The sequence below is a fragment of the Diadema setosum genome, chromosome 7 (genome assembly GCF_964275005.1).
Source record: "Diadema setosum chromosome 7, eeDiaSeto1, whole genome shotgun sequence".
Lineage (NCBI taxonomy): Eukaryota > Metazoa > Echinodermata > Echinoidea > Diadematoida > Diadematidae > Diadema > Diadema setosum.
Window position 1 is genome coordinate 33,463,323 of NC_092691.1, and position 68,667 is coordinate 33,531,989.

Here is a 68,667-nt window from a genome sequence, read left to right on the forward strand (position 1 = left end):
CTGACAATCACCGCCAGGTGGCGTTCTCTATTTTTGCTTTGACAGCAGCATAAAGTTAATCCTTGACAGCAACAGATAAGCTGGTAAACCTATACACTATTGCTATGCATTGCAACTTTTTTTGCTCTTTTTTCTATTTATGCTGCCCATGGCAACGTTTAGATGTCAAACAATTTATTCAGATCATATACACACATCTTCAGGTATGCCAGATATTTCATGCCTTACACCATCCCTACGTGGAGCGGGTGAATAGTAATATCACATACATTGTATTCATATCTACAATAATTAGATCTGCAAATATGTTTATGTGAACCGAAAGCCTTTGTTGTCGTTTTTAGTGAAAAGTGAACAGGAGCGCGTAAAATCATAGCAAAAAATGAATACTTTGTAGAGAGTTTGATAGTTTTTCAAAAATATGCACACAAGATTTGTTGAAGTTAAAAGTTTGCATTCACACTATTGTTGCCTTGAAAAAAAAAAAAAAAAAAACAAGAGGCTTGCGTTTATGAATTATGCCGTAGAAGGATTAGGAAAATGGATTACGAAAAGCGTATTCATGTCTCATGCAATCTGTGTGTGTGTATATATACATATGTATGTAAAACAACGAATTAAATCGAAATAAAACAAAAATTTGAAGGAAAAAGTGTGTGTTTGTGTGTATGTGTGTGTGTGCATTTATTATGTTTGTGTTTCCTGAAATCAAAATCAACGCAATACCGCCAAGTTACAGGTAAATATTTACATTAGTTGAAATGAAGAGAGATAGAATTAACATCTAATGGAATTCAAGGACTTCATCTGCATCACCCAAATGTGCGCAGTTCGTTATTCCGAAGGCTCGTTATACCAAAGGTTCGTTGATCCGAAAACGAAATAAAGTTTATAATTCCGAAAGTTCATCAGCACGCATCCTCTTTCATATTCGGATTAACAAATCTTATTTCATTTTAACGAACCTTCGGAATAAGGCCACAAATGCTCGAATTAGCGGAACTTGTTTTTTCCATTTTCGATTTAGCTAAAATCTAGGGGGGGGGGCGGGGGCAGGGGATTTCTATCCCCCCCCCCCCCCCCCCCACAGCCACCAAGCAAAAATGTGATGTGCATAGAAAACGCCATCATGATTGTGTCCAGACCCACACAGTATGTTCCTATAGCACTCTGTCTCAGGCTCAGTCCAACGATGCGAGAGATTGCATAATTATGTGAAGACCTTTGTCCTTTATTTTTTGCTTGTTTGTTTGTTTTTGTGTTTTTGCTTGTGTGTTTTTGTTTGTTTGTTTGTTTGTTTGTGTTTGTTTTTGTTTTTGTTTTGTTTTTTGTTTTTTGCTTGTCATCCGATTTGGCGAGAGAATTGTCACTGCTTCACTCCCTCCCCCTTAGCAAAAAGCTAGATCCGCCCCTGAGTAACATTCGTTCGTCATTATCCGTCTACTGTCGTAAAAACACGTCCACTCGATAGCTGATATCCTCTCATTGGTTTGTTCATACCAATTCCCACTTCTCGATGTGATTTCGTCTGATTCGACACTCAACCCAACAGCAGGTTTCGCACTGCGGTTATCTTATCCCGGATATGTGAAAGGAACTTGCATATAAAGGTTACCAAATTTGACTCAACATTTACGTCATACATGTAAAGTGACGCGAATGACGGAATGAACGCCACCCATCGTTCAGTGAGAGACCTCAAACTTAAGTTTATCATTTGCAGATGAAAGAAGAAAAAAAAAACAGCTTCAGTGGTTCACAATATTTCAAAATGTGAGTTAGGGATAGAAACAACCAACGTGAAAGTTTTAATCAGTATAATCAATGTTAAGTATTTTTAAATATACAAACTTGTAAAAATTAGTTTTATTAAAATCGTTTCTAGAATAAACCGTCTACAGATATGGTTTATTGAGAAGATTAGGGATATCTCCTTTATATTTGCAGCTTTATTGCCAAATTTCTATATGGTAAGATGTTTTGTTTTGTGATACAACTGAAATATACATATGCATTGTGATAATGTAAACCGTTTTAATTACTACTTCAAATGGTTAGCAGTGGCTTTAAAAGGGGCTTGTCCCCTAAAATAATATGTGCATTCAGTAATGCAGAAACATTTGTTTAGAACCCAATGCCTTCTCCCCGAAAGAGAATCACTGACTGGTCAAGCGAATATGTGTAATGTGTGAGGTCACAACGGTAAAAGAATCTTGTGAAGGGTCAAATTTGATACTAAGACATGGTGATGCATGAGTCATTCCAAACAATAAGCAACATAAGTGAAATGATATCCGATGACTTACATAAGATCATAATCCAACATACTTAGGTGAAATGAAAATGAATGTATTACAAATAGCACTCGTCAAATAAAGGAAGGGTTAAATTAAAAAAGTATTCAACCACATTATTACTCAACAATATTATTTCAACCAAAATATCATGAAGTCACTAATTCATTCATTCATTCTCTCTCTTTCTTTTAGATTGGGCAAAAAAAAGGGTCCAATGCAAAAATCAGTGTCAAGGCTTTTATGTAATGAAGTCAGCACGCGATGCTCTGAGATGGTATTCATCAAAAATATTGTTGAATATATGGCAATGATAAAAGTGTTGGCAAACTTTTGGCAGGATGTTTCGCGTTTATTCGCCCTTGGCCACTGCTATCAGAAATTTGCAGATGTACCTGCTCAAGGATCATTGTACAGTTTCTCCGGGGATGAGGTTAGAGAGAGAGAGAGAACTTTCCAACTCTATTTTTAGTAACATACAGATTCAAGGCAATGTGAGAACTTATTGACAACACAGGAATGTCGTCGATATGTAATTCTTGAAAAAAAAACGAACATCAGAACTAAAACACGCAAAAATAAACTTTTAGGACGAAGGCCGGGATGTGGCGGAGAAACTCATTTCCGCGGCACACCTGCCCCGGTTAAAGGTATTTTTCCTCTTCTAGAGCTTTTTTAATGCCAACCTGATATTAGACAATTCTAAATATCTGAGAACAATTGCAAGTTTGGATATATATATATATATATATATATATATAATGTTATATGTTAAAATCTCCCCGAGGTCCGACACGAAGATAAAACAGCGTTCTTTTGATTTCCTGTCTCTGTCGAATGCATGTGTTGCAATAGGCCTGTGACGGACATGTTCCAGTCACATCACATATTACATCACACCACCAGGAGGATTCTTCGGAGCAGCTTACTCATTATTTCAGGAATTTGAAAAAAAAAAAAATTTTCCTGAAATCGCCTTTAACTATACTGTTTTAGGATATAATCTAGACAGTCTATCTAGACTATACCTTAAAACCGATCCTTCACAACAGATTTGAAGTTGTGAAGAATTTGGCAAAACGTTTAAATCAATTATGATAGAGTCGTAGCTTTGTTTTTTCAATTATTATCCATCATGGGGTCTAACGATATAAATGCAAATAGCCATTTTTCAAGTTTTAAAACCCGATTACCTTAAACGGTACCCAGGTAAACAAATATGTGCGGTAGAATATAACAATAACTTCTTTTACATTCACAAACAAATAAACGTATGGTTGAAATTCGATTGTCAAATTTCTGGTATAAACACTTTCATCTTGTCTGGACTTTATGGTCTGACTTTTTTTTTCTGTAAAAGCCTGAGAGAAAGATAAAACAAAACGATCAACAATTGAGAGATTCAGAGAAATTTTAGATAGAGGAAAGGAGAGTAAGATATTATTGTAATACGACGGGGAAAAAATAGAGTAATAAGAAAAAAAACCCGATAGAGATGTAGACAAAGAAACAACAGTGAGAAAGAGGGGTGTAATGGATAGAAAAATGGTTCCTGGTAGATACCATGGAGTACATGCCCAAGGAAACAGACCTTGCCCAAGCTACACGGAATCATAGAGACCGGTGCTCAGATTCATTAGAATTGCTTGCTATATAGTACTCGGTCCATTGTATCGTTAAAATCGGTATATACATGCAGGCCTACGGCCGCGCATGCACTGTAATGGGCAAGCACGAGTATAGAGTAGGTCTTTATACATGTATATCCCCCTTTGTCCTGTATATGTACTGCTTTTAGAGATGGGTCATCTTTATTAAATATCTATCTTTGTTAACTTCAATTGTGAACTACTAATTTGTAGTCCAATTATATAGTGATAAGCGCAAACGAAAGGGGAAAGGGAAGGCGCAATCGGGTTGCTCCACTGAGTATAGCTTCCACTTATTTCCAGTTGTATTTCCGGTCTTCTATAGTCTTTCGGTGTTTCGAACATAACCTTGTGACTTTTGTCAAATTTGCGGTCATGATAAATTCCCGGTAGCCTTAAAATCAATGCCATACCTGTCATACAATTTCTATTTTCACACTTGCTACGATATCTTTCGCAGTTATTGATGATTGCACTTTACATAATGCGATGCACAAGACCTATACACAGTACGTACAGCAGATGAGTTATGTTCATACACACTATCTTTGTTGTTTGTTTGTTCAGACGCGGACACAGAGCGACTCAAACATCGAGTCTGTGTTTTAGACTATTGACGTCATACCAGTCTATGTCGGAAAGACGCATTTGGGGTAAACGTTTCTAGACACATCCCCAATTCACTTGTCTTTTCGATAACATCCACAGTATATCATTGCACGCGATGCTGCTGGATCTAACATCATTTTATCAAATCCGGTCGTGGAAGCGCGTTAGATCTGAATGTTTACGACCGTGTTTGATCTGTAAACTAAGTATATTTGAGATATCTCATCAAGCTACATGTATTTGAACGCTATTCAGTCACAGTCTGTGTCTTTGTGCTGTCACTGAAGGTTTGGTCAGTCTTTCCTCGTCTTCATTGGCGTTCAGTTGCGACGTGATATGACATTGGTCACAGCTAGTGCCCACTCACCCATCATAATCATTTCGAATGTGTCTCTTGCGATTAACAGCTTGGATGATTCTGCGACAGGCACTTGACACACGGTTGATGGAAGCGCTATATTAAATACCTAAAGTTTTCATGGACTTATGTGCAAATCTTGCAAATGTGTGACGATGTGCTATTACTTCTATTACTGCTGAATTCATTCTCATCACCAGGATGTTAGAGATCTGCCCTGTGTGGAGTTAAATAAATGATTTTTAGTGGACATCAAGAATCATTATACTATCTCTACTGTCTTCTAAACCTGGTGGAGGATCACGCGGTTTGTTTACAACATCAAGTACATCGCGACCAGTGAAGCTTTCCCTATATTTCATGGAAAAGAAGGCATTCTCCAAACAGAAAATGATGGAGTCTGCATCCCGATTATTGTGTCTATTTAGCATTGCTTGTATCTTCAGAGTTGTGTACGCCCAGTTACCTGAACTGGTTGAGAATTTCGTTGATACCACAGCGTCAGTCGGCGACACTATTTCTTTTGACTGTGACGTTCGTTATTTGAGGTCTTACTCTGTCATCTGGTTGAAAGTGACTCCTACCTTGCGCTACATCAGTCGAAATGGGGGCCTCTTTAACCCAGTCGACGCGTCCAAATATACCGTCTTGACAGATGAAGACGAGGCGAGCTTCACTCTGCAGATAAAGAACTTGGTGTTGGCAGACAGCGGAGAGTATGAATGCAGGTATGAAACTTCTGTAGGGAGTCATATCTTGGGATCGTTGGAATTGACCGTATTAGAGCCCATGGCTCCTCCATTGTGTAAGTATGTCACGGTACCAACTGATACGGGACTCACGGTTGATCTCAGTTGCAGCTTGCCATCGGGTGAAACTTCGGACGCCACTGCTCGGATTACGATGGCTGGGGTGAACGTGACGCCCGATTTCTCGCTGGGCGAGAGTATCGTCAGTCGTCAGACCTTGGATGCCGTCGTCCAGCTGAACAACTTCGAATGTTCAGTGGAATCGTCGACCACGGGAATGACAGAAACGTGTTCCTTCGGTGAAGTCGCCGCGACTGCCATGAATCTCGGCGTGACGCCATTCACCAACGATGTTATGATGGGGCAAACAGCGCGGTTTTCATGTGACGCTACTGCGCGAGCTTCCGGGGATGAAATCATCAGCTTTTCGTGGTCGCTCTTTAAGGACGGCAATCAAGTTGATCTGGGTGAAAGAGAAAAGGGCTTCATGAAGCAGAACATGAGAATCTTAGATGTGGAAATGGCTGATGATAACCTACTTGTTGTTTGTACTGCGCGCAGCTTACTCGGTCTCACGGTTCAGGGGGCTGGAACGCTTCACGTCCACCAACTGACTTCCTCGAGCGAGACGGTGACAACACAAATGGTGACAAGTCGGGATCATACGATCACGGCATCACCGCAAGGTCAGGCAGCCCTCAACACCATCATCATCTCAGTGATCGTTGCCTTACTCTTCGTAATCGCGGTGTTGTTCATTATCATTCTTTTTCTTGCCAAGTCAAAGTCAAACCGATCTTCCTGTTTCTCGTTTAGACGCGATAAGCGAAGACCAAATTACCGCCCGAGCACAGCGCGCCTCACTGAATCAGACTGCCAGCCATACGACCAGGCAATATTCCTCGATCAAAATCCTGACATAATTCGCGGCCATTCGTCTAGTATTCCCATGTACGCCATTCCTGACAAGCTGAAAAAGGCCAGTACGTTGGACGGCGGCGCGAGATACTCACCGAGACACTACGTTCCGCGACGGGAGACTTACGGAGGAAGTGGTGCCTCCGAATCCGAATTCTGGAGGCAGACCACGGCTAGAACCCCTGATCAACATCCTAACCCTTACGAAAATATCGACTCCGATAACTTCAGGGACAATCGGCAGTTTCGGACTAAATCGCACACGGTATCCCAGGTCAATCGTGCACCGAATACGACGTCGTCGGCGTCGACAGCTCGAACGTACAGGGGCATGAAGTCGGCAAGTAGCCTGTCGACGTTGTACACCAAGCCCGAGAAACCCCCAAGAAAGATCTCTCTGAGGAACAGAAAGAGCTGGGATATGCCTGGCTCCATCGAAAATCTGTGCACCAGTGCCACGGCTGACCGGCACTCCGTCAAGTCACTAACGACGTCGATTTGTGAAGGCGACAGCTATGCATGCATCGTCGACGACAACGTGAATTTCGAGGATGATACAACGATGTCGGAATATATGGATATGAGATCTATTCCTGATGTCAGTATGGACCAGTATATGAACCACCTGACAGGAGAAAGCGAACTTTCTCCAGTTAATGACACACCCGTCTACGCCGAAGTAAAAAAGTAACACAATTTCTTATCAAGCAAAATTATGTCAGGCTTTCAAGTGGCCCTACTTTTTCCTACTTTTTTACTGCTGTCCCTACTTTTCCTACTTTTTTGCTCAAAATCCTACTTTTTCCTACTTTTTTGGTGAAAAATCCCGCCAAAAAAAAAAAAATGTGCAAGGCTACCCGTTACCTGAATAGTTTATATTCAGAAATGATGAGTAGACTCTAGTTGCAGATTCTTACTGGTGGGGAGAGCCTCTTCAGCATGAAAGAGGGATAACACAGACCAATCAACCACAAGACTGCTGCCAGCCTCAGCTTTTGCTCCTGTGCAGATGTGATTGATCCCACTGATATTGCAGCCGAGGACTTGGAGCAGTGCTCAACCAGCTCTCATTATCGCTCAAAATTACCAGGTAAGCTTGCCATATACTTAAAAGTGGAATTTGACATGTGACTTCCAAAGAATACAACTGAGGGAAAAATGCTGCCTACAGCCAGTTTTAATGGATGTAGAGTTCAAGCATATCATGTCTAATGCATGTGCTGGAATGCAAATCCTCAGCAACCAGAAATTTCCTTTGCTAAAATATGGTTTACTATGTAAATCGTAAAGGTCATGTCAAAACAAGAAATGACACCTTCAGATCCCCTTTGCCTGAAATCCTTCAATAATATATGTTTTGATAATAATTAACAGTGATTGCAATATGAAAAACTTAATATAAAAGTAAGTGTTTCACCACAGAAACTAGATCTGGTTGATGTGAGGATGAGTTATTCCCAAGAAAGCATGAATTGGTAGGGACCCATTTCCATGAAACTTGCATATTACTGAGGCTAAATCAAAAGCACTGCTCCCAAAGGTAAACTGGACCTTTAACATGAGACATATGACTTTTGATATCTATTTGAATCATGGGCAGGTGGTAGATATGACAACTAGAAACCTTAATTCATCTGAAGGTAAACAGCTGAGGAAAGTTAGTTGCTGAAAAATCAGATGAACAAAAAAGAAATGTTTAATTAACAGATCCCACAAATTGTTAACAAGGAGTGAGAACAACAGTAATTACTTAGCCATCGTGAAAGATAAAGACTAATAGAGCAGAAACCTCTTTATGGACAATCTTAAAAGTTGATGGCTTGTATACATCTTACAAGTATTGTTTAAGAGGTTGAATTGCATCATAGGTAAGACATACATTACCTCGAAGAACTTAAAAGAAAGTAGGAAATGGAGGAACTTCACAGAAAACAAACACAAAAATAATAATTCAGTAACGTTTAAAGATTGATTGAAGTCTAAACCATGAGACGTTGAAGTTCACTTCCTGACGACACTTACAAACTATCAGGAATATATAGAGAGAAAAGCCATCTAGAGCATTACCTGAGAAAAAAAACCCTAACATTTAGGAAAGATAATGAATGCATATTCCACAAATAAGAGCAAGTGTGTGGATGTTTTAAGTTGAACCGCCAAGAACAGTTTGTTAAGTTTGGAGGAGACAACTTGCAGAAAAATTAGAAGCCATGATGTCTTTTTATTCCACAGATCTTGCAAATTTTAGTTAAGGCTGAACATCTTTTTATTACCCAGCTAGTTTGAACAAGATGTGAGAAAATGGTAGAACAGAAATCTCGTAATGAAAGTGGTCAAAGTGTGATGAGTCATTTGAAGTGACATATCCAAAATATTGAACCATCTGAAAGAGTCTTGGTAAATTGTGAGACAGGGAAACTTCTTAAAGAAGAAAAAAGTGAATGGATGGATGTGTATGCCAATTGTGTCAACATACAAAACTGTAAGTTGAAGGTCAAAACCAACAGAACAGTGGAGAGTATCAAAATTGAAAGGGCACAAATACACTGTATTTAAGGGGGGGGGGGGAATGGGAACTGCATGGTAAATATACAGATTTTCTAGAGTGTATTTGCTCTCAAACAACCAGAGAAATCAGAGAAGCTAGCAAGGACTAAAATGATAATGACAGTCACTGTTTATTTATTCTCCAGATCTTGCAAAGAGTAGTTTATAAGATTAACATGCTGAAATAATGAGCCAACAAAATATCTGGAAAATGAAAAGCAGAATCTCAACCATGTAAAATTTCAAAGGCGGAAGGATGTAATATTCTCAAAATATATGAAGAAGTTTGATTTCAAGAATATTGAATGAACTTAAAAGTGCCTGGAATAATTGCAAAATGGAGAATCTTCTTGAAAAGGTCAAATAGCTGTATGTGTATTCAACAAAAAGGGTCATGATGAGCTGAAAAAAAAAGTTGAATGTAAAGAACTATTAACTATCTCCAGTAAATGTGGCAAATATTGCAAAAGTAGCAAGTCATTGGAAAGTACAGAATGATTATTTTCTACACCTCATTCTAAATTAACAAAGTTGATTCAAGAATTGATGGAATCTAGCATCAACAGAACACCAAAGAAATGAAAACTTATTTGTTATCTACAGAAAATTATCAAAAAATAGAGTCATTTTTTGCTACCTATAAAGTCGGTAAGACTACAGATAGTGAGAAACAAAAAGCAGATGTACATGTATGCTCCTCACATCTTGTAAAGTGGAGTCATTTGGTTATATTACAGTCTTATGTTACTCTACATGCAAGAATACTACATTTCCCTGATGCTGAAATGTAAAGTATTTACTTTTTTTCTCTCTCTTTGGATGTTTTGTGTTCTGTTGGTTTAAGTGTTTTAAATTGAGCTTGCCTTGTGTTTCCATCTATATCATATGATTATGAAGATAATCTATATCACTGGAAATTCAGTTGTGGACACTGTGCCATAAACTCACAGTATCTGAGTGTGTAGATTTGTAGTGGGCCAGGATTTGCAAAATAAAGATGTCAATGCATTGGTAGATATAATTTCACTTCGTAAGGCCTCACTGTCATGAGACAACCCATTCTTCATGCATGTCTTGCTAGAAATGTAATATGATAACACATGCTCTCAGAGACTAATACTGAGTGCTACATATAAGTAGTTTAAATTATCCTGTTATTTTGAAATGTTTGAACACATGTTAAGTGCTTACATGTATTTGAAATTGAAAGTCTCTTGGAAAGTCAGTATCAGTTCTTATCTCATGGTTATTCAGCTGGAACTTGAAAGCATACTAAGTTGTTGTGAGCATCACTTGAATAGCTTTGTCAAACATCCTTATATCCAGTCTTCTTCACACTTTTAAATGAAACATATCTCCACAACTTCAAATGAATGAAGATAAAAGTGTCATCTTTTTTAAAATTGCTTTTGTCAAATATCCTTATTTCCAATCTTTTTTACATTTTGGAATGAAACACATATCTTCACAACTTCAAAACATTCAATGAATGTAGATAAAAGATGCCATCTTTTAATTATGGAAGTGTATAACATACCTTTGGCATAAGTGTATAACTTACACATCATGGAATGTTTATGTCATATTTTGTGGGATGATATGTGACCGTCCATCACAAAACCAACAAAAAGTCGCATGCACTGACTTTGTATTAGGACTGAAAATAGATGATATGGGCCAATCCAGCCAATCTTGAGTTTTTCATATTTTCTGAAAGAGCAAGTCTTCTTATATATAATACTAAAGTTTGGGATCATAAAATGAAAAGGAAATTGTGTTTTTTAGCAGTTTTTTTTCTGGAACATGCACTTTTTGGTAGAATAGTGTGATTAGGTGTTTCTCATAGTCATCTTTTCATTTCTTAAAAACCCTGTCCATACTTTTAACTTTCAACTCCAATAACTTTAGAAAGGACAATGCTTCTGCTTTGAAAGTTGGCATTGATCACCTACAGAATGTGTTAATAAAGCATGCGCAGCTTAATCTGATAATCTCTTCATTGTTGTAGCTCCAGTGGTTAACATTCTGTTATTTGTTTCATTCATTGCACAGCTAGCACGGCTTGATAAAGATTGAGCGCTTGAATAAACGCTATACTTCAGGAGCCCCTTTTCTCAGTTCACATTTTCTGGAGTGTGTGCTTTCATTCCAATATTAGGATAGGTTAGGAGAGTCCATTTGAATCGAGTTATACATCATTTTTCATCTTTAAGTTTGCTCTTTCAGAATCTGCTCTTAATTAAAAATCCATGTTTGGCAACTTTTTGTTGGTGTTGCGATGCAGGATCACATATATGGTAGGTGTTCATGTCAGTCACAAAATTATGTCTTTTCTATGTAAGTATTGTAATAAGTGATCAAGATTCATATTGACTGTACGGTTGAACATGCATTTGTGCTTGTTACCTGACATTGTTCTAACGAACGTCTGCCTTTGTTGTATTTTTCAGGCTCTCCCAGGAGCAAAAGTGAGGCTGAGGCAGCAGGGTTGTGAGTACAAATTAAGATTTACATGTAACATCAAGAGTTCTGGTGAGTATTGACGAAAACTACACCAAAAAGCCTGCACATGTCCTGATTTACTCCTACTTTTTTTCTTTAATGCCCTACTTTTTTCCTCTCATGTCCTACTTTTTCCTACTTTTTTAGAGATTTTGTTCCTACTTTATTCCTACTTTTTTACATTATCCTGCTTGAAAGCCTGTTATGTAGTTAAAGAGCACAAAATATCATGGACCTAATAAACACATATGATTATGAACGGAGGTCCTTCTTTGATCACAATCATCACCACTGCCACCTGATTATGTGCATCTTAATGAGTACATTCAGATATTTGGCCAATGACGTTTGTGTAATTGTGGATCGTCACTGACAAAAGAACCGGTTCCCTCATTTTTGGTCGTATTCAATCAGCTGAGGTGCCTTTTCAGACTCAGCTGCCTTTAAATGATCACTAATGATGGGGAGCAGCTAACCTAAAAACATGACAAATTTTGTGTCACAAAATTGGTAATTACTGAAGCGCACACTTGTGGCCGTGAACGTAAAGTTGCTGAATGGTAAGACATACACGTTAGTTCCTATCTATGTTTACTCTTAAACAATGTGCGACAAAATCTGACAAATAGTGAAAAATAGATTACAAATCACAGTCAACCTGCTTAACTATTTGCTTTTACTTGTCACGCAGGTAAAGTACTTGTATTTCTAAAGTGCTTAAACGGTGATTTCCGAAAACACACTGCAACACACAGAGTTATATTCTGTGCATGTAGTTTTCAGATTTTTCAAAGCGCTGGCTGGCCGCTGTCGGTTTACAAGATTGAATCAAAGCAGGAAAGCATGTTCAAAGTGTTATTTGAGACCCTTCTAACTGAAACAGGTCCGAAACAGGTGCATGAATTAATTAACGAGCGATAAATGTCCACGCGTGTAGTAGGTCCCATGATGATATATAGTACTTTTTAATCATTCTTTCCTCTTTTGAACTTTTTGGGTGGATTGTTTACGAATTAGTTCTGAAGGTCGATAACCTAAGAAGTACATTAGCAATGGTATTATAAGTATATGTGAACTACTTAAAGAGCCGGTCATTTATTTGATGCAAAACGTACGGGGAAAAAGTCATTATTCCTTTTAAATTTTCAAGACAGATATGCTATAACTATGTTGAAACAGGGCTTAAAGATTTACACCTTGTCAGGATTTCATCCAGCCGTCATTCGGAATCATTCCCATATATTGCAGCAAGTGTATAAGCATCTTTGCTTATTCCGTAGATGTCTCGATGTAACCATGGACCCTATAATACAAACTTCCATGATGTAACAATGAGTAACAATGGTGTGTCCTCTTCAAATTAACATGTATCGTGGGTTGCTGGGGTATTTTATTGCCATCTAAATACAATCCAGGGTCTTCTATCAGAGAGCGTTTGACTACAAGTGCAACATCTGCAGTTAGCGCCTTTGCAACAATCAATCAGCAGCGAAATAATATGGTTATTTCAATGAACTGTAATAATTAACGCTGTACAACATTTCCAAATATTTTTTTTTTCATGAAGCCTGATTCTCTTCTGTCGGCCATTTCCTTCAAACTTGATCTGACGCTTTCATGTGGCACAGAAAATCTTCTTGCAGAAGCGAAGTTTCCAGGAATGCAATGACATTTTGTAGTCAGGTAGTAACCGTACTTATGCCATGAGTTAGATCTCACCAACACCGACTGACGGTATGTGCTTTAGGATTGACTAAGATGTAATGTGAAGAATTGACATTGTTATGGTGAGCTTTAGAGGTATCCTTGTGAAGGGTATTTTACTTGACGTAGCTGCAGAAATTATATAAAGGATAAACATTATTGGAAAATGGTAGATGTACTTGAGCAGCAGTTAAGTATTCAGGTATATGAATTATATATATATATATATGTATGCAAACCTATCAGAGTGAAGCATATCGCTGTAATCACACAGAAGAGTTCACTGACTCGCTGAGTGATACGTGAAGCTGAAAATACATATCAAGGTTTGTCAGATGAAGAAGTGGAATCTAAAGAAACTAATCAAGTTTAAAATATCAAGTTTAGATGCTTGCGTAAAAGACCTCGACGTGAGAGTCAATTTTTTTCCATTCTCCATACTTTTTTTTAAGTTAAATCATTGCAATTTAGAAAGAGAATCCGAGTAGACAGACGTGTCAAATTACGGCACTGCGCTTGTTAGACTATCTATAGCTGTACAATAAGTGTAAAATAAGTGACGATTTCAGTGATTAAAGAAGTATAACTGTTGGACACTGTGGCATAAGACTCCTGACTTTCAATGAGAAGTTCCGAGTTCGAATCCCGTCCAGAGCCCACGTCCTTAGACAAGACGGTTTGTGTGTGTGTGTGTGTGTGTATTGGTGGTTTTTTTTTCCCCATTTTGCATGTAGCCGTATAGGCCTACCTCTCGACCAAGGTGTATAAATGGGTACCTGGCAACGCTAGGGTAGTAGGGAATGGTAGGGCCCTCTGGTAGAGCAGTGGCAACACTGAAGAGGCTATACAGGTTGTACCCTGGATAAAGAAGACCATGTTTTACGTATTGTTAGTCTGGAGAATCTAACCAATGTCGCATAATGATAACAAAACGAAGTTAATTTTTGCGGATTCGTAAAATGTGTGCATACATGCATGATCCTAGCTTTGAATTTGTTCAGATACAATGTACAATTCGATGTTCCTATAAGAGATCATCTGTGTGAGTGTTAACGTGTACAGTGTTATGGCAGGTATGTACATAAAACGTGTAACAGGATAGTAAAAGTGTAAGTCGTATGAAATGGCGGACCCTGCTACGGCACTCTTTCTCATTGTCTGATTATCACTGCTACGTAAGAAATAGTGAAGATTCGCATGTTCAAATACCAATCATCGGAAGAATGTCATTCCTCTTAGGTGTCTTGTTTTTTGGATCCTATAGTAAAGAAAAAACTTTGGGAAAGGCAACACTGAATTTCTGTCACTCGTTATGAAACAAATAAACTGCTTATGTAACATTGCGAAAAGAATAGATTTGGTAATTTCTTTAACCGTGAATTTCCTTGTCTGAGTTTGTGCTGAGTGATGACACAGGAGCGTTGTTCAAAAGCAATGTGATAACATGTCCGGAGCGATTATATCATCTATATCAAAGAAGAAGGCATGACAGTAATAGTAAATATATATGAACTTTCCAAAACGGTGCAGAAGCAGGTATATTGTAAAATCTCACACCGGAAGTAAATGTTCCATGTAGCCATTCTCTCATTAAAACTTATATATATTCATATACATAATTATACACGTGTATAGTACAAATTAAGGTCACACCAAGTTCTGCTACAATAGTAGTGATCAATGCAATACAGCATTATATGTATGTATGTTGTGTTTGTGTGTGTGTGTGTGTGTGCAACATGTGTGTGTGTGTGTGTGTGTGTGTGGAGAGAGAGAGAGAGAGAGACAGAGAGAGAGAGAGAGAAAGAGAGATTGAAATCGATCTCGATGAAAATGATTCCTTTTGCTCATCTTTCGAAATCAATTTTCAATTCCACGAAGTCCTTCCACTCATAAACAGCGTAGTTATCAAATTTGCAAACCTGATCATGGCTTGTGTTTCAGTTGCTGTTACCATTATTATACTCTCAAGACCTATCATAACCAAAACAACGACTGTAGTACACTGTTGTACAATAGTAGGCTTTACATTTTCATGTTTTGTATTGAAGACGGAATATATATTTCAAGCGCTTAAACAATATGTAACTCAATGCTTGTTGTGCCCGACAGAATTTTGTGCAAAACTCATACACACGCTCTTATCCAAACGTGTGTACATGCTCGAGTCCATGTTTCCTGTATACAGTATGGATATCACGTCCAATCTAGAGATTGTTTGTTTGTATTATCATTATATCTTTAAGGAAGTGCCTCATAATTGAGAAATGCCGTTCGGCTGAAATCAGTGTACCCGTCCGAACAAAGGAAGCACACATGAATGTTGGGTTCTGAGCGCAAGGCATGAACTGTTAGATAGATATTTGATCCGTTTCCATCACTGCCAGAGTGTATAGTATTCAGAAATCGATATCCATAAGCTCAGTGAGTACAGAAAGAGGCGGGTTGGAGGACGCAGAGCAATCAGACCATAACGAAAAAAACATTTGAGGATCCAATCTTAACATTTTGGCCATGTTTTATGATGCGAACATTTTCAAGCTTCATAACGCAAACAACTTAAATCATTTTCAAGTTTTATGTCTTGGTGTTTATAGGTCTTTAGTCTTGTGATCAATCATGTAGTTTTGTCTGGATGCTGGTTGTATCTGTGATTCATTTCTTGTTTGTATGAAGCGCGTGCACGCAAACACACACATCCACACACACACACACACACACACACACACACACACACACACACACACACACAAACATACAAACAAACCAGCACTAACCAGTGCATTATATTTTGAATACGGTATACATTAAATATGAAAATTATATACATTCTTGTTAAATGCATATGTAGGCATAAAACTAAAATAACCTTAATCACAATGACGTAACCGAATAAGTTTTGACCAAACTAGTGTAGCAGAAGTGTACCTACATTGATTGACTAACTTGTACGTGAAAACGAAAATCAGCTGTTATGTCATGCATGGATGAACACACATTAAAGGCAAAATGGTCACTTTTCAAAAGTTACAAGAGTCATTTTACTGGCCTTTGAAACGTCCAAATTAAGTACATGTGAGTGCTGTTGTTGTTTTAACGTCCATTGTTTGACCCCTTATATGCCTTTGTTTATATTTGCACCTTTATTGTAGTATATATTTGTCGATGATTTTCTTTATTTCTTTTATTTTATTTGTTTTTCCTCTTATTTCACCTGCGAGAAATTATGAAACCAAATTGTCACTATTTCTCGAGTGGAGAGAATAGTTAAAGCTGGTGGATCTTTTCTCAGCTCAATCGTTCTCTTTCGTCCTCCTGTTGCAGTCAACTGCCTGCGTGAATCTGTCCACCTATATTGGAGTCTATACTGCCTGCGTGAATATATGTAAAGTGGAACGAGAACATGCGTGGCAACTTTAACAAGTATATACTCAGACAAGAATAGTGTGACGAGCAGTTAGAATTAGAAATCTCTTTGACGTATCGGTACCTGTAAAGCCGTAATCATCCCCACCAAAGTCTGTCTCAAAAGTGGGAAAGTGAATGTCAACTAAAGACATATGGGAGTTCGAGATTGCGAGTCGGTCCCAGCGGGATGGTACCAAACACTTCCGTTTAGAGAAGACTCAAGTCGAAAATTTGGTCATCTTCCCTGTTGCTCTGCTCTGAAGATCACGCCGGACGTGGCAGCCTTATACGGAAATATTTCCAATCTGCAGTTTTTTATAACCAGTATATTTAGTATAAAATGCTAGTCTCTTCTATAATAGTCTGTGCATCATGTCTCAGAGCCAACATGGAAATTAGATTTGATTAGGAACTGGACATTATTTTGGATGTCACTCAGTTTTCGATAAGATGTCATCGACATTGAATCTGTTATATCCTTCGACGTCAGATCCTTAATTTTCTTAACCCATTCACTGTTGCATTAAAAAATATAGATTCTTTCTTAATAATATACATCAAAATGTCACTGGAGACAGATTTATGTATGTTTTGCCCTTTTTTTAGGGTAAGCTAGCATTTCTTAATGTAAGCTAGAACAAAAACATTTCTAAAAGTTACTTCTTGTGTTCCAATGATGAAGATTTTTTTTTCCAGTGCAACGCATCAAAGCATAATCAATTTTCAATAAGCCAATTTACATGAGCTTTAAGCAAAATGTGTTAGCCCATTTTGCTTTGTCTTTGTTGCTTTCTTTTTTCCTTCCGGTCATCCAGCGAGTTGTAGGAGGTTTAGAAGTCAGATGTAGGTCCATGTTACTATGGTGACGGTTGGCTTACTGAATGCCGTAAAAAAAAAAAAAAAAATGACAGAATGAAAGCAGTGTTATAAAAATCGGATATTGAACGAAAGTTGTAGAAAACAACTACAGTCTCTTGTGTTGGAGTAGAAGCTCATCTGGTATTGGAAATTCACCTGAGTGGTGTTGGAAATCACGAAGTAAATATTTTGTATTGAGATAAAAAGTTCAACACCAATTTCAGATAAGATTCTTGTGTTTACACGACACAGTGATGGTGGTTACAAATGCACCTGAAAATGCAAAATCTTCGCAATTCCTTAAACTTCCGTTGTGGTACGATATTCACGAAAATTAAACTCTCTGTTTGTCTGACTTAAAGTCGATTTGAAAGTGATGTTGCTTTTCACTCGAAGTTGAATAAAGGGATGACGAGTTCCTACGACGGAGTTAGTCTTCGAGAGATTCTTAGTTGTCTGTGGCACGAAAAAGCTGTCTATTCAGCATGAAACATAAAATTATGTGTGACTCCCTTCTTTATAAAAATCGCCGAATCATGTTGAAGAAAATTGGTGTTGTTTTTGCCATACCAGTATAAGTTTTAGGAAAAGTTATTTGTGGTCGTTCATTTTTGTATGTGTGTGCGTTTGTGTGTGTGGGGGTTGTGTGTTTGTTGGTGTGTGTATTTGTTTTGGCTGCGTTTTATGGCTGTCAATCAGTGTGTCTGGAGAGATTCTTTTTTTCCTCGAGAGGGTTTGTGTGTTTGCATAAGGCAGAAGGAAGGAGACATACCTTTCGATATGACTTCATGTCCTCAAAAATGACCGCGAACATTGTCGTATAATAGGCCCACATGAGGAAAATTTAGGAAATCCAGACATTAAAGCCAAAATTCAGTCCCTGTTCAAGTTCACCTTTCATCAACCAAAGCGGTGACAAGTTCAATACAGTCGGTCAAAAAGAGAAGAGACGTGCAGCTAAGCATCTATAGTTATATGCGTTGTCCCATTATTGTGATATTGGGCACAAAATTCAACGGATAGTGCACAACATTTTATTATGATTATCTCCTAACATGAATTCAAGAAAAGTATAATCTTCTTCTGTTGTTGTTGTTGTTGTTGTTGTTTTGCGCATTAACCCTTTTTAAATTTTCATAGACTGAGTCGCGCTGACTTTGTTGATGTAAGAGATAATAGTTCGAAGTTCATATTTCACAGATCGAAATTTCTGGCTCCTATTGACTCCAGAGATATCAATTATTTAAAGAAAGAATAAAATTATAGTTCCTGTATATAGGACATCTATGAAGTATTGGAGACATGAGACATCATTTTGACCGTTTTGCATAATAAAATATCACGTGACTGTTCGTGGAATCGTGGTATTCCAAGAACTTTTCGAAGTTTTGAGAACTCCAGAGAGTTGATAGGGAGTTATCTATCCTACGTGTTAGTTTGATGTATTCTCGTCGTAGAGAAGTCACTACGAAAATGGGACGGAGTTTCTTTTTAAACAGGAAGCGTAGGCATGTCATGATGGTTTGGACGTCTGCTCTTGTTTTTCCTGTCTCTCTGTCTTGTCTTTTCATTGAGTCTTAAAAGGATGGTATAGCTTTTGGTCATGGTCCTAGTAGAAATAAATGGTGGATCCCATATTTCATATCAGGAGTAACTTGTTTTTTGATATCTCAGTCATTTCAAAGCCGATTTCAATCATATTATAAACTTTGAATTCCCCTTATATAGAATTGCATGCTCTGTCACATCTTTCTCATTATCTAAAATAAAAGGGGGGCAATCTGAAGCCCCATCTCAACCAAAACTACCATCCCTTTAAAAGGATGATATAGGTTTGGTTAAGGTGCGGGATATAGATTTTAACTTTTTACGAGATAATAAGACACCACTTATGAAATATGAAAGAGCATACAATTCTAAGAGGAATTCAAAGCTTATTTTAATGAAAATAGGTTTTGGAATGGTTGAAATATTGAAAAACAAAGTACACTGTAAAACAAAGTGGTCCTAATAAAAAGAGGGACCCTCTTTTTACCTCTGTTTCTTGATATCTCAGCCATTTCCAGACGAATTGTAATGAAATGTAATATATCATATTTGATTATATAAGAACTGTGGGCTTTTGTAATGTCATAAGAGGTTTTTCACTACTAGTATACCATTTCTTTAAGCCAAGCCAAGACAATCTGCAAAGTGCATTGTCTCCGTGACAAGTGGAGATGAGTCTGGTAAAGTCCTATGACAACAAACGAGAGAGAGAGAGGGGGGGGGGGCTTTCGAAGAGAGTGGAGAGACAGAATAAGAGGGGGGGGGGTGAGTGCCTCTGCGTTTAACCTCAAATCTCATTTCACAACTGGAAGGAGCGATGATTCAAACTTCGAGGTTGTTGCTCTTTACGGAAAGCTCACTTTACGGGTTCAAACATTTCAAACTAGAACAGTTTGAAGTTAGTGCTTTTGTTTGTTATGCATATCTCTATTCTACTGTTGAAATTCAAAGACTGAGCCAGTGATATAGCTAGTTGCGTTAGTTTGCGGGCTGTCTAGATTTGCTGATGCAAAGAGATATGGTGGCGTCTTGTCCCAGAAAACTCATTTCTGTGTTTTGGCGGTGCATGTTTTTACTGTAGTTATTACTATTCCTTGTAACTAGTTTCAATTTCCAAAGCCCTTTATTGTTTAAACATAATTGATTGTTCTGGCAATAGCACTGATTCTATATTTCAGCAAACATTTAAGAAGATAAAAATTCTCGTTACGCTCTCGTAAATTGGTAATAGAAAAAAAAAAAACAATCCTGAAATTGTGACACAAGACACAACAGCAAAGATTGCTCAGGGCGTGATGGATCAAAGTAGAAAACATGTATGGCGGCTCTCACATGAGGTATTTTGAAATTTCTGATAGCTTTGGCAGGGAGTTTTGCATAATACTGCCAAGGTTAAATAGTGAAGGGCTCTATAGGTGTATGATCTGTTTTCATGGTTTACTGCTCTCTCTTAAACACCCGAAATGCTTTTCGGATATCATTGCGAAAGTATCTGTTATCAATATAATAATGATCCCTTATGAAAACATGTAAATACTTATGTACATATAACAATTCTTCTGTAAATATTGTAAATACGTTATATTATAGTCTATATCATTGAAAGGGCTGACCTCGACTAGCCTGCACGCTATTGCCAGTTCTTTTTTTGCCAAACTATATCTTAACTATTCATTGTTGTGACTTTGTTGACGATGTTTGTTTGTTTGTTTGGTAAATAAATCTCATTTCATTTCATTTCATTTCTTTTGCTCGCGAGGAAAATTGCTACTCGGTTCTCTTCCGCTTCATCTCTTTCAGAAAAATCAAAATAATCGAAGTGCATTCTTGCTATCAAAACACTCAAGGAACTGGCAGCCGTTTTTATTTTCACGTACACTATCACAGATTACGTGTGTGTTTGTGTGTGTGTGTGGGGGGGGGGGGGTGGTGGTGCGTACCGTATTGATCAACCAAGCTGCCAGTGAAGAAGACGCTCGGAAAGTGGGTGGCGGATAACGAGGCAAAATGTGATGTCAGCATCATTTGAAATTCAAGATTGTATTAATCATGTGAACGTTGCGTGTATTCCTGCACAAGCAGCACAGCAACGGATTTTAGGTTGGAAAGTATAGGTCTACATGAATGGCCAAAATTAGTTGTACAATACAATGTACGTTTCATGCGATCGAGGATTTATGCCCAATTTTAAACGTGAGCTTTCTATATTCTACGGGTTTTTCTGTACGCTAAATGAACACTGGACGATGTATTCGGAAGTTCGTTCCCATAATAGTCGGGTACCTAAGGGGGGGGGGTCACCGTGCATCCCCCCAGGACTCCTCGAAACTTACATTTTCAGGATCCTCATGACATACTAAAACATAATCAAGATGTTAACAGGAGCGAAAAGTGGCTGTTCTAGGTGAAATTTAATGTATTCTATTGTTTTTCATAATTTCTTATGTATTTCTTTGTTTTTCAACTTTTTCAACTTTTGTTTTTTCTTTGTTTTTCTATTGGAAATTGTCACTGACCACTTTTCTACCATAATTAGCACAAAACTAATCAATGAAAGTGATTAATTGTAAAAATAATCAATTTTTCATGACTTTCATGGCAGAGCACTGTTTTCCATAGGAAATGTACACAAAAGCACAAAATTGTGCCCGTTTTGGGACGACATTCCGTTACAAAAATGGGCGTGACTTCACAAAAGTATGCGGGGAAGTTGCAAATATGGTCTCAAAAGTTGCGTGAGACTTGAACAAAACAAAGTCAAGTAAGTTTTGAGGAGTCCTGGGGGGTGCACGGTGACCCCCTCCTCCCCTTAGGTACCCTACTATGTAGGCCCTACATGTAAGCACATATTATATATTACATACATACATAAGGACGGGGGTTGGGGGGATCCGCCCCCCCCCCCCTCGAAGTTTCGCGCTATAAATCTGTCGCGAGGCTTCTTGACTTTGTTTGGTCAAGTCTCGCACAACTTTTGAGACCAAATTTGCAACATCCGCGTATACTTTTGCGAAGTCACGCCCATTTTTGTAACGGAATGTCGTCCCAAAACGGGCACAATTTTGTGCTTTTGTGTACATTTCCTATGAAAAACAGTGCTCTGTCATGAAAGTCATGAAAAATTGATTATTTTTACAATTAATCACTTTCATTGATTAGTTTTGTGCTAATTATGGTAGAAAAGTGGTCAGTGACAATTTCCAATAGAAAAACAAAGAAAAAACAAAAGTTGAAAAAGTTGAAAAACAAAGAAATACATAAGAAATTATGAAAAACAGTAGAATACATTAAATTTCACCTAGAACAGCCACTTTTCGTTCCTGTTGACATCTTGATTATGTTTTAGTATGTCATGAGGATCCTGAAAATGTAAGTTTCGAGGAGTCCTGGGGGGGATGCACGGTGACCCCCCCTTAGGTACCCAAGTATAATTATATACATATGACCAACGGGTGTCTGTACTTATGTGCGGCATGTCAATAACAACTTATATAAAGAATAGAAATGATAATTAATGTGCTTGCAAAGAAATCCGACACGCTAGTATATCTAGATTGATTATTTGAGGATTTCCGTGAATAGTAAGAATAGCTTCTGTTAGTTCAAATCACCGGCAGTTACGTCAGTAATAACCAATTATATCGGCCCTGTTTTTGTATTTGCTTATGCATATAGTTTATCATTGTTATGTGTAGATTCTGGTTGACTGGTGAGGGGGCTGGGCTATTATATATTGCTCGCTATAGTATCGTGTTTTGGGTTTGTTTGTTTGTTTGTTTGTTTGTTTATTTGTTTGTTTTTGGTGGGCTTAGAGGAAGAGAGAATAGAGAGAGAGAGAGAGGGCAGGGAGAAAAAAGGCAACAGACGTAGGTGTGTTTATAAATGAGTGAGATTGATGCATTTATTGGAGACAGAATGTGAACGTTATCTCTTATACCTCGTTTGCTTGCCATATGTAGAGCGACTGAGAAAATCATGGGGACCAATCACCTCCCTGGACCAATATAATGACCAGCTAAATAACGTTCTGCGGAAGAAGAGAGGTTCCTGCGCGCCTTCCGCCCCGCTCCACAATAACCCAACTGATGGTTTTCCTTCCTGGTCCCACACAGAAATCTACCGCCATTAAGGCACTCGGTTCGGATGTAACCGGGGGATGTATTCAGAGATTAGACAAACAGAGTACATGATTTAGGCTACCTGTATTCACAAGCAAACGAGGCCAACAGCTACTGCCAACAGATTCCAAATGTACAGTATATACAATGATGGCCCTAATCAACTTAATGAAATATTGTTCTGGCTTGCTTCTGATATTTTGCCACAAACTCCTCGAGCGACACCGTGCATTGCATATCGATAGTCATGCACACCGTCTCTCATAATCATGCATTAATTACATGCAGTCTGAGAAAAAACTTGTACGGAACACCTACTGTACACTTCAACTATACTTCAAGTTTTTCATATCACTAAAAAACTGGACGTACCTCATTGTGACACTAAAAACCCCAACGACCCAAGTCAAACTAAAAAGATTAATTATGATTAAAAAAATAAATAAAATGATGGATACCAAAGATCAGGAATTTCAGGTTTCCGATGTTTTCGCAGCATAATGATTTTTGTCACAATTACTAACCACACTGAATTTCGCATTGATCTGCCAAACAAATCTAATGTACATTGTACAAGTTTTAAAAGAATGGATGAATAAATATATTCTTTGTCAAGCAATCAGATATTCTGCAAAGTGTATATTTGCTTATTCATTTTAACTCTTCAAGGATAATTATATGGGAGGGATACAACTTCTTCTTGTAATTATTATTATCATTATCATTATTATCATCATTATCATAATCATCATTACTGATATCATAATTATTATTATACACTCTAGAAACACATGCTACACTATTACACCAAGGAATACATAGACACGAGATGTGACATGTTTTAATGCCTTTAATGCATGTAAAATCATCATTTTGATACACTTTTTTGTTATTTATATCACTTTACAAATTATACAGAAGTTTATTACACCCAATATATAACAGATGGTACTATCATAAGCTATACTAGCAGGAATTTGATATGCAAAAGAATCAAGAGTATTGCAAAGATAACTATGATGGGGAAAATATACAACAGACACCCCCCCCCCCAAAAAAAAAAATAATAATAATAATAAATAAATAAATAAAAATGTCTACTGTCATTTTACGTACAAGGCAAAGGAGCTACAAGACATTCTACACTTAGTGAGTAGCCCCTTTCATGATGCATTTCAATTCCATCCAGATTTTCATGATGAAGAGATCCCCTTGGCATTGCAAAAGTTTGCTAGAGGCTTGCCCAACCTAGCAACAACCAATGTATACATACACTCATTCCATCAAATATTACAGATGAGAGAACTTGCACATGGAAACAGTTCTGAAGAAGAGTGCAGGGGTGAAATATGCACACATTGGCATATATTATAAAACTATGTATCGGTCCACCTCAGACTGCACAAACTTTCCTATACAGAGTATAGTAACATCTCTGCGCTGTATGCAGAGTTTAATGTGTTCATAACTATCTTGAAAGTACTGCTCATCATTAGAAAAATTCACCATTTATGGTACCACTGATACCACAACTTACATCCTGGCAAATAAAGATTACATCAACGACATGTACATAATTTCAAGGCCTAATGGGGAGAGTCTATGGCTGTGAAAATGAGATATACGTGTATTGCATCAACAATGAAACTTCATAAACTCAGGATACGGATGTCATCAGCATTGAAACATCCTCATAAAACTTGCTACATCACGGCCACAAATTCAAAAATGCAAGCATCACTAGATTTCTACATAAACGAAGTGACGTGTGATTGTTTCACGGACATCTATGAATCTTCCTATAGTGAAAGTCCTTGTTGAGAGAACTATTCTTTCAGAAAAAGTCTTGGGGCTTGCCATTTGGTCACCACGTTTCACCCCTCGTAAGAGGAGCTGCAAAGAAAAAAAAAAAAGATTAGCTAACACTGTCTTTTAAGTGCAAAACATGCATACAGTAGTGGAACTGCACATTGAACACATTTCCATTATTTCTAGCTCTCTTCTGTTCCCCCCCCCCCCCCTTTTCCCCCATGCTACCCTACCCCTGGCTTTTTCAAAGAGGGTAATTTCCTTTACCTAGATAGCTGTCACCTGAATTTGTCGAAGTCGTGATTTCCGGTGGAAAGCTGCATATCTTCTTCGATTGTACAGAAGAACAGAGGTGTGCTTCTAAATTAAACCAACAATGAGCATATCCCACATCTTGTGTGTTTTTGTCTATCAATACTGCCCCAGCATTTCCTGAAATACCTGGTATGGTACAGTAGGTAAGAGCTAATGATAACAAGATTATCATTTATTTTTCTTTCTTTTCTTTTGAGGGGGGGGGGGGGGGTAATGGTAACTAAACACCTCCTGTAGGAAGAAGTGCACTCAACACTAGAGACAGCAGCTACATTGATTAGTCAATGCCTCCCTCTATTGCCCATGTACAGGACAGGCACGTTTACTGACTTCCTATCCCTTTGAATGGCTGCCAACCTTTGTATTACAGACTTGCTAATTCAAAACAAAAACAAAAACAGAAAGAATTAAAAATAATAATACTTGGTTTAAAAAAAAATGGGTATACTGGACATACTAGGGTCATATCAAATCTAATATACTCATAATGTATATGTGTATTTTTTTTTCTTAAATTTCAAAAACATATTTTCCAAAGTTTGGTGAGGAAAAAATATGCTAAATGCTGTACAACTACATTTGATTAAAAAAAAAAAAAATCAATTAAAATGTTGTTGAATTAAACAGGTCAACCTAATTCTCAGGAAAAAAAAAAATGATGAAGTTATATATTGTTATCAATAAACCATCCTAAAATGTACTCACTCTTACCCGAGAACTTGTCTCTCAGTATCAATCAACTTAGCGTTTTACATGTAATGCCATACACAAAGATGGATACACAGCACTCTGGGGTCAGTATCTCAAGTATGATGTTTGGTTGTTCGTATAACTTCACCAATATCAGAGTGTCTAATCCACATGATGAGACCCACATCATTAGCTTAATACGGTACATGTACTTGGTTTCTTTTGGCGGCAATGACTTCAGAGGAAATGTTGCCCCTCATTCCAATCTAAATGTTATTCCTGACTATGCCAAACCTACGATGGTATTTCAACCTACAGGTATTGCATTCCTCAAACAAACAAACAAACAAACAAACAAACTGGGAAGTCAGCAGTGTCGCTCTAGAGAAGTTAACTGCATCATGGGATATCTTTAACTGAATGACCAAGAATCTTTAAAACATTTATTGGTACTATCCATGGACAAGTTGACTGCTAAAATATATAAACTTTAAAAAAAGCTGTTTTGATTCTGCTGACTGAGGTTTAGAGAATTCCCTCCAAGGATAAGCATGACAGCAAAATTTTAATGCAGTATTCACTTCATAGACAACTCAGAGGGCGCAACTTATGTCCAGAGCTTTAAAATGTTTTAAAGCTCTGGAGTCAGGCAGTCCACTGCATTAGCATGCATAGAGCAAAGTCCTTTGCGATTATGTGAAGACATTTCCAGGTGTGCATTGTATTTTGATGACACTGCTTTTTGTAATTATGAATTTTTCACAGAGATACTGGATATCAGAAGGTAGGGTTCAGGCTGCCTCAGGTTAATACTTTACTTCAAGATACCAGCTAAAGGCTCCGAGAATTCAAGAGTGAGAGATGAATCCTGGAGTGCTTCCATCTCAAAATTAGGATTGTCATGTGCCACAATGTTCTTCGACAGTAGAAAAATAGTGACATTAACTGATATGAACCACAGAAAGCTTCAACGAATATGAGTTCAGGTACAGCATACACACTGGTGGCCAGTAGTGAAAGTTACAGGGTTCCTGTTACTGATTTAGTGATGAAAGAACAAAAAAAAAAAGTCTGAAGAATAAGTTAAGATTTCACACCTTCAAAAGAAAAGAGAAGAAAATAACACAAACCTGGGTCCCGTTTCATAAAACTTGTTATCAGTAACAACTGCCACATTTCTATAACAAATTTGCTCTCAGCCAATCAGATGCAAGGATTTCAGTAGCTTATAACAACTATTGCAACTTATTATTGATACTAAGTTTTATGAAACGGAGCTTTGACCTCTGTTGTGACAACAAATGGGCTCTAAGGGCTCACACTACTAGAAATCTCTTGAGTGGAGTTAGCACCTATTGCTTCTCACTTGGCTTTGTTGTAACAACAATCACATACTTGGTCAATGCACTCAAAACAGAATAGAATAAGCTGAACACTTCTGGTGTGCAAGCTTCAATTATCAAATGCATTTTTATTGGCTTATTCATATTCCTAAAAAGCCAACTAGGACCAATCATAGTCGGCAAATAACTGTGATCCACTAATGAAATGGGGTAGTGTCCAGTAGTTCATACACATGTAATCATAAAATTTGTATCCATCTGAGTGGGTACTTAACCATCTCCTGACAAAAAAAAACATTCTTCCTCCATACAGTACAGCAATACTCTTTAACAACATACATGTAGATTGCTCAAAATATACACACACTGCAGTCTGGTACATGCTGGCAATAGTACTTTCAAACATGATCACGCAAGACAGTCACATTGGCTATATCATGGCTCCAGGTTGGCTATAATACACACAAAAAAAGAAAAAAAAAAGAAGAAGAAGAAACCATGCCTGCTAGTGACACAAGAACATCAGCACAAGCATGTTGAGTTGCTAGCATACAGATAACACATTTAATCAATAATGAATCCATGCTGGTGTTCTTGTTGTTGTTGTTGTTGTTTTTTTCATCTTAACATATATTCAGTCCACCTGCAAAATGCAAACATTGCATTCTACATACCTTAAAAAAAATAAATCATCCATACTTAAGTACCCTACACTGTTGCAATTACAATATCATGCAGCTGCTTACGAGCCTGTTTTGGTACAAAAAAAAAGAAAAGAAAAGAAGAAAGACCTACACCAAAACAACTCGAACAAATAACTCCCCATTTCGACACGGTGTGGTTAACAAAATGTACAAAGCCAATTCACGTTGTACACAGGAACATATCACAGTGACAGAGCATGAGAGGAGCTGATCATTGTTTGTATCTGTCTCACAGCTGCAAAAAGAGCAACAACAAAAAAAAATCTGGCATTCCACTACCTGAAGGGAAAGTGACTTGTCAGATCTTATGGCATCATGTGCAAACTGATGTGACACACTGTAAACTAATTCATAGCTTGTGGATACCAGGATGATTTTCATTTCCAGTGCCCGCACAGACGGGAAAGTAATAGCTCGTGCCCATATGTACAGCGAAGGGGCAATATTCAACACGAAAAACTTTCATAATACTTGTCTGCCCTAAGAAGATAAGATAGATGCTGGGATGGATGAAGTAAAGGCAAATGGAAGTTTACTTTGAAGACGGCACCCAGCATTCTTAATTAGTCACACACTACCAGAAGGTATGCAAAGTTAACATACACAACATTATAAGGAGTATGTTAGATATCATCTACACAATTATATGGGTACACTGCAATTGTTTCATAAAACCTAGACTTAATGCACAATGTACTAAGGGCTGCAATGACATTACAAGAAAATAAACATTGCTGCCACGATTGCAACTGCAGTAAATACGATAATGCCCTTGATATCTCTACATACCGGTATGTATGCATTTCATGGCATAGGTAAGTCAAATTTCGGCATTTTGCAATGGATTTGTCGCTCATCTGATTGTGTTCACAAAGGACAGTACTTGGTGAGTTTTTCTTTTTTTTTTCTTTTTTGCTTTGCCATAAAGTAATATATAAGAATGCTTTTCCCTGCATTAGTAGCTTGTCAAGTATTAGCACTAATCTTCCAGAGGCTCTGCCATTATTACCCCTGCTCCCCCCCCCCCCCCCCCCAAAAAAAAAAAAGCAATGCAAGGCAGTGGCGGATCCAGGTGGGGCCCCCTTTTAGTTTTTGTTAAAACAAAAGAAATAAAAAGAAAAAAAATGGAGAGGTGCATGTGTCCCCTTTAATTTTGTAAAGGCGCCCCCACTTTACAGAATTCCTGGATTTGCCCCTGCAAGGTATCCACTTAATCACCTGGCCATGAGAGAGAGAGGCACTGTGGGTGTTGATCCCAGAACTCCTGTTTACAAGTTCAGTGCCTTGTCCACTGAGTCACCGTGATCTCACTACAGGGGAACCTTGTCGTACAGTAACAAGCTGCTTGGTTCCAATGAAATTTCCACATTATATTGCATATCTTATTACATCGGGATAAAAACAAAAGAATATGAAAGGAATGGGACCTTCAAATTACCTACGTTAATCACAGAAACCACCCCCCCCCCCAAAAAAAAAAAACAAACAAACAAACAAACAAACAAAGAAGAAGAAGAAGAAGAAGAAGAAGAAGAACCAGTAAAACTACCTCATGTAGCAAGGAATAAAGCAAAAGAATACAAAAGGTATGGGACCTGGAAATTACCTTGCCATATCAGGTATCTCGCTATACTTGAAATCGTTACGAGGTTCCTCTGTATAGGGTTAATTGTACCATTACAATACCTATATCATCCTATCTCTTTGATGCAAGTACGTATAAAGCATGGTTCCATTCAACATCTATACCTTAACCACCAATTTGATACAGGTCATTGAACTCTCTTTCTTTCTCTCTCTTTTTCTCTGCAACTGAATGGCTCATGGCCCAGAGAGATGAAAGGAAGCCACTAAAACAACTCCGGGACATCACTCACATATAGGTAGGAAGCAGAGTCAGACATCGGGTCATTTTCATAGTTATGAAGATTGACTTGTGTTAGTTTTACACACAGGGCACTTATCTCATCTCTTGAAAGAGGATAAAGTTTTGATGCTGTAGCTTGTAATAAATTTAGAAGACCATCTATGTACAGCTACAGAAAAAATAAAGAACAAAAACAAAAGACAATGCATGATATGGGACAATATTCACATGCAGCGACATTTATGTAGATTTTAGAATGGATTGTCATTTTCGGGGCTTTCTGTTCTTTCTTTTTATTTCCCCACAAGCAGAGCGAAGGAAAAGAGCAAAACCTTAGTAAGATCACTGCTATAAAATATTAATATATCGTCTACTTACACATGGGCTCATTCTGAATTGTCACTAACCACAATACAATAATTTTTTTTTGTTTTTGTTTCCAGTACTGTCTGATGGTTCTAAATGCTTCTTAACATCATAGTTTATGTTTAAAAAAAAATGAAAAGCTGTACAATAAACAGAAGAGACACAAAATGATCACTCCAGCATACTACTTCTCAAACATATCCTGGAGATGTCTCCCTTAGAACGGATGTTTCTCTCACCCACGAGGATAGACCTTATCTGCTCTAAATGCCTGTATGATCCACCTCTAGTTTCACTGCCTAATACAAAAAGTGTGGAGAAAATTAAAGGTGTCATTCTTCAAGGACTATGCTAGATTCTGTCATTTGAATTGGAATAGATGTAGGCCAAGAAGTTGAAAAAACCAGAGTCCTACTTTGCAATTTTGTCACTGAGTTATAAGCTTTAAAATGACTTTACAAGGAAAATTTGATGACTTGGCGATTCAGGGCACCTTTCCGTAGGATTTTTTGAGTTTTTAAACTTCAGGGAATCACCATTTCTGGGATGCACGAAAGCTGAAGGACAAATCAACCTGTCTGTTAGCATTACCTAATACATAATCAATATTTAAATGAAGATACATGACTAATCACCATAGCAAATCACAGCGTACAGTGATCAGCATTTGTCATGTATCAAGTATCAATTTTCACAGAAAGCATGATGTAACATAATAGCATAATATCTTCTATATAATATAAATACTCTGCAATAGCATAAATTAAAATCATATAAAGTAAATCTATGAATGAAATCAAAGGAGGCAATAAACACAGGAAATGAAAAGCTAACTTTAAAGCTAGTTAAGCAGTTTTTCTACACATGTGGGACTATGCTATCTCAATTAGGGAAAAAAAATAATAATTCCAGATGCATCATGAGCATAAAACTGCACTGTATCATGCTTCATGATGTTGAATTAATATGATATACTGCTTGGTCCTGTGGTCAACATGCGCTGGTACACATGTATGCAGACACAACCATGCACTACATGCCTCGGCAACCAACAATATACATATATTTTTCAATCTCTCTTCTTTTTTTATTTTCCTTTTTCCCCGATTCTAGCAATTTGATCACACTAACGCCGTGGTTTCGTCCATCCATTCAGACCGATGTGTTACACTCGAGAGCAGTTAAAGAATCTGATGAGAGATCTTTTATTCCAATGGTCACAACGCTCTCGTCTCTCTCATTTCCACTCTGACAAGGGTTAGCCCGTTGAGGACGAGTCCCGAGTATACTTGGGCAGGTGTCTATACAAAATGCATGTTGGAGCAAAATCAGTCCGTCCTCAACGGGTTAAACACAGCTTGAGGGCAAAGGATAGGTCCTGGCTGTTCCAAATGAGGGCAGCAAACAGAGTTCAGAGGAGGAGACGGCTGTGGTGCCATCATCGCGTCAGCGTGTCAAGGACTTTCTCCTCATCGTTGCCATGCACGACTAGTTCCCTCTTGATGTCCTCTGACTTGAAACCCAGCTCCTCAAACCGCTGCCACAGACTCAGAAAGGTTTGTGCCTACACAAAGTAAGACAGAAGGTCACAGTGATAACTTCTTCCACAGTTTTCGTAGACTAAAGGGGCCATAATTCACAAAGGCAGCTCAAATTTAGTCTATGGAGTATGCACAGAACAACTGCCTAAATGTGCATAACACATCGCATAACCCTACACACAACCAATACTGAATGTGTGCTGACATGCCCATGAGCAACGTACATTGTATACCTACTTTGTGCTTGCTCTAGTCCATAGACTAAATCAAAAACAAGGATTTCGTTCTAACAACCTTTGCGAATACAGGCCAGAAAGACTACAAGTCACATTTGCCTGTACAAATATGATCAAATCACTTAACAAAGTGAGTCACTGATTTGAAGTATCATTAAAAACTGTATCCTGAGAGGATAAAATTTCAAAATTTTATGCTCATGATTCATGATTCCTGCAGTTTTGGCATTTGGAAAGTCCACACAGGCAAACAAACATCATTCACTGTGCTTGAATAGTTAACTATTCATAATCACATTTAAAGTCAGCTAAAGCAGTAATCACATTCAAAGTCACACGAAGCGGTGTGTACGAATGAACCTTCGGAATAAATAACCTTACTGCACTTTCGGATTAATGAATCTTCAGAAAAATGAACCCTATTTCATTTTCAGATTAATTAACCTTAGGAACAACGAATTGTAACCAATACTAAACCAAGTCTGGCACATATAGAATTGCAAGTGTCAGAAGCATCAGTTGCTTTTGCTGTTGTTGCTGTTTGTTTTTTTTTTAATAAACTTGCCAGAATTTTGAGTCCTGCTAGCTCAAAAGATTGTGCAGTTAAAGCCCACTGCACAATATACAACTCATGACTATACGACCTTAAGACCATGAGACCAGGGCCCCATTTCACAAGTTGATATGATAGCAACTCTTGCTGGAATGGCAACTGTAATAGTAATGACAAGAATCCAGCTTCCTGAATGGCTGTTGCTATTGGAAGTTGCCATTCCAGCAAGAGTTGCCATCCTAACAACTTTTATGAAATGGGGCCCAGGTTGTACGACCTGGCAATGCACATTATACAATCAGACTACACAACTAGGCTTGTGACCGTTCTGGCTTCAGTGCATCCAAAAGAGAAGCGCATGCATTGCGTATTGTGTGCACTTGCATTTTACTGTGTTGTGAATGGCTGCAAGCCTACGACCGGTCGTGGAAATTCAACATGTTAAATCTCTACGATTGGCACTAAGACCCAGTCGTACGACTGGAAAATGGCAAGGTTGGTGACGTCACACTTCCGGTCTTAAGGTCCTACGACTGGTCTGATCATATACAAGTAGTGTGCATTGGGCTTAATACACTGTCTTATACAATATGTCACGGAGTGAAAGGTGCCTAAACCAGGAGCTCCAGGGGTACAATGAGCATGCCCGTCTCTGGGGCACTGTTTACCTTCTCCTGGTTGTTGTCCTGTAGACTGAGAGCTACTTCCACCTTGGCTTCCGGATACCCCTGTCCACATAGGTGGTCTACTGCACATAACAAGTCTACCACCTGGAAAAACAGAGAAAACAAAAACCAAACAATAGGATATCTAATAAAACCCAGAGCATTACACACACACAGAAACAAAATGGCTGCAGAACAATTATTTTCATACAAGGATGCTCGTGTCTGGCACAGCTGAAAATGTGAAGGTGTGAAGGAAACTGTGACCCTGGAATTGCACCATTTTCCACCTTTTGATAAGCTTTCCTACTGTATGTTGCACTGCAGGACAGAATGTTGATACATCAGTGCCATACTTTTTTTCTTCATACATAAATCAATTTCAACACTAGTATTGAAATACACACCATTTTGGCTGTAAAGGCAATGAAAAGGGTTCTCACATAGCTTGCTAGATAATTAGAGTAAAACACTTCTAATGCACAATACAATGTACCAGAAGGAACTGCATATCTAGCTTATGCAGCAAAGTATAATCTCCCTATGGCAGGGTACCTAGTATAAAACCTTGCATTCATCACCACCATTACCGCTGTCTTGCATACAGGAAGGCAATAATGATGTGATAGAGTATAAGACTAATGACATGTCTCAGTGCACTCAAAACAAAGTTCACTTTGATACAATATTGCAAAACTGGGCACAGTGTCCATACATGTATTGAGTATCATGGACAGAACAGATTTGCCCAATTCAAAAATGGAATTTGCAAGAATTACAGCTATTTGCCTAACAAGTGAAAAATTGTCTGCATGTGTGCTGTTGAACATGAAAACCTAATTTTCCTCTAACCCATGACATACCATGCCCACACATACTTGCTTACATTACAGCACAACACTGAAGTACAGGCCATAGATTAGTGAGTAGAAAAATCATGAAATGTTTGCATTAAAACCTAGCTTACCTTGCAAATTACATTGCAAATACATCTCAGTCCATTCTGAAGTACATGCACCTCTGTCTAATTTTGGCTGATTAATACTTAATGGAACTGCAATGTTTTTTGATAAACATTTATCTATTTATGTTGCTTCAAATGCATCTTTAACAGGAAGATGAATTCCTTAGAACCAGTCTTACAGCTCTCTTGGTACATTCTGGGTCAAGCTGGAATCCCCCTCCCCCCCCCCCCCACCATAATCATATGAACTGGAGAACAGGCGTTCATTTCAAAGATATGATTGATGTAAACTCTGCAAAAACTTGTTCTTTATCTCATCTTGAGAATCCAAGTACCTAAGTACCTCATTGTCACCTGATTCATATTATAATCACTTTGCCTATAAAGAGGTGACTATTTCCACGGTGTGATTTGATTTTCTCGCAGGATATGTGCCTCTGACAAAATGCTATGCCCTGAACACATTACTACAGTGACTCTCTTGTCCATAGCACAAGTCCAGGTAGAAAATAAAGTGCACTCGAAACAACATTGTTATTTGCCATGATCCCCACAAGGTTACACATATGAAAAGGTTCCTTGGTACAAGGAGATATGTAAATGAAAGCGTTGTGGTACTGCAGGCCATTAAGCTTATAAAATGCAGCCTTAATGCCAGGCCACTATTCAACATGAACTTTGTGCCATGCATTGCAAGTTTAAATTCCCAACCTGGCAATGCCATATGCAATTCTATACTCAGTCTATAAAAGAAACATTGACTGGTTCCATAAAATGAGTCATGCCTGATTTTATTGCCTTCTGAGCAGAACTTCACTCTGTGGTAGGCCTTGGGTCATAACATAGTTCATAACATCACAATGAGCCTATAAAATTTGCCATGCCTCTTTTTCAGGACAGTCAAATTTTCCATTCTTTTCATGTATAGAACTTTAAAGTGGTGGCATAGCAAAAACTAAAAACTTTCACAACATTGCAACCCACTCTGATTCAATACCTGTCTGTCATCATTGCCAATGTTCTTCACTGCCCGAGCTGTCCGGCCTCTTGGGAAGCCCATCCCTACGATCGTATTCACAAAGTTCTTCTCTTCTACGCTCAGTGTCTCGTATGTGGGATCTTGTTCTTCCATCGCTATGCTACGGATGCTGGCGCTCTCGCCGCCCTGGCTCGTCGGCGCTGGAAGCGGTGTGTATCTGCTCAGATTCTATGGAAACAAAATGGACACCACATTGCTATTCTATCTGTCCACTTTCAATGGCCACTCATGCCAGATGAGTACAGCAGACTTTAAATTCTTGATTGCTCACTTGGAGTACTTGAAATTATACAAGTACATTTATACTGCCTCAAGTACAATGTGACTGAGATCTCCACAAGTACAATTGTACTTCATCAACCTTTTCATGATGATGAAAGATGATAGCAGATATACCAGGTACACTGTATATGGAACCAATAGTACAAAAAGAACAGTGATACCTGATGTCAACTATTGATTAAATTTCATGTCTCCATATAATATATAAATCAACATTCAACAGGAAGTGATACTCCATTAGATACAAGCACACATCATTAGACCCATTTTAGTGAGAACTGAAGTTACATGTAAATTACAAAACACAAATGTACAACAACCACTACCTTGATAGTACAAAGTGTGTTTAAAACTTGAACATTTATGATGAATAATGTATCTACTTCCACTGGAACAGAATATTGAGGTGGGATGGGATGGACAAGAAAGTGTGAAAGAGAATGAACAAGATTGAAACCAACATAACTAACATTGCAAAAGGAACAACAACAAAAAAGAAAAGATTCTTAAATGATTCATGTTTGTTTCTTTGGGGGGATGGTTGTGAGGTGGGGCCGCAAGAGGTGATATTCGTTAAATACTTGAAATTGAAAAATCGCAAAGCAAAGTAGATGATTTTTTTTTGTTCTTCGCACATTATCCTTGCACTATAGTGTTTAATCAGATTCTTCAAATTCTATCATACATTGCATAATATGCCTTTTTTGTCTTTTGTTTGTTTGTTTTTGCAGAAGAAAAAAAAACTTGCAGGAGTAACAAAATTTAATGGTCTGTAAACAAGACTTGCACTCACTTCTATCCTCAAAATCAGTTGACAAGTTGCCTTCTTAGAGCTTATCACCATCAAAGGTTTGATTCAAGAAACCCAGGCCCCCCCCCCCTCCCCCCTCCCAAAAAACAAAACAAAACAAAACAAACAAACAAACTTTTCTTTGATGAAGAACTTCTTGCAGTGAGATTTTTTTGGCTGGGTCATAGATTTGCCCTTACATTTCATGGTCTATTATATAATAAGGTCATCTTTGTTCCATAGAAAATGCATTTACAAATTTGTTGTTCTTAATCTATTGTAGGAAAATCATTCATTAGGCTCTGAGAGACAAACAGAATGCCAAGGTAACACTCAAAGAGTAAAATAGGCTTTCAGCATCAAGACATATGTGAACAAATGTGACAATTTGCCACAAAACAGTAGAAGATCATCAAAAAGACAAAAATTGTAGAACCTTTACATACCACAATGAAAAGAGTGGATGCTTTGCTTTTTTTTTAAGCAGCATAAGATTATTTGCTTGGAAAAAAGACAAACAAAACTTTCCAAATGCGACCACCCAGCTCCAAGTTTGCCTTAATACCTGGGGGAGTAATTTTCTCTCTACCTACCATCAAAATGTAGTGGCTTAAAACTGAAATGGAAGTATTAGCAGCTTTTTTGAAACACAGGGTTTTTTTTTTTCAGACAGGAGCTGCTTTCACAGTGATATAAAACATGTTTTTATTGATACTGCTGCATAGCATGTCTGAGTGACCCTATCTTTAAAAATCCCCTTTACCCTTTTCTATGAAACCGCACCTCCTAACTCTGACTCTCTCATTTCATGCACTTTTTTTTAATAGGGTTAGGGTGGTTCAATGTTTAACAAGATATAAATTATTCTAAAGTGTAGAGCTCATTCTGTTCAACTAAAGATGTCAAAAAGTGGAAATTCATTTTGGGCAATTTTTAACGGGTTTTGAGGTAGGTTGGCCACAAATAGTTTCAAAAAATACTTAGTCAGCTTCGCATAAATAGGATTAGAAAAAAAAACCAACAAACCCAAATATATAGTGTATAAGAATATTTTGCAGTTGCTGTCCTCTAAAGAGTAAGAAGTGACTGATGCAGTCACACACACACACACACACACACACACACATATGTACACTAATGAAATAAAAAACAAAATATTAACCTGAATGAGTTTAGCTCATTATTTATGATATACATAGAGGTGCTAAGTGATTTTAAGGTAAGCAGTCACATATCCTTAGCAGCAAACATACATGAATGACCCTACAGATCATGCTTCAGCACTAGAAGTACTGGAAACCTCCATGACATGCATAGTGAAACTGAAATTTTACTTTGTTTAGGATGAGTCCCAAGTATACACAGGCAAGTGCCTATGGGAAATATGTGTAGAAGCAAAATCAGTCCGTCCTCGACAGGTTAAGAAAAGGCTCTTGATGTGAAGTTGCACATGAATGACTATTATCTATGTTTAATGAAAGATTTTATCATATGTACATGCAAATTTAACAATGATAGCACAATAACACTCACCATTTGAGGAAAGTTAGCTTCTAGTTCAACCTAGATAGACAGGGTAAAAAGTACACAGTATACACAGCAATCAAACCAAGAAAGGAGCGGTCAAAGTATTAAATAAACAACATTCAGCATATACAACACATCAAACTGTGAGGAAGAGCAATTATGAAAACACGCAGAATTCTAACTGGGAATGAATGAGAAAGATTTCTTAAGACACAACCCAAGGATACCACCCATTTAAAATGCAAAACCCCTTGACACAGAACAAAGACAAAATTATGTTGCAAATAATCTATCATGTAAATGGTAACTCAAGTACTATTATGATAATACTGTAATACTCTGATGAGACATTCAAACCAATGATGGTATAATTGTAGCAGAAAAGCTGCACACAAAACTTGAGAAAATTGCATTTTAGGACATACTTTGGGGACACTCAACTCTGAAGTATGCCCTTTGACAAACACATTCAATAATTTACATTTCCAATATCAATTTCACTTTCATTTAGAGGAGTCTGCAACTTCATCATAAACAAAATTTTACAAAGAAAATACATAAACAAAATATGATAAAACTAACGGTACAGTCTGATTTTGTGATACAAATTATCAAAATACGAGAGAATAAAGCACTCTGAGAGCGCAGATCTCCGCCAAGCATGCAGCTCATTTTCACCACTGATCTTGTTCTTCCATAGAAATATCAGTGATTTCCACCCATATGTACTTACAGCATTGTGTGCTGAAAGTCGCCCAATTTCCCAATATAGAAGCCTTTGTTATGTCATAAACCCTCAGTTGCACGGCGCGCCTCGCCCTAGCAGAAACTAGAGCATGCACTTTAGTGCGCGCATGCAAACCTCAAATACGCGCAGCCTGAACTCCCAAGTTCATTGACCCTACCTGCCAAAATATCAAAAATCCTTCATAAATTCCCCCCAAATTCTCGGATCACTAACAAAATTTAATCATCTGTTACTTGCATCATTAAAGGTACAAAATCAAATCAATTCATCTGGACTTACTGTTTTAATTCCGAGAACGGTTTCACGTCCGATCCTGGACGCTTCATCAGCTCGTCTGATTTGATGGCGAGAAGGCGTCGTTGCAAATCGGCGCAGACGCACTACCGACGTTATTGTTCGAAGTCAGAACAAATCAGACGAGCTGATGAAGTGTCCAGGATCGGACATGAAACCGTTCTCGGAATTAGAACAGAAAGTCCAGATGAATTGATTTAATTTTGTATCTTTATTGATCGTTACCTGGATGAATCAGAACTTACACCATCTGATCACTTGTATCATTCTAAACCTTTCCTGCAAGTTTCATTCAAATCCGTTAACTACTTTTTGAGTTATTTTGCACACGGACAAACTAACTAACTAACTAACTAACTAACAAACAAACCAACGGTAACGAAAACATAATCTCCTCCCTAGGCAGAGGTAATAATAGAGGATTATCACAAATAATGAGCCATGTAAATTGCATTTTCAATCACAAATCAAATGGGGATGTAGGAGTTGACACAAAAAGCTGTCAAAGCTTGAAAGTGTGCGATCTATTTACTTTTTAAACAAAAGAGGTGCAGGTGCACATGAATGGTGGGCTGGGGATGGGACTGGGTACTTGCTGGCCCTTCAAATATAATCCCAGTTCCAAGAACACACAGACTTAATGCCTACAGAATCAGGTTTGAGAGCTGTTCCAAGACAGTTGAGTGGTTATAACCTACCAGGTAATATTCACCAAATTTTGAATATTTGCGCATCTATCTGTTGTTTCTAGGCTAATGTCTCATGTTCATGCCTAAAGATACGTACACTTTTTTATAACCTTATATCATCTTATAACCTAAGCAACTTTGAGGATCAGTTACAAAATGACAGATTTCTTCTTCAGTCTTTTGGATCAGAAAAAAAAAATCAACCAAGCTAATCACCTAAAGCCCAGACAAAGTCAGATTTATGTAAGGCGAAATACATTGATATTTTTATTTTCCTTTCCTTTTTCAGTAGAAGGAAATCAATCAGACAAGACTGAAACAAACTATAGCAAATTTATTTGAAAGAAAAAAAAAACCAGTGATGCATATTTCCTGAAAGATAAAACTGTATGAACTGATTGCCTCAAACCACAAATCACCATCATAATACCTACCAGTAACTATAAAACATACAAGTTTTATGCACCATCATGTAGCCACCACTAAAGAGCACTGTAGACTGATGTGGTATGACTTACAAGCAAAAACCCAGTGCATGGAGTGTCAAGAGAACTAGCTTCTAATCTATGCAAGAAAACTACAATATATCTATAATCTGTATTGTATTGAATCTGTACAAAATAACCACTGAAGGAGGACCATTTTCATATTAAGATGGCTTGTATGTCAACATATCATACATTAGCTTATAAATGTTTGGTTTCTACATGTACAATTACAATGTCTGCCTTGATAATGTTGGGTGATTCATCTGAAAAGTTTGGGGAAAAAGTAACAGGTTTTTCACTTTCAGTTCAGGAAAGGTTGCTGGGCAAATAGCAGGAATTGAACCTACAGTACAAAACCGAATAAAACAGAATAATTCACACTGAGTCATTTCTGAAAACACTAACGAACTCTTTGTTGGTTTCCTCTCCATTGAAATGTTCTCCAGTTCTTGAACTGTTGAGATTCTTGATAAATTGGCATTCTCCTACTTGCATGTAAAACAGTGTTATGAACTGTTAGTTAAGATTCTTGATAAGTTGGCACGCTACCACTTGCATATAAAACAGTGTTATTCTACACATTCAGCAATGCACATACTGTACTCACAGATGAGCTAATTCCTCTCAATGAATGCGAAGTCTTTATCAATTCTTTAATGTATAATATGGTACATTGTCCTGTAAAAGAAAAAATTAGCAATTTACATTCTCCCATTATTAACTGCTTAAAAAGGGTCTAGTTTATAAAGTATAAATTAAAAAAAAGATATAAAGTACAAATTAGTAAAATTATGGACTTTTGAAAAAAACTGATTGTAATGATGAATATGATCAAGAGGTTCTTTAAAGTAGTTAGATATCCAGTGCAAAACAATTTTATTAACATTGTCTGACAACTACATGCACATGTAGGCATATCTACACTATACTGTATTTTGTAGTACTATTAATACTTAATAGGTACAATTCTGTGTACAGGAAAGTTTATGAAAAAAAAATTGTGTGAGGTTATGAGTACTGAGCAATTAAGGAAGTGCCATATATACTGCATTGTCTCTCTCTCTCTCTCTTCCTCTCTTTCCTTCTCTCTCTCTCTCTCCCTCTATCTGTTTCTCCTTCTCAATCTCTCTTTCTCTCATATTACTGCATTGTTTGTGTTGCAACAAGGTGATACTTTTCTGGCAACTGTCCCTACTAGTACTACCAGTGTGGTTTTCCCCCAATTTTTACCTGTACAGATCTCTATTGGCACATGCTGGTACTGTTTCATGGTCAGTTTTGGTTTATTTCTGCTATTGATATGAGAGAACCTTCACACATGTGATGGGAATGCATTGTACACAGGCTCAAAGGAATTGCAAAACTGCCCACATCATTTGCTTTCTAAGTGCCTACAGGTTTGGGGGATTTCCTTAACACTGCATGCTTCTAAAGTGTGACATGTGTATGTGAGATGGTCTACTTTCCATGCACAGAATAATGGGTTCAAAGACACAACATTAATTGCCTGAAAGGCCTTTATACAATATCATAGCTTAGTGCTCACAAAAGTATCTACAAACACTGATAGAAACAAATGAAGCAGTGATCCACAGTACACTGTTCATTACTACATTGTATGTACTTTATGAGTATACAGGGCTACACAACAAGGATGATTTACAAACACACAATATATTTTGAGGTCCTCCTGGTTTAAACTGATAAACCTACAGTGTATGGCATGGAAACTCGCATCTTCATATGCCAGATTAAACAAGGGGAGTGTGCAATGCATGTCTTACATAAAAAAAAAAACCCAAAACAAACAAAAACAAACAAACAAGTGCCCTAAAGTACACATATCATGCATGCATGACTTATTCAAAATATGTTCACATTTAAACGATGGAAAATGGAACAAACAAAACAAACAGAAGAAAGATTAAACTAACAAAAAAACAATTTAACAAAACACCAAAGTGGGATTCATAGCAAATCTGCTAATTTTCTCCAGCAATGAGCATACTGCTATTAGTATTGAGGTCACTTTACTAATCACAGACATCATTATTCACATCTTATCTGATATGATACATCTGTACATGTGTACACTGTACTCTTGACATGAATCCACAGTACGCTGTGGATATATAATATATATAATACAAAATATACTTGCATTTTCCAAGCAAACATGTGCTCCTTTTTTTTTATATTGCAAATAAGGGTAAAATCTAAGCAAGTGTTTTCCATTTAAAAATGCTTAATAGACTATGCTTCAAAAGTCTGTAAAGTAATTGCTCTAGATATGACCTTTATCCAGCAGCCTGTAAGAATATTTGGAAGGCGTTTCACTTGAGTTAAGTATAAAGGTACTTCACTGCATTTTGATTTCATTCACCGGCACATACCTGTTCACGATAAAATCCTGTATTAAGTGTAGAGATTTTCATGTTATTTTTGTCCCTTTTTATTTCATTTTATTTATTTATTTTTTTTTTTTTGATATGGGGGGGGGGGGGGAATGGTGAATAGTAAAATTGAGAGCAATATCTTTAACTATCATTCACAGACTAAAAAAAAACCCCAACAACAACAAGAACAAAAGTATGTCTAACTGACATAATCTGCTATAGTTTCCTTGCTCATATCTGTTTACAGGAACTACAGGCTACACAATACTATGTTCATCTACTTGGAGGTCATTTGATGCAGTCTGGCAGTAACTGAAACATTAATTAAATTTGCACATTCCATACAGTGAGTGTACGACTTATCTTGGCAAAGATAGGGAATCATCATGTAGGACATGATTGTGAATTTGGAAACTTGTCAGTGAGGTGTACAGTTACAAGTACATATGTATCATCTCTCAGTATGGAATATCACATTGTGTGAAATTTTGGCACGCATTCTGATGTTCTAAACTACCAAACACACTGAATGCTCTATTGCTTTGACTTTCATATCACTAAACAGCATACTAACCAGTATGTTGTACATTGGCCATTAGATAGATTGTGAAGCTCTTGTTAGCAATACCGTGTGCAGAATATCATGAACCAAGAAAAGGCAATACAACACAATGTGATCCTTTCCTATTCATTTAGATACGCAAGCTGTTCTCATTAAGTTGATTGATTTGCATTCTGTGCATGTATGCACAAGGAAGCTAGGGCAGAGTTTAGCTTATGAAGCTGAACGTTTTGTCCCGTTCAACACAGTTGCAGGATTATTGCCCTGATGTGCATTAACAGAGTGCACAGAGAATATATTGTTCACAAAATCAGTACAAATGTATGTACATTCTTTACATGTACTAGTATGTTATTGCATGACACATTTATTGCCTAAAAATCATCAGGATCAGAAGTATTTATCATTGATATGAGATGCTACTTGGTTGAGTATATAATGATTTTTTTTTTCTAAAAGCTACCACTGTGTGGCCATTTACCCATTCTAATCCAAACTACAGAAGTTCAAATAATACACTGTATGTCAGCCATGCAGAAATTAGAGTAGGACCTCATCATCTGACATTGACCTGTTTCTCAGCTTGTAATCCCTTTTGAAAAATTGTGAAGGAAGAACTCATTTGAAGGCATTTTGTATGGCCCTACTGAATGTGTACTACACATGCAACAGACAAACCTGGTGTAAGGCTCATTTCCTGCTACTTCAAAAACACCAGCATTTTTGCAAATTCATCCACAAGAAATAGCTTACAAAGAAAAATACAATTTTTTCTCTAAAAGAAGCATCACACATGAGCTCTATTGACCTTATAATGTACTGCTTTAAAAGACAGAATTAAGAAACCATGCAAATACCCCACCCCCCATCAAAAGAAATATGGCTAAGTTTTGCTCATCATTTACAATGATCATAAAAGACATTACATGATGTGCGCAAGTTTTTATTTGTCTTTTTGCATGGGGAGAGTCGATATATGGGAAAACTCACTGCAACAAAGATAAACACACTCAAAATTTGACGAGCAGACATAGGATGCATGCACAGCAAATGTGTACAAGAGTGAAGGCAGCATTGTGATGCATCTCAGTCTTTGAAAAACACAAGCTTTGTTTTGTTTTGGCCATTCAAGCAGTGCAGCAAAATTTTGACGAGGATACCACCAAAAACAAACACCTCAACCTTTGAATGAAACATTGGCAGTGACAATCTTGCAGCATGCATTCGATTATTGCAAAGGAGAAAAGCCATACTCACCGCCGGATAATTTGGTGGAGGCTCCATGGGGATTGACGATGGAGTTCCGTGGGGCGACAGCGATGTGTCCATGGGTGTGTATGGAGGGGGCGCCATGCCTCCATGATCTGACACCTGCAGACCTGAACCGTGTGAGTCCAGTGATAGTAGACTTACATCAGAGTTCTCCCTGGAAGGGGTGATAGGCGGGAGTGGGCTCCGCTGGCCGAACACTTCACTTCTCACGGGCGGCAACCTCGTAGTGAGGTCAGTGGCTGCAGTCCTGTTTGGCTGAACCATGCCTGGTGGCTGGTTTGGTATTGACCTGCTGGAAATGTCAGGGGTGTACGCTGATGTCGTTTGGGTCTGAGGAGCGATGCCTCCCGATGAGAACGATACTCGTTCAAAACTGGCATCAATGCTGGTTTGATGACCATCATCAGTTGCGTCCAAAGAATTGGTTTTGCATAGAGATGCCTCTGACTCCGAATCTGTCTGCGGAGGACTGGATTGCTGAACTTCCATGCTTGCAACCATTGTGGCAGGTGGAGGGGGTGCGGAATTAGCAAGTACATTACGAAGTTCCTCCATATCATTGATGGTCTCTAGCTCAGTGAGCTCAAATGGATCAAATGATTTGCCTTCAAAGTCTGCCCAGCTGTCCATTGCAGAATTATCAGTACTTGATTCTGGCTTTGCGCTCCTGTTCGTGAGAGGCACGGGCTGAAGTATCTCCTGGCCGAGGTTTGCTGCTGCTGGAGGCAACAGAGGGCGCAGTGGGACGCTAGCCTGCACTGGGAACTCACTGTGTCCCAGGGATGTGTCCTTAGGCACTGGGTCTTCTCTCTGGAGAGCAGCTTCAGCTGCTTCCGCTCCGAGCTGCTGCTGTTTTCGCTGCTTCTCTCGCTCAGCCTCTGCCCGCCTAACTCCCTGAAGCCACTGAAGGTAGGTATTCTCAGTGCTAAAATCATACTGCAGACAATCACAAATAACAAGAAACAGACAGATTGACTGTTAAGATGCAACAAATACATTTAATGATCACATCTGACATTTATCTTGACAATTTAGTGGCATTGATACTAAAATTTTGAGATAAAGAATGGCAACAAGCGTTCTTGATACTAACAAAGGATAACAATCTTTGTATTCTCCCACACATAATGGTTTCTGTACAAGTTAGTGCACTGAAACTCCCCAGCACATTCACAGAACAAGATTATTTCTCTTCAAAAAGGAATATGCAACTTAATAGGCCAGTCTATCCACCACAGTCCAGGTAATATTTCAAGTTTGCATGTTTACAAACACATGAGCATGAATAATATGATTTATACCAGTCAATGAGCATTTCATTTTCAAATCAATACTGATAATATAACAGTACAAATTACACACTGGAAGGCCACAGCTAACAACTCCAGTTCATTGTATTGGACATATTTGGACACACCTAATTGTGAAGCATTAATTTCATACACACACTCATATTGCCATATTTCCATGATCACATAGGTGTGACTAGGCCTATAGAGTGAGAGCCTACTGAACTACAACACTTCCCTGACAGCCAATTTGAATCAACGATCATCCTATGGGCAATTCCACGGTAACTGACGTTACGCGTAAGGATTTTCATGAAATTGTTTATGTTGTAGTTTTGTGAATGAAAGCACCTGGGGCTTGTAATTAGCATTGATGAATGAGTTCATGAGAATGAAGAAATAGGTGGAAAGTTTTTCTCTCAAACTGCATTTCTTATCACATAGCAAGTGAAAATGTGTCGGTAACTGACGTTACGGAAAAAAGACATGGGAAATTATGGTGTAGATTTAAATGGAAATATCTCATGTCCCTGACTTCTAAACTTTATGTGTTTTATATGGCAATATACCTAGGTTCATAGGAACAGGTGTGCAAAATAATGTGCACTTTAGATATCTCCTTTTAGCACCATGCCAATTTCAGTGAAGGCATGACGGTAACTGACGTTACGTAACTGACGTTACGCTTACATTTGCCATAGGGTTTACACATGGAAAATCATGATTAGGAATAGTTTTGTGATATTTTATAATTCTGACCTTTCAGAGTGATTTGTTTGATATGGAATCATACCTTGGTTCATCAATTACAAATACCCAAATGAAATGAAACATTATTCCATTTTCTTTGTGTTTAATGAAAACTTAAAGGGAAACATGTCAGTAACTGACGTTACGTAACTGACGTTACACATACTTTTGCTATGGGGTTTACAAAGAACTAATTTATTTAACAGGTTATTATGCTGCTGCAGTTTTTTATTTTACTCTAGAATCACCTCTCACTTTGAGCAACATTAGTGTTAAACGTTGAGCAACATCAGTGTTAGTTTCAAACAGTAATGACAGTACATGCCTTATGTCAGGCCTGCTTATGTACCATTTCAAGATGTGCCATATTAACTAAACCAAACATTTAAGTGCAAGCGAAGAAATATATCTCTTCCTGCATTTGCCTTGGGGTAGAAACTTCACTAAGCTTCCAGAAAAAAAGAAAAATGCTAGCAAAAGTAGTCATTAGTAAAGATTATAAAACTGTTGGTATACAGCTGTACACAAGCTTTTTGATAGAAAAAGGTGGTTACCATGCAACCACATCATTGATTAGGCCTACAAATTTGGTAGCTTTATCATCCCGTAGGACTGTGAATGTACTGTATAGTAATTTGAGAGCATTATATATTGCATGTGGTAAACCTAAACTTCCAGATGATTTAACCTTAAACTTGTGCTGAACTGAAAATCAAAAGCTCAAGCCCCCTCCACCAAAAAATATATGATAAATAGATTTAAGAAAAAATGAACAAAAAAAATATATATATATATCCATGGACATACAGTGTACCATGGTGATGACATCATTCCCTATCAAAGGGATTGCTGCTCTTTGTTGATAACCTTTGACTTTCCAGATGTATTGAAATGGCCTAAAGTCAAAAAATTTGCTTAAGTTACAATTACTGTCATGGTAACTGACGTTACATACTGGTATATGACGTTTCGGTAACTGACGTTACACATTTTGATGTGTTCATTTAACTCTCCAGTATGCCAAGTATCCTTATTTTCTGGTATTGAAAGGAAGGCATATGGGCATACATTAGAAATCCTAAGTTACATCATACAGCTCACTTTCTTTGATGAATAAAGTTAAAAATTCCTTGTTTTTGGTAACTGACGTTACATCCATCATTGTCAAACTAATTAAAAGTTTTTATAAAATTCTTTAAAGCAACCAGCTTTTTCTTTCTATCATGTGGTAAAAGACTTGTCTGGTAACTGCATACATATAAAAGATTGTTGTTTAGAGTACTAGTAAAGTGGATATACAGAGGGTAAATTATGTGACAATACACTCTTTCTTACCATTGAGTTATAGGCATATTTTGGCAGCCATTCTGAAAATCAAAATGGCCGCTTTTATTGAAAAACATAATGATTCTTAAAACTTCAACTCAAGTATTGTCTGAAAATGTATGGTGTTTGAAACAAATATCATTTTGAATTTTCGGCATCTGTGTCCTACATACCGTGGAATTGCCCCTATGATATTGATGGAAAGTTTGGAAAAGGAAGCTCATTTTCATACATTTTTATGATTTGCAAATTTCACTGGCATGCCACAAATATGATATGTGAAACTTTTATGCTGTTAACTGCAGATAAAGTGGATTACTGATATGATCAAAACACTCTCTGCAAGTCAGCATTCCCACAATTGTTTAACAGAAAAGACAACATAATGGAAGTTCGAGCATACCTCCAGTGCCTGAGCAAGAGAGCGGGGTTCCTCTTGCTTGTATTCCAGAGGAAGAAGAACCTTCGCAGTGGGCTTGAACTTGTCATTCAGACGCATCTCAATACCCTCTGCACTGGACACTGGTTGATGTTTTGTTGGGGAGGAGCATGGGAGAAAAGAGCATCAAAATTTGCTAAAAAGGGCAGGTTTCACAGCAGGCCAAGAATTCTGTCCTTCCCATGCCCAAATACATTATGTACAAGTCAATAAGGAAATGACTGTGAGCATTTAATAGCATGCAAGTCTTATATCATGACACTGCAATATACTAGTAATATCTCTAAAGAAATGTTTCCCAGCACATATAGAAAAGCAAAATAAAGATGTACCTCTATAATCAAGATTCATGATAATTGTTAATATGCTTTTCAGCTTTCAATCTGACCATTGGCTACATATTTTGACTCAAAAAAAACAGCATAATCTTTTTTATAATTACTAAACATGCAGCCTCAGAGTCCTGCCTTTACATGGCCAGCTCTAGGCTGCCTATAGGCAGCTAAGTAGCAATGCACTGGATGTGTCCATCTGTTCGCACATCTGCACATCTCTTCCACCTCTAGATCCTCTTCTTCATCCCTTCTTCTCAGCTTCCTCCTCCTCTTCCCCCTCCTCCTCAGTCTCCTCTTTCTCCTCCTCTTCCTTCTTCTCTTATTCTTTCTCCCTCAGCTTTGCAGTTGCCTCTAATAGAAGAGTGCATGAGAGCTTTGCAAAATACGAGTACAAGTCTAATACTCAGATACTTACCAGAGTATGCCCTGTGCAGAGTCTGAGATCCGTAAGCCATTGCAGCTGGAATCTGCAAGTGGGGTCATTAAAGAGAGGACACTTTATGATGATACTTTGCCTTACAGTAACAGATAACTAGATCATTTAAACCAATGCTTTCACTAGTATTTTTATGATTTCATCCTACTGAACAACTCTACATTTTAGAAGTGTTCGCGAGAAGACTAGCTGATCTACAGGTGACAATCTCTTCAGAAAAACAACACATACATTGTACAACACTGAACAATTATACATTAAAAGATGAACAAAAATATATACATCAAATAAACTCATTACAATGTGAAGATTTGGGTCACTATGTGACCACAAACATCAACCTCCTCCCCCCCCCCCAAAAAAAAAAAAAAAAATAAAATAATACTAATAAAAAATGATAATAATAATTGTTCCTCAGTCCACTGTATGGACAGGCTAAAAAGAACAAAAAGTTTTAATAATGTTTTAATAATTTTAGTCCAGGGCTTCTCTACTTACTACTAGTTACATTATGCAAAGTCCCAGGAAAATATCTTGGTCAATGTTTCCATTGTACGCAGAGTTACTGTAAATGCATTCCAAATATTGAGCCTCCTAAGAACTACATGTAGACTCTAGTAAATGATGTGGAACATGTTCAATGTAACTTCCAAAGAAATCATCGATATCAGGCAGGAGTTTTGGGAGAAACAATTCCAATTTTTTGTGCATGACAATATTGCTGCATGCATGGATTGTGCATATCTCTTTTGAAAATGTGACTGCTAGTTTCCTTTCATTTTCAACTAACGATATCAATAATGAATTACACGAAAAAAGGAGGCAGATTTCTTAGATTTACAAATAGGTGTAAGGTGTGATAATGAATGATTAAAGAAAGATAAAATTATAAACTCATGGAAGACTGGAGTGACCTCTTCCTCCTTTTTGGCTTTCTGTTTTCTGGTTTGTTTGTTTGTTTTTTTTCTCTCTCTCTTTCTCTCTCTTCATCAAAATGATCACAAACAATATTTACATATATTTCCATACTGACTATATTGATTATTAATGCATAGAATTTAAAGGACAAGTTCACCTTCATAGACATGTGGGTTGAGTGAATGCAGCAATATTAGTAGAACACATCAGTGAAAGTTTGGGGGAAAATCCGACAATCTATTCAAAAGTTATGAATTTTTAATGTGTCTGCGAAATCACTGCTGGATGAGAAGACTACTACAGCGTATGATGTCAGATGCGTACAATGATACAAGGAAAATAAAAAGAGAATTTCACAAAACTTTACTTTTTGAATAAAGTGCACATTTCTTCAATTTGTTACTGACATATATTAAGCGGAATATTATTACCCCTGCCTTCTAAAAGGGAGAAGTAGAGTGACCTTTTGTTATGCGAGAAAAGTGAAAATATGTTGAATTTTCTTTATACTTTCTTTATATTGTTGTACTCAAGTGACATCACAAGCTGTAGTAGTCTTCTCATCCAGCCTTGACTGAGCAGAAACTTTAAAAAAATCATAACATTTGAACGGACTGTCTGATTTTCCTCAAACTATCACTAATGTGAGAGTTTGATTCACATGTCTGTGAAGGTGAACTTGTCCTTTAAATTACAATGCTAGTTGCCCTTTCAATTAATGTGAGCAAAATATTTTTATTCATTGTGGATGCCAAAAGCATCCACACCATGTGCTAAACTTGGATGAAATGTATATCCATGCATGCTTTACAAAGATCCACCTTTCTCAGTGACCACTGAACCAAATTGATTGGGATTTCTGCAACTAGTGCAAGATGTAGGTAACAAGTTATACATGTACCTATGATGTAGTTTCATACAGTGTACCCTGAAATAGCATCTAGATTGTTTGGTTATTATGACAGTTATCAGATGCGGAAAGTGCAATGACAATTTTTTTTTTTTTTTTTTTTTTTTTTTTTAGCAAATTGTAAGCTAAAATTTTCGCAGGGGTTTTCATTGTTGCATATTGAATGTACAGGTGTATATGATTATATGTGAAGTATAATCAATGCATGTTACCTGGCTCCAACCGGCAACTACTGTAAATAGTAAGCTGCACGGTGTAACACCTTGGGAGTCCTTGCTCATCAATGTGCCAGTGCATGATGATGTACACAGTGACATCCCCACACACACACACACATACCCTTTAATACGCATCCCTGCCCTGCAAGCGCGGTGCACTTCCTTATTTGTTGTATTAACCTGCATCTCGCATCAATATCGACAATTACGGTAAGTGGGCAACCCAGTCCAGTGGATTTGGGCTACTGGACTCTTCCCCCCCCCCCCCCCCCCCCCCATTTGAATTGAAATGGTGTTTTAGCGACCTTCGCAGCCCGGAGGCTGAATTACAGACATTGTTAACAAAGGCCATGTATACATTAAAAATACTCACAAAATACAATGTAGCAATGAAAAAAGAAAATACATAAAACAACAAAGGGTCATTCTTATTCATCTTAACCATTGCACAATTAGATTAACCTAATACAAAACAGAAACAGATATTAAAAATACAATTATATTACTGTTCTCAATGATTATCAAAAAAAAGGGGTTAGCTAGTGCCTCTTTATTGTGTTTTGCGAGGCATTCGTTGCAGCCACCCTGCAAAATATCACAAATTTCGCAAATAGGCTCTCATATTATCTCAATTGTCAAAATTGTGATTAAACAGCATCCACTCAAAAATACTGACAAAAATTTAAACTAAAAATTTGTTCTGCATGCACTGCCAGCAATTCTTTTTGTAATGTTAATAGAAACCATATGATAGTCTAGAGATCTAGGCCTGCATCATGTGCATACTGGTTCTTTTTTTATTCTGAGAGATTTGATCACATTTATCACTCAACTTCTAACAACTGAACTGTTTGTGTCTGACTGAGAAGTCAGACTCAGAGACAGTCCCGGGCCACAGTCACACTTTCTCCTGAACATCAAAAGTGTGTGGTTTTTTGTTTGTTTGTTTGTTTGTTTGTTTGCAATTATCATGACAAAGCCGATAAAGTGCAAAATAAACAACCTGCAAAAAAAAAAATACACTTATAATTGCAAATTGCAATCTACTGTGAGTGAGCCATGTAGATTCTATATCAATGATTTATTTTACCACCTTACTTGTTGTTGGCACCTACCTTCTGCACCATGAAACAACAATCACTTCAAACACAGCTCGGCCTGCAGTCCAGTCTTGCCTTTTTGGGTTGTAACGAACGATTCACGTAAAGTAGAATCTATGTAATTACAGATTCTAATAGCATCTAGACCATCTTAGATGCAATAGCCCATTTCGTACAAAGTATACAGCTAGCTGCATAGGTTTTAGGTTTTCAGCTCGTTCGATGTTATTGCCAAAAATAGGATGTGTCATCACACTTGCTTGTACACTGCTTGTGCATACCTAAAACAACCTCGTCCGCATGAGCCGTAGCGTAGGTCAGTGGTAAAAGCACTGCCGCGCAGTAGCACTGCACTAGCTAGCTGGCTGCCATTCACTCATGCATGCATGTAACGAACTTTCTGAAACCCTACCACCCCCGGGGGCGAGGGAGGCAGTACAAGTGATTTATCGGTAGATGGCGTTGTTTGCTTTATCGTCTGCTGACGATGATGCTATGCTGTACATACACAAAGTATGCATGTACATGTACGTGCATTCAGCAGAGAGCAATATTAAATCTGGAGCAACAAAAACCGAGCATCATTGCACTGATCGAGTATTTTACATCAAGCAAATTGTTTAGATTGAGAAAAAATGTCTCTACAGTTTCGACTGTGTACAATGTGTGTAAAACGGTACAAAATCATATCAAAACAACTATGTATCCGTATTTCATCATCACCATCGCCATCGCCAGCAGTGATGGTAAGCAGAACACAAATTCCCATACGTTCAAATCCATGTCAGTATCATTCTTTCACAGTCGCCACTGTTGACAGCTCTGCATTTTTCAACAGTTAACACGCAAAACCAGAAACAGGGACTTTCTCTAATCTTTTATAAAGGAATCAATTTTCTCTTTTGTGATGCGTTCTAGGCTAAGTCAGATTTGTATTTCCTTAAACAGAGACATGAAATGAATATTTATTACCTTTTAGAATCTAGACATTTCGGTAATCATGTCATTCTGATGTAGAAATGCACACCATGCCATGCATACCGACATTTCTATAAATGGTTAACGTTAGATATAATAATTTAGATAGGGCCTAGGCCCTAACCGTTAGATGCTAATAAGTACAGTTGAACCTCTCGTATCCGGACAAGTCGGGACCGGGGCTCGTCCGGATAAGGGATTTGGCCGGATACGGGAGACTCAATGCTTTATACATGTACATATACATCACCATACACATGTACTGATGTAGCCGATTGTAGTACAGTTGTACCACATGTAGTAATGTCTATACTGCAACCTTTTCATTGTTACACTCAGTAACAGACCCCAAAATAGAGGTGTATGTTAATGTTGGAAGTAATATGTAATTCATGTGTGTTTGTGTAGGAGTTCTCAAGGAGTTGGGAATCCCCCTTTCCTTCGGTAATTATAAAAAAAAAAAAAAAAAAAATCACGGCGAGATTGCGTCCGTATAATAGAGAGATCCGGATAAAGGGAGGCCGGATAAGAGAGGTTCAACTGTAAAGGGTGTGTACAGTTCTGGTCGAGGTGAGGATTTAGCTTTTAATATTTTGCCAGAAATTCAGAAACCACTCTATGAAATGTCAAAGAGCATGCAATTCTAAGGGGTATCAAAAGTTTATTTGATGAAAATCGGTTTTGAAATGGCTGATTTGAGATATCCATCAAAAACAAGGTGAAACAAAGAGATACTAATAAAATTAAAAGGCATATGAGCCGCATGGGCTGCAGTCTTTTATTATTATGCACTTGTCAATGTAATGACTCACCCCACTACCCCCGGACATGGGTGCGTCATTTCCTCGTTTGGTCCGTCAAATTTGTGACCCAGTTGTTCGTCATTTTACCATCTTTGTCCGTCAAATTTTTGACCGAGGGGTGCGTCAAAATCCCATCATTGTCGGTCAAATTTTTGACCGAGGGGTGCGTCATTGTCCGTCACTTGGCTATGGAAAATAACACGCATTATTTTGAACCGAGGGGTGCGTCACTTGGCTATGGAAAACTGCACGCATTTTTGCACGCTACCAGTACCGTATACACGTACCGCGAGTGAAATTACGGTGAGCGTTTTCCCGCGGCAAGTGAAAATCAAAGTCGGGAAGCGTTTTGGAAGAAGAGGGAATGCTTGCCAGAATCTGGCAAGCAAATAATTTAAAAGCCACCCTTTCTCCTCACATTTTCTATCCAACAAACCCATGAAATCACGCATACTCAATCTCAAACCAGGGACTGTTTAGCGATGTAACAATTTCAACCTTACTGTCGTGCCTATTGCATATTGCGATGCAACACCAACACACATTGCTATCGAAGAAAGTTTGTTTATATTCCAATACAATGTGCGTCTAAATAATGTTCTGTGGTGACAAAGGCGAAATTTTGACAGTAAAAGAAGCGGCAGCAGAAGAAACTGCCTGCCGCATGCCATTTTCTGCTCGCGGCGGGATTAGCCCGACGAGACGCGCGACGCTGTTAGTACGCTGTGCGAATCTCTACGTACCTGCGCTGCAGTATGCATCCACCGGACTAGCAATGGCCGTGCACACACAGCGCATCTGCACACATGTGATTGTCATGTATGGATTGCATGCACAGAATACATACCATGACAGTACGGAATATCGTAACATGCAGCAGCGTGATGTACGGTGAATGACGATACGGTGCTTATACAGGGCCAGGGTAAGGGAAACTTGCCGAAACTTTTACAAATTATGTTTACGAACCAAAAGAAAATGAAATTGCTTGAATAAAACTATGCAAAAATTGTTTCAGTATTTTTGGGGGTGCGTCAAATGTACCGAGGATGTCCGTCAAAAAAGTGACCGAGGTGTGCGTCACTTTCAACGTGTTGTCCGTCAAAAAAGTGACTGTGGTGTTCGTCACTTGCAGCGTTTTGTCCATCAAAAAAGTGACTGTGGTCACTTGCAGCGTTTTGTCCATCAAAAAAGTGACTGTGGTGTCCGTCAAAAACCCCATGTGGTCAGTCAAAAAATGACTATGACGCACCCATGTCCGGGGGTAGTGGGGTGCGTCATTACATTGACAAGTGCATTATTATCACTTTTTTGGATATCTCTGCCATTTGAAAACCAATTTTCATCAAATAAACGTTGAATCCTTCTTAAAATTACATGCTCTTTCTTATTTCCTAAGAGGTTTCTCATTATCTCACTTAGGAATGTTCAAAACATGAATCCCCCACCTCAACCAGTACTGTCTGTACAGTCCCTTTAATTGACATGACAAATCAAATTCAAAACTAAAGTTGTATGATGTTTGGCTCTTGATACAAGTGCAATGCTGGGGCCGGAAAGACTTCCTTTTGAGACAGCCACCCCAATCACACTAGTACTAAATAAGTGCAGATCTATACAACTCTACCTAGAACCTAACCTTGCTTGCGATACGCACGGATGCACGCACTCACTTTTGGGTGGCTGTCTCAAAAGGAACTCTTGCCCTGGGGCCAACCAGGATGAGCTATGAGCAGGGGGTGCACTGATGATGGTAGTGCAGAGGGAGAAAGTCAGTTGCTTTGCTCTTGGATTGATGTAACTATACACAGCCCAGTCGCTGTATTCGCACAGCATATTAACAGCGTCTGGTCGGGCTAGGATTGATGTAGTAAATGAAGGACTGCTGTTTTGAAAGAATCCTTGTTTGAAATCAGTGACTGCTGATGGCAGTAAGTTCAACTCTGTGATAGTCCTTAGTATATATGAAGGGGTACTTGTAGCAGAAGGCGACCATCGGAGAACCCTTCGGATGGGATGCAGGGCTTTTTATACCAGAATGGATAGGCGACCTGCAAGTGCCTCATCATGTCATGGAATGTGGTGATGCATCCCACCCTGTGGCCTGTGGTGGTGGTGAAGGAATTTTCCTGTCCACCTCAGGCTTCATCATTATCAGTGATGCTGCCATGTCAAGAATAATCCGCTTTAACAAATTGCGTCGCTTTATTTTGAACAGCTTCCATTTCTAGTCTGTCTATATCAAAATCTTAATGTATGTGTGTGTGTGTGTGGGGGGGGGGGGGGGGGGAGTCCGAAACTGTTGAGCAGTAACTGAGTAACAGTCTTACAAGAGTCTTGTAGATGTAGGTCATGTCCTTGGTTTTCTTCGCGTAGTCGTGTATATTTCTCCTCAGGAATCCTAACAGGTATCATATGACTTAGACAGCCCTTTTAAGTAACATATTCATCATTGTGCCATTTACTATGCTTTGAAGTGACATAAGTAAATAAGTTTTCCAATTTTACCCTCATTTAAATTGATCCTGGGTCCTAGGGTTGGGTTAAATTTGAGGTTATTTTGAGGATTTGAGGGTTAAAGTTAGGGTCGTAATCTCTGAGGAAGGTATATAAACTCTTTTGCAAATACAGGACAATTGTACAATGGTGAGTCTGCCTTCACTCCGTCTTTGTTGATGGTAAAAGGTATCTAAGTAAATACATAGATTGTAATTGACGAACTTCATCACATGGTTCATTCATTGTTGGTTGATCTGCTGGCAAGACCTCCTTATTGCCCCCCCCCCCCCCCCCAACTCATACCCAGTACAGGTGGTACATGGTGCCACTTGCCAAATGTGTGTGAGTGCATGCATCCATGCATAAAGCTAAAAAAGGTTAGGGTAATGTAGAGTGGTATGGCAAAATTAGTGGGGGGGGGGGGGGGGACATAAGGAAGTCTTTCCTATCTGCTGCCTACATCTCTGTCTTCTCTTTTGCCAGTATGTTTCGTTCTTTAAAAATTTCTCTTTCTTTACTACCCACTGCAGAGACAAATGTCATCATGGCAGAAAATGTACATCATGCACAATCAGGGCAAGGCATTAAATGTCATCTCCCGTACCAGACACCAAGCAGATGTTGACCGGTCGCATACATCAGGAATATTTGCCCAAAGATTCAGAAATAGATCCACTCAGGAGTGAGTAATTTAAAAAAGAAAATGCCAGCAAGAGTTGCTTAAGTACATTCTCTACTGTGTATGATGTAAAACAATGTAAATACATACATGAAGCAAATATTGATCTGTGTATTATTTTTCCCTAGAGAAATTATCATTTGTAATTAGTTTCTGCAGAGTCCTAGAGAATAGGGGTATAGGTTGAAGTTTTGCAGCTTTGTAATATTTGTATCAGTCTGTGTGTGTGTGTGTAGCGACAGAAGAGTTTGTTGTGGAAAAAAACTTGAGATGAGACTTCAAGTATAGGATAGTACATGTACATGTACTGTGAAAAATGTAAACTTTTTCACTCAGTGATTTTTTTTTTTTCAACCTCTAGTCTATTTTAGCAAACTTTGCATGTTTATCACTTCATGGGTGAGACTATTCTTCACACATATTGTAATAAGACATCTCCCCAAACTGTTCACTGATGACTTTATTTGTGCTATTTCTTAATGAAATACAAAATTCAAGAAATTTTCTATCCCATGAACTTTTACAGGAAACAATACAGGCTATGAAATCACTGTTAATCTGACATTTTGTACAGCTGCTTACATTAGGCTTTTAATTACTCTTTCCAATAGGGATTGATGATACGGTAATTTTCATATAACATTTGTAAACACAATGTTTTAACTGAATATAACTCGCACCATTCTAGAAAATCTGTACTGATTTATCGTTGAATTGTTTGATTCATATACATGTGTCCTTGCCCAGGGGCCTAACAGAGATGCAGTACGAGAAGCTTGCTGATGAGGCTCTGGACTATTTGGCTGAGATGTTTGAAATTCTGGGAGATTCTGATGACAGTGCATCTGACTTTGACTGCACATTCAGTGTAAGACTAACTGTTTGCTAGTAAGACATTGAAAGAAATGCTGTAGTATAAGATGCTTATCAGCATGGGATATGTTGCATCATACTCATCAGGATTATCCTTTAAACAGAATCTGCATTAGTGCAACTAAATATTTCCATATAAGATCAATCTAATGACCTAATGCAGTATGTATTGAATGACGGTTTTTCCTTTTCATATTGTTGAACGACTTCCAAGATTCAAAATAATCTAGTGTGTACTTGTTATTGTTCTACATCCACATCTTCCAGAGTGCCCCAGATGACGATTAGCATGATATAGATTTGCATGATATAGATCGGGCACTTCTATGCTGTACTGTAAATCATATAAATTTTGTGTTTTTTTTAATTTTTATTTTGTATTTGTTTTCTAGTCCGGTGTTCTTACTGTGGCGCTAGGTGGCGGACATGGAACGTATGTCATCAACAAACAGACTCCCAACAAGCAGATTTGGCTTTCATCACCAATCAGGTTAGTACCATTAGATGTCATTATGTGGCAACTGAGAAAGTTCTGGTAGTATGTTCAGGTTGCTTCTAAAGACTCCATTTTGTTGTAATCCTATGTTTGCACATGTTGATTAAAGAATGTTCCTTGTTGAGATGTACCATTGTGGACTAAAGTCAATGCATACACATGTTACAACATGCAAACAGACATTTGATGTAGGTTTATTGAGTTGTTGTTTTTTTTTCTGTTTTATTGGAAGCCGTACAGAGAAGTTACATATGCCATTCATGTGTATCTTTGTCATTTGAGCAAGGTTTCTGTATGAATCTGTTTAAATGAATTTTATGATAATCAGTAAATTGAGGGGGAAATATGGCTTTGTGCATGGTGAAGGTGATGCATATATGTATTCAGACAGAAATATTTCAGATTGCTATTCTTAATTTATGAATGGAAATAAGTTTTGTTGGTGGACTGTATTAAGGTATCAATTTCTAAATATACTTTTCAGAGCTCTAATCAACAACTTTGATATAGCAACTTAGCATAATACTTGACACCTTCACAGTTCTGTACAGGACATCTATAAAGTGCTCTTCTTTTCTCATCTTTTTATGTCTCCAGTGGTCCCAAGAGATATGACTACATTGGCAACCGCTGGGTGTATGCCCACGATGGCAAAGCTCTCCATGATCTCCTCACAGAAGAGATATCCTCCGCATTCGGCAGGCACATAGATTTCACTACGGCGGAGCGATGGGATCCGTGACGGCAAAGATCTTGCACACGAACTCCTACCCTATTGCTATGATACCAGTTCACACTCTTCAGAGTCTGTGAATAAATTATTAAGCATCCTTGCAGTATATACAATATAAAATGGTGACATCTTGTGGATTCCAAAATTGCCTTTAACAATTCTCTCATTATAAATACACTCACGTGCACGGTAGTACATACAGTGCACTCCCATTATAACGAACATGGTTACAACGAAATTCCGGTTACAACGAAATAAAAATTCAGGCCGCAAATTTATCCTCTCTTTGTTTTTTATTGTTTATTGTTCGGTTACAACCAAATTTTGGATATAACGAAAGAAAACAGCTGGTCCCGAGGACTTCTTATAATGGAAGTCCACTGTATATCCAAAAGCATGTTTCTTGTGACCATAAAGTGGTGTGTGTCAACATACCATCTAGACTAAGGACTCCAGATTCTACTACATGATCTGGTCACAGCTTCTAGCATCATTAATTCGTAAGCATTCGAAGGGCCAGCAAAATCGCTGTAAGTCCAGCTATGGTAAACGGAGGTGTTCTGTCGTATTTTGAACTGCCCGAGAGTACATCTAACATGGTCAGAATCTTCTACGTTCATTTAACAAGTGATTGGCATTACAGCAATGAAGCGAGAGACAATAAAAATGACATCCAATGCTAATCCTATATCCTCCCCCTCCCCCCAACCCATTCAGTTTTAGACTTTTGCCAAGCCATATAATGAAATGATATATATGACAGGACACAGAATACAATATCACTTGGACAGTTATGTTTGGTCAAGGATTGAATAATGTCTCCAAGTGGAGAAGATGTATGCCTCTATGCTATCCAAGAATCTGTTAAATTCGCATCCCGTCATATGTTGAGCAGTGATTGTTTTAGTGTTTTTAACTGATTCCCTCCAAGATTCTGAAATCCTGATAGGCTATGAATAAAACCATTAGGCTTGTGCAGGCTATGTTGTATTGCTGGAGATTCTACAACTTCTTTTGGGTTCTATGGATTTGTAAATAGAAAATAATTATTGGTGTGTATGTGCTTTGTAAAGAAAGTCAGTGGACCACCAGATCACTGACAGAAGAATATTATGGCCCCATGATGAATGATTTTATTGGTCTCAAAGTTTGTTTTGTCTCAGTGCATTTGTAATTCTTGCTCTGTGTGTTATGTGACCAGTGTATGGAATATGCCAGTAATTTTCCGGCACAAAGCAAAAGTGTTGCAAAACAATACAATGTACTAGCTGGCCAGTGACTGCCACTCAACTTTGGGTCACTTTTGGTTCAATGTTTTCCACTTCCTCTGCCTTCTGCCTTTGTTTTCCTGTGAATTGCACCTTAATAGCATGATTGATATAGAGATTGATTGGTTATGTAGACAAATATGAATCTAATTCCTCAATACCAGCCTACCTCATTACATCATATTTTTTTTTCCTTCACGATATCCTTACATGTTAGCCCTAACAAGGCCCAGCTATTTACAATTCTAGGTAGATGATTGGGGGGGGGGGGGGGGGCTCCTAGGCACCCCCAGCCTCATTAACTACCACAACAAAAACAAAAAAAATAGACAGTGGTATCATGTTCCCATGGAACTTAAAACTTTCTGATTCATGAACAGGTTGGAAAGGATTTACTAACTTTTATTTTCCACTGACTTGTCGCAAGTGGGATTAATGTTATGTTGTTTGTGTGCTCGTGCTTGTGCATGACTCGATTATGTGTGTGTGAACCAAAGTGCTGTCCTCAAATGTTTTTGGTGTGATAGACTTTCACCCTCTGGTTGCCCAAATCAAAGCAAAGTCTGGATGTACAGCAAAGGCAGATCAGAGTGTCATCAGAACATCTGTGCAGTCTTGGTCTGAAAGTGGAATTTGCTAAGAATGTCTGGTCTTGTAATTTGATCATTTCGGCATCTATTTTCACCTGAACCTCAACAGGACCATCAACACACAGCAGCATATCAGCGAACCAATCAGCCGAGAGCTGTCAAGGTGCTGCTATGGTAGTTGCAAGCACATACCAATGGCATGACTTTTACCATGGCAGTGAGCCAAAATCACACTCAACAGCATTGAGTCAATAGCTATGGCAAAGTTTCTTGATAACATACTCAGCTAAAAAATATTTATAAAGAAAACAGTACAACTACATAGCTGCATCTCAACATATTGAGCTTCTATGCATGAATGCAAGAAATTAAGTACTCCACATAGTCACTCAGCAAGACAGTGATCTGGTTTACACACCATAATTCAGTCATTTATTGGCATCTGTAGATGAGTTATTCATGTATTCCCAGTGAAAGTGTGAATTCCACCACATTCTGTTAAATGTATATTTAGTGTTACAGTTGTACTACTGATCTACTGATATCAGACATTTTAACACCAAAGCGGGAGGTGACGTATACATATATCGTGTAACATCCTATTCAGAACTTTCCTTTCAGACAATTCAGTTTGCCTTTCTCTTTAAATATTGATAAATGTATCAATCCTAATATAACATGGGTGTATACATATTTAATGACTATTTCAATACCTATTTTCATCACATAAACTTTGAATTCCTCTTAAAATTGCATGCTCATCCACATTTCACAAGTGGTTTCTAATTACCTTGCAAAAAGTTAAACTATGAATCCCCCTCTCAATCAAAACTACACCATCCCTTCACAGACTGTAGTTCTACACACAATTTCACTGTGCCAATAATGTACCTGTTAAAGACCACTCATCCCTAACTGCTGGGGATAAATGAACAGAGCTTTGTTTATGGTATTGTTACATTTAAACCATATGCTGTCAAACAAACATGTACACAGCTCATTGTCAGACCTTCACTATGTGCTTGGACATTGATACACTTCTATCCATCAATCTCTGTGGTAAACAACATAAGTTTTTTTTTTTATGAAATCATGATCACAATGAAAAGGTTACTTCATTCAGCATGAAAAAAAAAAGGTCCATGCTGTACCTGGATACCATTCATTGAAGTGAGTTATTGTTTCTTTCACTGTTGCACAGACTGAGAGCCTGTATTGATTTTGTGTCGGCTGTTTTGTTTTAAAACACAAGAAACATACATTGCCTTCACATATTTTCGGAAGTTGACACATTCTCTGCATGCCAGTATTCTTGGTCGATACATGCACATGAGAAAATGGACAGCTACAGAGTTACAAGGGCACCCAAGGAATGAAGCAATATAAGAAATATGCAGACACACTCTTTCATGTTTCCCACTCATCGAGGAAAGTGGGTTGAGTATTGAGATTACTAATTAAGAAAAGCGTCCTCCTGGGTGGTTTCAGGGTAACCTGAGCTCTAAGACAAGTTCAGCCTAAATGCACCTTCACAGTGGTGCCCCTTAACAGTAATGTCAGTCACTGCATCGAAACTACTTCAGGAGCCTTACAAAGTACTAAAGAATAGTATTTATTTGATAGAGTGAAAGTATGAATATTGTCAAATATACTTGTATCCAAGTACATGTATATGCATGTATGGTCACTTCATCACAGTGATATCTTTGCAATTAAAACTTTATTCTAAGTATTCCTTAAAAAAGCTAAATCCTGGGCTTGTACTTGTGTGTTTCATTAGTTTAAAACAAAATCAACACAGAATTTGTGTTTTACACTAATGAAACACATACAAGCCCAGGAATATACCTTTTCAATTAAATTTCTGAGCTTGCATGTGTTTCATTAATTTAAAACAAAGTCAACACAATGTGTTTTACACTCTTGTCTCTAATTTTTCTGAGCTGTTGACAAATGCCATGTTACTCAAATTCAATTGGGTTTTACACAATTGCAACTGATGTCACCAGAGAAAAGTGTGAGTTGAATGTGAGAGAAAAAGAAAATGACATTACCACAAATCAACATCTCTTCCAACATACTTATATGGCATACAATTCAGATTAGGTAAGCAGAATGCTTGAGCAATATCTTTTTGGCCAATTTTCATATGATGTAGTACAACTTTGCTCACAAAAATATTCAGATACATTTTTGTAACAGTTGCAAATTCTTCCTCCAACTTCTAGTATGCCAAAGAATGTGACAGACTAAATAAACAAAAAACACCATTATTTGATATAGATAAAGTAAATTCATTGAATGCGATAAATCTACTTAGGAACTGTATTGCTGCATTACATTTTAAAGCACATCTCAAATAACAAAATAAAACTTGACTATAGCAATTGATATTAAAACTTAATAAAAATATTCGAAAGAAGCTTACAATATAATACATGCATTTCAGGACAGCCATTAGATAAGCTTGATATATGAATGACAGCTAGTACCACATGGTCTTCTATTTATAATTACTTCACTGCATGTAAAATCACACAACTCTTCTGAAAATTGGTGCCAACCTTTCGATGTCAATACAAAATATTTACCTCTGAAATTTTTAGCTGTCAACACTACAGTCTTTATTGGAGGAATGACCATCCACACCTTAATCACACAATGGTCAATGAGCTGGTCATGACTTTCAGAAATTTCATAGTTAACCTTTATGCCAAATGTGTTGAGGTTCATATGCAAAGCATCAGAAACTCCTTCGAGGGAGTTGTAGAGTCTGTGATGGTGTTGGACTCCTTCTTCTTGGGCTGGCTGATCTTAACGAAGGCCCACGGAGGATAGATGCAGTTCCAGAGAGCCTTTTTGATGTCAAGTTTTTCTCCCTCTACTACTTGCTTATCGACAGTCACATGATCAAGGCAAAGACAGGTCATTCCACAGATGAAGGCTATAGCGTCAACAACTGAAAATTTGGGAGGTAAATACCTTGTATTGAGATCAATAGTTTAATGTCAATTTCAGATGTTTTCCAATAAAGATGAGCTTCTACTCTAACACAGAAATATCTGAAGATATCTTGAGTGTCTATATACCACTTAAAGCTGTAGCTCTACTACAGTCTACTATCAATCATCAATAATCACTGTACCACAAAAAGAACTACTCATCCACTTCGTGGAACTTGTATATAATTTTCACTGGCATGGTGCCATATCAAGATTAGCGCATACACCTTAAACTCACAGCAACAAGACTGCACCATTTAGTACATACAGTGCGTAGCAGAATACATGATTTACTATCATAAATACTAAATGCTATCTGACCATACAATGCTCTTCTGAGATCACAAATTTCACAGTGGATGTACATGAAGGTGTGGAACGATCACAAATAAATTAGCATCACACAAAACTGAGCTGGAAGAGGTGTTTTTGAAATGATAAATTTTTTTCTCAGTTGATTTCAGCTGCACTCCACCTATGTAAATCATACATATCATACAAAAGAACATGATGAAAACTTGTTTTGTGATCTTAGCTGCATAAACTGTCAAATAACAGCACTACATCCTGTGCACTACGCTTTTGTCATTGCCACCTTTTGAAACCTGGAAAAGCTGAAAAGATTTTGTTGGTGGGGATATATATTCAGGTATCAATTACATTACATGTATATACCGGTACATACTTTTTTCCCCTGCTAATAAGCTATTCTTGGAGATACAGTGTACTCACAGTTAATATGTCTCTCACCCAGTGATATTACTCAAGTAAATACCCAAATGCAGGGGGCTATCATACAGTGCTGTCGTCACACATTAGAATAATTAATTTGTCATTGATCTTCCAGAAACACAGGGAGAGTTGGCAGGCCTAGTTTATCTATGAGTAGACCTTCATACTGTCGTAAGAAATGACATGCAAGGGTGTGAAATTGCAGTGGTCTAAAATATACCAGAGAAATGATGTAATGGTAAGCAAATTAATGCCTGAAACGTGAAAGCCTCTTTTGGGATAACATAAATCCTGATGTGTGAGCTAACACCAAAACCTTCATTTCAGGTGGTGATAACCACATTCTGTTAAAACTACTTCAACATTCAATCAGGATCTGAGAACAGGTACATCAAGAAACACTTGACTATCTTCTACTACACATTTGTCAGCACTGTCACTGAGGCACCCACACATACGAATCTGTTACCTAAGCAAAGCTGCCAAATGCACAGCTGGAACATGTACTCCTTGTTATGCTGACACGATTCTACATTTGTTTAAATGTGAAACTTGCTGGGTCGAAATGGAACAGCTGACACATGTACAGGACAAAGTATGTCCAAACCCCAAATATGCTTACTACCCAGCAGACACATAATGTTTTCAGAACGTTTCCGAAACGGTTTTTTTTTAGGTTCCGTACGTCTTCGTATAAAATGGACGCTTTGACAAAAAGTCCAAATAACGAACTTATCGTTTCAAGAATGTTCAGAAAATGTCCAAATGTTAGCTGGGTAACAGCTGTTTTCACAGCTTAAACCACAAACTGTTACATTGTAACCATGAGTCATTTTGTTATACATAATATTCATCAATATTAGCTGCCATAATATACTTTGCCATAATAACATCTACACAGCCTGCCAAATATGGTAATAATGACAATAGAAATATTTTTTTTTTCTTTTACATTGTTTTTATTGAAGTTATAAACTGATCCATGGACTTTTGTTACAGAGGTTATCTGGGACTTTTTGATGGTGTAGACAAGCACACATTTCTTATTCTCTGGCAATGCCACATGGTTGGGACCCACTAGGTATGTCCACCTACTCACCCAATCTGATTTTCACTAAGTCAACGCATGTTTGCTATATGAACGTCACGTCGTTATGTCACTGCTCCAACCCGGCCAGATTTTTACACGCGACGACATGATTCATCCTAAAATTGAGATACACAATTTGTAAGCATGAATTCTTTCGTGGAAGCATTCTTGATTCTGGTACTGAACTGCTAGAGAACATGAAGCATGCACAGTTTCTTTAAATGACATCACCACGTCGCAGTCCGCTTTGTGGACATGCTAATCGAAAAGTCCTTATTGCACCTGAACAACACTGTAACCACGTGTAAATGTGCCATGTGAGTATATTGCTTGCTGTCTTCATTATACACATCTTGCACTGCGGCGTCACTCCAACCCCTCTCTTCAAAATCACAATCACATGTGTATGATACAAAATAAGTTTGTATATAATGCATTGTACACATCACCACAAAACACGTCCACACAAGAAAATCTTGGCATTTGCATGCAATGCACATCTAGTTTTGCACAAATGCACTGCACTCGACATGCAGCATTTACTACTCCTACAGATTGCGGCAAGAAAAATGAACTTCAAAACAAACATGCCTTTCCATTTTGTATCTCTTCCACATACCAATACTGTTTATTTGTTGCTTTCTAAGTTTTCATTTTGTCACAATATGGCAAGATCATTATGGACAGCAAATATAATAAGGTAAAAACTGAGAATAAAATATACAGAATTTAGATTTGAAAATTACTGGAAGGGTTACCTTACAAAGTAAGAAGCAGGGGTATTTGTTGAAATTCAAATAATATTAGAGAAGACATAAATATATGCAAATGAAAAAAATTAGCAGACACTAGCCTGAGTTTTACTGCTAGCAGATAATTGAATACCAAGAAAATTAATACAAAACTTTATAGGTAAACAGAATACAGACTGCACTGTCACACAGGATGTTGAAGCAGCATTGATTCAAGCTTCAACCACCACAGGATTATGGTCAGGGCACCGTTTCATCAAAGTTGTCAGCCCTGACAAGTTGTCAGTCTCTGACAATTACCATAGTAACAGTCAGTGACCAGAGCTTCTCAGCAATTCAAAACCAAGGATTTTACTGAAATTTTCAGAGACTGACAACTTGTCAGGGCTGACTAAATTGATGAAATACCCCCCAGGTCTTTCATGAAACAGTGCCCAGAACTGCTTTAAGCTTCCTCCTTTTGTCGTATGTTGCCAACATTGTCTCCCCCCCCCCCAAAAAAAAAAAAAAAAAAAAAATAATAATAATAATAATAATAATGATAATAAATAAAAAAAAAGATAAATTAATTAATTATTAAAAAAGAATATGCCTGAATAGCATTTTAAACATCACTTGTGATCAATATCTGTAATTCTGTATCAGACTGCAAGCATATTGCACTCGTGTAAAAATCAATTAAGCCCTCAAGATAAACATGAAGGGACATCTATCAAGTTCTACATTTTTCTTCCTTTTCATGACTATGTGGGCATGAGATTGAAAATATCATCTAATACCAGTACATGTATTCATCATCATCCATAAACACTAATGACAAAGGTAATATATACTGACTAATGGAAGAGATGTATAACACAGGGGAAAAATATAGACTGATATTTTACACACTGATATATCATGGCATGATTTCAATTTGTGCTGCAGAGTAAGGGTACTATGAGAAACTGTTGCGTAGTATCAAAAACTGTTGATATGATTGAATTGAGTAATACTTGATCGTGATAGTGCTAGAGAGGTATATCAAATATGAAAACTTACAGAGAAACTCTCCTCTGTGATAATGACAATTGAAATACACACACACAAAAAAAAAGAAGAAAAAGTATGATCAAACGAGACGAGTGAAAACTTCATTGAACTTGGGCAAAAAAAAAGTTGGCAATGGTGGCAATTTTTCATGATTTTTCAAGATTGAACTTGGGCAAAAGAGTAACAAAGGTATCCATTTTTCAAAATTTTACCAAAAAGTCCAAGCACATCTCTAATCCCATTCATTTGCCCACAATCTTTACTAAATTTCTTTATCAGTGCTAATGCAAGAAGTTATGTCCTTCACATGATTTTTTTTTTAATTGTTCTGCAATTGTTACAATTCTAATTTTAATATCAACGATGATTTGTAAAGGGAAACGGGTGAGAGCTACTGAATAATTGACAAAAAACAATGATTTTATTTCTTTTTTACAAACCAATTATAAATACGGCAAGAATATCATCCCCTTGGTATATTTGTGTCTGCAATTGTGACTGTTGATACCACTCTTTAGGGAAAACATTTTTTTTAAAGACTTCAAGAAGCCACAACTTTGTTGTTTGCTTTTTTTTTCCAATTCAGTTGAGATTTTGTTCTTCTGCTGGTTGGAATCATGATTTTTTCAGTTGAACTTTGACACACAGTGACGTTTCCTTAAATTGACAGTGTCATACTTCACTCATGCCACATGACACACTAATAATTGCATAGTACTGACTTACACTACATTCTTGTATTTACATAGGACAGGTGTTGTTCATATAGAGAGGAATGTTCAACCATGAATGATAGCTTGCTTCAAACAAATACACCCTTACCGAACAAGTTTTTAAGTAAAGATAGATGATACACTCTATTTGGTCTGCCAGCACAGTGTACAATACATATATATTGAGATGTCAGTTATCAAATTGATACCTCATTGGTTTTTTATTCATTTGTTTCTGTGCAAGCTTGTTATATGATTACAAAAGAGCAGTTCATGACATATATATAATTCGTGCATACCTTCA

The 68,667-nt window shown here is 37.7% G+C and overlaps 3 protein-coding genes across 4 annotated transcripts in view; 1 reads left to right on the forward strand and 2 right to left on the reverse strand.

The window, feature by feature from the left end:
* Positions 1–29,738: 29,738 nt before the first annotated feature.
* LOC140230725 (ubiquitin-associated protein 1-like) lies at positions 29,739–52,217 on the reverse strand. The gene is made up of 8 exons (XM_072310865.1): positions 52,139–52,217; positions 48,957–49,008; positions 48,171–48,289; positions 44,388–45,338; positions 37,960–37,989; positions 35,313–35,522; positions 33,355–33,456; positions 29,739–31,920 (listed from the first exon to the last, which is right to left on the reverse strand). The coding sequence occupies exons 1-8, from the start codon at positions 52,148–52,150 to the stop codon at positions 31,795–31,797; spliced, it is 1,602 nt and encodes a 533-aa protein (XP_072166966.1). The 5' UTR covers positions 52,151–52,217; the 3' UTR covers positions 29,739–31,794.
* A 4,737-nt stretch (positions 52,218–56,954) lies between these two features.
* Positions 56,955–60,464, forward strand: LOC140230726 (frataxin, mitochondrial-like). The gene is made up of 4 exons (XM_072310866.1): positions 56,955–57,085; positions 57,830–57,950; positions 58,348–58,445; positions 59,049–60,464. Exons 1-4 carry the CDS (start codon positions 56,958–56,960, stop codon positions 59,191–59,193), a joined length of 492 nt encoding a protein of 163 aa, XP_072166967.1. The 5' UTR covers positions 56,955–56,957; the 3' UTR covers positions 59,194–60,464.
* Positions 60,465–65,541: 5,077 nt separating this feature from the next.
* The window catches only part of LOC140230727 (alkaline ceramidase 2-like), a 16,655-nt gene continuing 13,529 nt past the window's right edge, over positions 65,542–68,667 (reverse strand). The window contains exon 6 of one of the 2 annotated variants that reach the window (XR_011901406.1): positions 65,542–65,982. The gene's annotated coding sequence lies outside the window, so the exon portion shown is untranslated. Of the gene's footprint in view, positions 65,983–68,308 lie in introns of those variants that run through there. The other variant, XM_072310867.1, reaches the window with a different exon arrangement.

Excerpts from the sequence above, each read along its gene's own strand:
- LOC140230725 (XM_072310865.1), bottom strand. Across the intron at positions 48,290-48,956 it reads TCTGCACAGGGCATACTCTG|TGTCCAGTGCAGAGGGTATT; the intron begins GTAAGTATCTGA and ends AACATCAACCAG. Across the intron at positions 45,339-48,170 it reads CTCTTGCTCAGGCACTGGAG|TATGATTTTAGCACTGAGAA; the intron begins GTATGCTCGAAC and ends GATTGTCTGCAG.
- LOC140230726 (XM_072310866.1), top strand. The coding sequence starts at position 56,958 with ATGTACATCATGCACAATCAGGGCAAGGCATTAAATGTCATCTCCCGT. Across the intron at positions 57,951-58,347 it reads ACTTTGACTGCACATTCAGT|TCCGGTGTTCTTACTGTGGC; the intron begins GTAAGACTAACT and ends TTTGTTTTCTAG. Across the intron at positions 58,446-59,048 it reads TGGCTTTCATCACCAATCAG|TGGTCCCAAGAGATATGACT; the intron begins GTTAGTACCATT and ends TTATGTCTCCAG.